This window comes from Arachis hypogaea, chromosome 16 (assembly GCF_003086295.3).
Source record: "Arachis hypogaea cultivar Tifrunner chromosome 16, arahy.Tifrunner.gnm2.J5K5, whole genome shotgun sequence".
Taxonomy (NCBI): Eukaryota; Viridiplantae; Streptophyta; class Magnoliopsida; order Fabales; family Fabaceae; genus Arachis; species Arachis hypogaea.
In genome coordinates this window covers 16,800,455-16,864,684 of record NC_092051.1, presented here as the reverse complement: position 1 = coordinate 16,864,684, position 64,230 = coordinate 16,800,455, and the positions used below count along the sequence as shown (strand labels likewise).

Sequence of the window (64,230 nt, the reverse complement as noted above, 5' to 3'; positions counted from 1 at the left end):
TCTTCATCACATTTCTTCTTCAATTGAATAATCTCTTCTTCCTCTTCCAGTGTGGAATTTTTTTCAGCAGCATTGGCAATTGGTGTAGTCTTTAGGTCAATCACATATGCAAGATTAAGAACTGAAAGAAGAAACATCATTTTGTCCTTCTAACGATTGAAGTTCGTTCCATCTAAGCGATCTAACTTGACAAACTCTTGATTCATGACCTTGAACGTGGTGTTTTGATCTTGTCCATCTTCAAGTAATATCTCTCTAAAATTGTTGGATATATTAGTATGAGAAGATGACAAAATCTTATATTTGTGTAGTGGTTTCAAGGCACGATTAGATCGCTTTCTTTAGAGAGATATTTGTCCCCACACTTAGTTTCTATAGGGTTGATGACAATACTCTCCCAGGATACAATGAAACCTAAGAATTTCTTAATTAGCAATAGTAAGAAATTCTCAACTCTCTTGAACAAAGAAAATCTCTTAATAGTTGAGTAAATTGTACACTTAGTACTTTTTTATTTCTGAAATAGTGGACAAGGACTTATTTATACATATTGCATGTAGCAATTATGATTAGTTACGTATACAAATGGTTGTGTCTTTTCTATTACCAATAGATACAATGTTTTGAACATACACAATTCTTAAAGAGTTGTGTCCCTTTAGCCAATAGATACAATGTTTTGAACATACACAATCCTTAAAGAGTAGTGTCCCTTTAGCCAATAGGCACAATATTTTGAACATACACAATCCTTAAAAGGTTGTGTCCCTTCAACCAAATGGTACTAAACGGTTAGTAACCGTTTATTAATATTATTAATTAATAAAATTTGTAAATACCCTTCAATAGAAAGAAATGTTTCTTTAGTTTTAGGGTCATGATACTACCAGAGGCCTTATCCTCCTGTCATTAATGGACATGCTGAAATGACTAACAAAAGCTTCTGACTTGTCTGTGGCCTATAGATAAAGTCCGAAATAATGGGGTTTACATTTGCTCCTGTTGTGCTTTCTTATAAATTAAGGTCCCTTCCTGACAAAAAAAAAAAAGAAAAAGAAAAGGTCCCTTTTAGTCCAAAAACAAAAATTATCAAGCTCTTAGCAATGAGCATCATCCAGAACAATCCCCTACAATCGTGAGTGGCTTATAATATCTAGTTGTTTCAGGTTTAAGTATTTAGTGTTATAAAATAACTAAATAAATAAATAAAGAAGAGGTAACAAAATTAAGAAATATAAAGAGAGAGAAAGAAGTATTGCAACGTAAAGAGAGAGAGAGAGAGAGAGAGAGAGAGAGAGAGAGAGAGTATTTTATTGCTTGTTGTTGTGTAAAAAGCCTCAGCCTATGCCCCTATTTATACATGTGCAAGGCTTTACTTTTTCAAACTATATTAAATACAATCATCTTTAGAATGGGCATCCACATAAGATGTGATAAAGCATTCTTATCATAACACTCCCCTTTGGATGACTATTTAGGATTATTGCCTCATTAAAACCTTACTAAAGAAAACCCAATGGGAAAAAACTTTAGTAAAGAAAAAAGAGTACAATATCCTTTGTGATGGGGACTGCCTCATTAAAAACCTTGTCAAGAAAAACCCAATGGGAAAAAACCTGACCAAGGAAAAAAGAGTACAGTCTCTCCATCTTGTCAACATCATTTAATGTCTTGAAATCGGCGCATCCCAATCTCATGTACCAATCTTTCAAAGGAGGATTTTGGGAGTGACTTTGTGAATAAATCTGCCAAATTGTCACTTGAACGGATCTGTTGGACATCAATTGTCCCTTGATTTTGAAGATAACGAGTGAAGAAAAATTTGGGAGAAATATGCTTTGTTCTATCGCCTTTGATGTATCCACCTTTAAGTTGAGCAATGCATGCTGTATTATCTTCAAACAGGACAGTTGGAGCTATCTCATGATCAATTAGTCCACATGATGACAGAATATATTGAATCAGACTCCTCAACCAAAAACACTCGCGACTAGCTTCATGAATCGCCAGTATTTCAGCGTGATTAGAGGAGGTTGCTGCTATCGTCTGTTTCGTGGACCTCCATGATATAGCTGTACCACCATATGTGAACAGGTATCCTGTTTGAGATCTCCCTTTATGTGGATTAGACAAGTATTCAGCATCTGCATAGCCAACTAGTTGTGACTTGGATCCATATGGATAAAACAATCTCATATCAACTGTTCCATGAAGATATCAAAAGATTTGCTTGATTCCACTCCAATGTCTTCTGGTTGGAGAGGAACTAACCTTGCTAATAGATTCACCGCGAATGATATGTCAGGTCGCATATTATTAGCAAGATACATTAGCACTCTAATAGCACTAAGATATGGTACTTCAGGACCAATGATATTTTTATTCTCTTCTTTAGGACGGAATTGATCCTTCTCCACATCCAAAGATCTTACGATCATTGGGGTACTCAAGGGATGTGACTTATCCATATAAAATATTTTCAAGATCTTTTCTGTGTATGTTATTTGATGAATAAAGATCGCATTTTTTATATGCTCGATCTGCAGGCCGAGACAAAATTTAGTCTTTCCAAGATCTTTCATCTCAAACTCTTCTTTTAGAGTTTTTATAATTGTTGGAATCTCTTCAGGAGTCCGAATGATATTTAAATCATCAACATACAGAGCAATTATAATGAATCCAGATGCAGATTTCTTTATGAAAACACATGTATCATCATTCTTGAATCCATTTTTGGCTAGATACTCAGTAAGATGATTATACCACATTTGTCCAGATTGCTTTAGACCGTATAAAGATCTTTGCAATTTTAACTGAGTATAACCCTTGTGAATATTCATTGGATGGTTTAGATATCTTTAGTCCTTCAGGGACTTTCATATAGATATCCCGATCTAATGAGCCGTACAAATAGGCTGTTACCACATCTAGGGGTGTAAGTTACCGAATCGGACCGAAAATTATCGCAAAATCGAACCGAATTTTACAACAACCGATTGAAAAACCAAAAAACCGGTTTTTTTGTTTTTTTCGAACTAAACCAATTGGTTCGGTTCGGTTTTCGGTTGCCTTTGCTAAAACCGAACCGAACCAGACCGAACCGAAGAGTGAGGGTTCAGTGAAGTGTGTTTTTACTAAGTTGCCCTTTAACCTAGGTATAAAAGCAACTCAGCCACATAACCTAGCTTTCTTCTTCTCCTTTTACGCCGCGGACCCCAAAACCCAGTCTGCCAGTCACCCACACTTCTCTCCCCCGTTCTTCGAAGATTCCACCTCCGACCTCCATGCTTGAGAGAAGGAGAGGCTGAGGGAGACAAAGAAGTCGCCAATCGTCGCTCGAAGCCTCGAAGTCGTTCATTCATCGTCGTCGCAGGGTAGCCGTCAAAGGGTCGCCGTCGCAACAAAGCCAAAGCCGAGCAGCACTCCAACGTCCAACCAGTCCATCGCCGAGCAGCAAACGATTCGCCGAGCAGCAGTCCGTCGCCGAGCAAGACTCCAGTGGCCGAGCCGCCGAGCAACCAGTCCCTCTCCTGCAAAAACCCAAAAAAAAAAATAGAACGATATCTTCTTCGGAGGTTAGATTTTGTGCTTGGTTATACTTTTTTTTACAGTAATTAATGTATATATTGTCAACAAAATCCTAGTCTGCAATATTTTTAGTGATATTGGTACTTGATTTAGTGGGATTTTTAGTGATATTTGTACTGTTATGTGAGTTTCTGATTCTATGTTGAGAAACAAAGGTTTTGGTGCAAGGTGTTGAAGGTGCAAGGTGTTGAAGTTGTTATCCAATGCAAGGTGTTGAAGTTGTTTCAACAATAATGCTTGTTATCCAATGCTTTTGATCCTTTTTTATTCAAACAATTGAATAATGTATACACATCTGCAGTTCTGTTCTGCACAAATAATAGTATTAAAAGATAGAAGTTGTTTTAACTTCAATTAATTAAGCTCATCCATTAAATCATGTACTGCACTTTATTGTGTTATTGATATTAAATCTCATTGCTATTCTTTCTTACTGTTGAGTGCATTCTTATGCGTTTAAGTCATCAATTCATTATTGTTGCTCAATAGTGGAAGATTTTAATGTGGGCAACTTTGTAAGCAACAGTGCTGCTGTGCTGCATTATAACACAATATACATATATGAATGATCATAGAGAGAAATGAAGAGAGAATCAAAATTGTCCACTAACAATGGTTGAATTTGAAATTTTATAGTGTAATGTGCTTGTATCCATGCTTTAAAAGATTTATATACTAGCTATTAGTTTATTTTGTAAACAGGTTGTCTGCACCTTTTTCATAGTAGTCTAGTTTCATATTTGTTTATTAATGAACATGCTTACTTTGAAAAAAAAAACATTATGCATATACTCTTATAACAAATATCATTTTGACTTCAGTATTGTTATCAACCAAATTTATTTTATTTGTTAATATATAATTAATTGTTGATTGGATGCTTATGAGCTGTTGTGGTTGTGTTGCTGGAAACAAAACTGTTGGTGCTGTTCATGAGTTAAAAATGCTAATTTTATCCTATCTTATCCCAAATAGCTAGAGATGTCTTAGCAATGCCGGTCTCGACTGTTGCTTCAGAATTAGCTTTTAGCACTGGTGGAAGAGTACTTAACAACTATAGGAGTTCTTTAACTCCAAAGATGGTTCAGGCATTGATATGCACACAAAATTGGCTTCGTGCTTCTCCAATGACAACTGATTTTGAGGAGCTTATTGAAGAGTTTGAGAAACTTGAATTAGGTATGCAAAAAAGAAATTTGTAGTTTCTTTCATGGTTTATGTTTATAATTTATAATCTATATTATGTTTATAATCTATATTGATTTTCTTGTTTTATTTTTGTAGAAATTGCACCAACCGGAGAAGATGAGGATGAGTCTGGTGCGGATTCAGATTAAACATGGTGGCTGTTTGTTTTTTATTTGTTTTAAAGTGAATGTTTTGGTTTAAACTGTGTTTATTTTTGTTGTTTTGCTAGATATTTTTAATTGTCTTTATTTTATGTTTAATTAAGTTGAATTTGTATTGGATTTGGATGTGATATACTCTTGTTATTCTAGTTTATTGAAGGTTTTAAACTTTATTTTATGGTATTTTAAATTCTGAAAATTAGGTGTAAAAAAATCGAAAAAACCGACCGAACCAAACCGCTGTTGGTTCGGTTCTGTTCAGTTCGGTTGTCCAAACAGCAGCCAACCGATTGGTTGGCCTCTTTGTAGAACGGATCAGGTCGGTTCGGTTGGTTTTCGGTCCAAAACCGAACCAAACCGAGCCGATTACACCCCTAACCACATCCATTAAATGCATATGTAGTTTATGATATGTAGATAAACTGACCATATAACGCAATGTTATCGCATCCACTACAGGAAAATACGTTTCTTCATAATCTATATCGGACTTTTGTGAAAAATCTTGTGCCACAAGTCGGGCTTTATAGCACACAACTTCATTTTTCTCATTTCATTTTCTCACAAATACCCATCGGTATCCAACAGGTTTTACATCTTCAGGTGTACGGACTACAGGTCCAAAGACTTTACGTTTTGCAAGTGAGTCTAATTCAGCCTTCATGGCTTCTTTCCATTTTGGCCAATCATTCCTTTGTCAACATTCTTCGACTGACCTTGGCTCAAGATCCTTACTTTCATGCATGATATTTAATGCCACATTATATGCAAATATTTCATTGACAATTGTCTTATTTCGGTCCCATTTCTTTCCTGTAAAGTCATAATTTATCGAGATCTCGTCATTTTCACAATTTTCAGGTACCTGAACGTCTTTTGGCGTTATATTAGAATTTTGGACAGCTGCAGGTGTCTTTATTGTGTCTTTTTCAACATGAATAGTATTTACCTCTTTTCTCTTTCGAAGATTTTTATCTTTGGAACCAACAGGCCTGCCATGCTTCTGGCATGTATTTGCTTCAGTGGCTACTTGTCCTACTGGGACATCAATTCGAATTGGGGCATTTTCCGCCCTGCCACGCTTCTGGCGTGAATTTGCTTCAGTGGCTACTTGTCCTACTAGGACATCAATTTGAATTGGGGCATTTTCCGTTGGTATATAAGATTTGGTTATCTTCTTTGTATCGAAAAATGCATCAGGCAATTCATTTGCTATTCTTTGCAAATGTATAATATTTTGAACTTCTAGTTCACATTGCCCTGATCGAGGATCTAAATGCATCAAGGATGATGCATTCCAATTAAGTTCCTTTTCAGGAAGCTTATTCTCTCCCCCTAATGTTGGAAATTTTGATTCATTAAAATGACAATCCGCAAACCGAACTTTAAATACAACTCCGGTTTGTATCTCAAGATACCTCACTATAGAGGAAGAATCATATCCAATATATATCCCCAATTTTCTTTGGGGTCCCATTTTGGTGCGAATAAGTGGTGCAATGAGAACATATATCGCACACCCGAATATTCTTAAATGGGAAACATTTGGCTACTGGCCAAAAGCTAGTTGCATAGGAGAGAACTGATGGTAACTCGTTGGCCTCAAACGAATAAGTGCTGCGGCATGTAAAATAGCATTCCCCCAAATCGAGGTTGGGAGATTTGTTCTCATAAGTAAGGGTCTAGCAATCAATTGGAGGAGTTTAATAAGTGATTCTGCTAACCCATTTTGTGTGTGAACATAAGCTACTAGATGTTCAATACTTATTCCATTAGCCATACAATAAGCATCAAAAGCTTGGAAAGTAAATTCACCAGCATTATCAAGACGAATTACTTTGATTGGATTTTCTGGAAATTGTGCTTTTAATCGAATAATTTGAGCCAATAATATCGCAAACGCCAGGTTGCGAGAAGATAATAAGCACACATGTGACCATCTCGAAGATGCGTCTATCAGGACCATAAAATATCTAAAAGATCCACATGGTGGATGAATAGGTCCACATATATCACCTTGAATCCTTTCTAGGAATTCAGGGGACTCAAATCCAATCTTTACTGGTGATGGCCTTAAAATTAACTTCCCTTGAGAACATGCATGATGCAGCACAACAAAGTTCACTAGATTTAAGAATCTTCTGGTTCTTTAGTGAATGTCCATGAGAGTTTTCAATAATTCTCCTCATCATGGTTGTTCCCGAATGACCCAATCGGTCGTGCCAAGTTATGAATTCATTTGGGCTAGTAAATTTCTGATTTACAGTAGCATGTGATTCAATTGCACTAATCTTGGTATAATATAACCCATATGAAAGTGAGGGCAACTTTTCTAATATAACCCTTTTATTTGAATCATGAGTTGTGATACATAAGTACTCATGATTTTCCTCATTTATAGTCTCAATATGATATCCATTTCGGCAAATATCTTTAAAACTCAACAAGTTTCTTCGAGACTTGGTAGACAACAGTGCATTATTTATTATGAATTTTGTTCCTCCGAAAAACAAAATTATAACTCTTCTGGAGCCTTCTATCACATTGTCTGAGCTAATAATAGTATTAACATACTCTTCTTTTGGCACAAAATGGGTAAAATATATAGTACTTTTAAGAATAGTGTGCGAACTTGCACTATCCGCAAGGCAAATATCTTCAGAATATGTCATTGCCATTTTTCTTCAAAAACAAATGATAATAATAATAAAATGAGTAGAAGTGCATGCACAGTAAAATTATTCACATGAATACTTAACAAACACATACATATATCAAACTATTCCATCATTGATCAAATAGCCAATATTTCCTTCAGAATCCTTAAAGAAATTAGATACATCATAATGAGTGGTGAAATTTTCATCATTTGAAACAAAATTTGTTTCCTTTCCTTTGTCATCATTTTTCAAGGATGCTTGATAAATATCAACTAGGTGCATTGGGGTACGGCAGGTACGTGACCAATGACCCTTTCCACCATAACGGAAGCATTTATCCTCAATTGATATATTTTGCCCATTGTTTCTTTCTTTATCCCACTTCTAGTGAGATATTTTCTTGTGAACATAATTTCTTTTCCTTCCATAATTTTTCTTGTTATCAAAATCTTGTCATTTACCTCTTCTAGGGTTATAATTTGCTGTATTTGCTTCAGAAAATGGGGCGGCGCCAGCTGGGCGCGCTTCATGATTTCTTAAGAGTAACTCATTGTTGCGTTCAGCAACAAGAAAGCAAGAAATTAGCTCAAAAAAGTTTTTAAATCCATTTTCTCGATACTGCTGCTGCAGGAGCACATTTGAGGCATGGAATGTCGAGAAAATTTTCTCTAACATATCGGGCTTGAGGAAGTATCACCGTCTTTTGATGATTGTATCTTTCTTCAAGGTCTTTTCACAGATCTGCAGGATCTTTTAGTGTGGGATATTCATTTTTCAATCATATGTCAAGATGACGACGAAGGAAAATCATGGCTTTGGCTATATCCTTCCGGAATGTATTATTTTTAGCCTTAATGGTATCTCCAAGATCCATTGAATCAAGATGGATTTCAGCATCTAATATCCATGATAAATAATTATTTCCAGATATATCAAGAGCATTGAATTCAAGATGAGAGAGCTTCGACATAATAAAAATTTGTTACCTGAAGTCTTCCTAAAATATCGTTAGAGTTTCATGCTGATAACGTGTTATAAAATAACTAAATAAATAAATAAAGAAGAGGTAACAAAATTAAGAAATATAAAGAGAGAGAAAGAAGTATTGCAACGTAAAGAGAGAAAGAGTATTTTATTGCTTGTTGTTGTGTAAAAAGCCTCGGCCTATGCCCCTATTTATACATGTGCAAGGCTTTACTTTTTCAAACTATATTAAATACAATCATCCTTAAGAATGAGCATCCACATAAGATGTGATAAAGCATTCTTATCACAACATTTAGAATGTTGAAAAAAACAGGGGAAAAAAAGGAAGTATTGTTTATTTTGGATAGATTTTTAAGATATTAATGTTCATATTTATAATTTTTAAAAATTATTTTCGAACAGTATGGTCTTAATGGTATAATAGCTGTTACTTAAAAGTTCTGCTATCAAGAGTTTTTGCGCTCCTTATTATTAAGTAAATTTTGGTCATATATTTATTAAGAATGATTAATTATTCTAATCGACAAAATGTTTATATACTATAATATTTATGATGATAAAATTTTAAATAATTTTGTTTATTAAAATTTAATATATAATTTAATATAAAAAATACAAAAGAATAATATATTAGAAGTATTATAATCTCCATTTTTTCAAAACTCATGCTATATTAGAAGAAGTAATAAATAGAGATTTTTTTAAGAATGAATTTATTTAGGATGATACTTTTCAAAAAGTACTTTTTAGGTGAAGGTAGATAGGTGTTTATGGATCCAGTAAGATAGTAAGGCAAAATTCTCAGCGTAAGGAACGACACTTACAAAGACATTTTGATGCCCAAGTTAAAGAGTTAGAGAGGTAGAGAATAATTATATAGAGTAGAATAAGTTATACCTGGGAGAATGATGAGATACTCTCTTTTATAGACTCTGATGGTTATCTTATCTTTGTGGAAAAGGGTCCAATTTCATATAATTTTGGAAGGTGATTAGGAATTAGGATGGCAAGAATGTTTTTGGGCCGGTTGTATTAGGCCATTAAGAATCCGAACGCCAGGTTCAAAACAATTACCCCCAAAGCGTGAGGGTAAGCTTGTTTAGTCTTCACACCAATCGAGTTCGGTTATCCGTGGTTCGGGAGATCGTGAATCTCACATTGAAAAGCGAAACATTTCTTTTTGGCCTCTTGGTAGGCTATTTTGATATTTTAGTTTTGTTAAATTTAGATATCTGTTTCGTTGGCCTCGAGGGTGATTAGTCTCCAGAGTAGCCGTTTTGTCGAGTTTCGTTTAACGTTTTGGTTTTCCTCATAAAAAAATGAAAATTTTACTTAAATGGAAAATGTTTTACAAGGTGAGTGCCTTGTTAAAACCTCCCGCTACTTTAGGTAGAAAAGAGTGCCCTTTAAAAGTGTGAAAGAAAAACAAAGTATAAAAAAAAGAAAAAATGCTAAAAGATAAGTTACCAATTCTTGTTGATGTAAGTGACTTCCTCTTCGGATTGCCCTATTTGTAGCTTCTCTAAGTCTCCCTTCAGTTCTAGTCTCGGCAGGTCGTCTCGCCGTGCGTCTAGCTCGGCGAGAACCTGCCGCATTGCGAGAACGTTTTCGGAGTGCTAGGCTTGTGTTGTTGCATTCGACTGCGACCTCTATGTCGTTGTGGATGGTTCCAATTGTTCTGTCGTCTGTTTGGAATTTTATGACTAAGAACTTGGTAAATATGGCCACAAAGAGATCGTTGATTGTCTTTCTACCAAGGATAATATTGTAGGTTATGGAGTCTTTGAGTACCACAAACTCGGAGAGCACGACCTTTTTCTGGTTGCTAGCCCGGATTGTGATTGGTAACATGACATAACCGTCGGGCTTGATGTTGTCCCCGATCCCAGTTACTCCATTGTGGTAATTCTGTAGGTCCTCATTTCGGAAACCTAGTTTGTCGAAGGCTTCTCTAAAGAGGATGTTGGAATCGACTCCTGTATCTATTAGTGTGCATTTTGCCATTTTGGTACCGAACCTGGCTAAAATGATGAACCCGAGGTCTTCCTCCGACATGCCGTTTGCAATCTTCGTATGATAAGGTGATGTTCGACATCTCAGGAGGGTTCTTCCTCATGGGTCAATGGCCAATATCTAGAGGTCCTTTTTTAGTGCGAATTTGAACTTTTTGTTAACGTTTTTACCTGTGATGACATTCACGACTATGGTTAGGTAGGCATCTAGGTTTTCGCAAAAGATAGTTTTTATTCCTCTAGGGTTTCGTCCCTTTTGTTCAAGAGATCTATCTCTTTTTGTCCTTCTAGGTTCTCGAATGATTTGGGTGAATTTCGAGAGTTTGCCGTCTTGGATGTATTGTTTGAGGGTGTCCTTGAGATCGAAGCAATGTTGGATACTATTCCCGTACCCTCTGTGATAGTCGCAGTATAAGCTTTTGTTGCCCTCCGTGCGCTCTTTTAGCTGCCTATGTTTTGGGAGAACGTATTTTTCCACAAACTGTTGGTATACCTCAGTGATTAGGGTTGGTAGGGGGTATAGTTTGTACATTTTCCCACTTGTAGCAGTCGGTTTTGAGTGTTTGGCTTAAACTGTTTCTCATTCGTGTCTTTGGGTAAGGGGTTGTATTTGAGGTGCTGTGTTGTCGTGGTGCCGTTTATTGGCGGCCACGACTTGGCTCACTTTTTCGTCATTTATGTATTCTCTCGCCATGCTCTGAATCTCATGCATCGACCAAACGAGCTTTGTTGTGAGGTGCTTCCGAAAGTCCTCATTCATCAGGCCATTAGTTAAACAAAGGCTAGCCACCGAATCGGTTAGTCCGTCTAGGCATTCGTTGTTAAATCTATCGAGATATTTTTTCGTAGACTTGTCCGGGTGTTGAGTGATGCCTAGGAGGCTGATCGGGTACTTTGCTTTGGCTATTCGTGTGGTGAATTGTGCCAAAAACTTCCTTGAGATATTGGCAAAGCAAGAAAGTGAGCCGTTCGGAAGCATGTTGAACCACTTGATGGCTGGGCCAGCTGGGGTTATCGGGAAAGCCCGACATCAGATAGCGTCAACGACTCCTTCCTGATTTATCTTTGCCTCAAAAGCCGTTATGTGTTCTTGGGGGTTTTAAATAGTATCGTACTTCATGTCGGTTGGTTTATCGAATACTTTTGGTAACCTGACTCGCAAGACCTTTTCGATGAATGGGGTGGCTCCCATTACCACATATTTGTGCCTTTTTCACTTGAAGTCCCTTTGGCATCGTTCTCCGTGATCATCTCGGTAAGGATCGGATTCTCGAGAGCGGCTATGGTTCCTGCGCTTTCCGTGATGAAGATTTGGAGTCCTCGCTTTGTGTTCCTTCCGGGAGGCAATCTGAGAGATCATTTTGCTGGTGTGCTTTGGTCGATAACGCTCATTCGTGGTGACTCTCCCTTACAGGTTTTGCACTCAGTGGCGAAGTTCTTGGATTATACGGTTTGTGTCTTCACCTAGACTGCCGAACGACCTGCTTCTATTAGACCGACAGTCCTCTTCTCGCAACTGTTGTCTCGGTTGATTGCGTATGATGTGGTTGTAGATCACGTTGGTCACTTTTCCATGGGCTGGGTCACCGTGGTCTTGGGGCTTGGATTGTTCTAGCTGGTAGTGGTGATTGGATTCTGGCTGGTCAAGAGGTTGCTCCTTTGGAACACCTGCCATGTCCCTGGAATCTCACGGTTCGCATAGATGGCGTCGATGCTCAGGATGGTACCTGAAGGTTCAAAGAGTGTTTTTTGAGGAAGTTAAGTCTCAAAGTGGTCCGTGAAGTTGCACTCGAGTTTCAAAGTGGTCCTTAAAGTTAATAGTTACCTAATTTCATCATTGAACTTGTACTCCAGGACTCATACTAGTCCCTAAGGCACTTTTCGTCCATCGAAATACTGAAACGATGTCGTTTTGTGTATATATATATATATAAAAGAAAAACCAAAGCCTCCCTTTCCCCTTCTCCAACCCAAGCCCCTTCCTCTTCCCGTTCCTTTTTGTCGTCGCTTCTCGTCGGCCTTCGTCTCGGCGCCGCGCCGCACGCCCTCCTTCCCCAACCTAGTCTCTTACGCTCCTGTCTCCTCTCTGTCTCTCTCTTCCTCTGATCCCAAAATTAATTCCTCCATCATCTCATTTTGTTTTTCTTCATACACAACCAACCATCACTTTTTACAGACACATTAAATAAACAATTCCATTACTCATCAATACACACAATTTTAACAAACTCAATTCAAAGTCATTTTCCATCTAAACTACAAAATTCATTTATCAAGTTCAAAATTTTATGCAACCAGTGACAAAACAAACTCTATTGCAGTTAAAAAAATTGAAAAAAAAAACTCTGAAGCAAAGCGAACTGACCTTGGTGCCAACTTTGGAATCAAAATCATACTTTTTCAAGGGCCTCAGTGAACTGATCAACGGTGAAGGAAACACCTTTCATGGGAGCAGTGCAGCACCTTTCATAGACTTGCTCGAAGATCTCTTTCAACTTACTCAAGGAGTGCAGTGACAAATTAATTTTGAGATTAGGAAATATAAAAAGGATCTGGGAGGTAGAGGGAGACAGAGAGGAGACAAGAGTGTGAGAGACTAGGTTGGGGAGGGGGACGAGCAGCTCGGCGCCATGACGAAAGCCGGCAAGAGGAGGCAACAGAGGCCTCGGATTGGGGAAAGGAAAGGGCCTCAGGTTGGGGAAGGGAAGGCTCGTGTTTTTTTTTTTATAAATACAAAACGATGTCGTTTTAATTTTCTGATAGATGAAAATTGCCTTAGGGACTAGTATGAGTCTCGAAGTACAAGTTCGAGGATGAAATTGTGTAACTATTAACTTCAATGACTACTTTGAGGTTCGAGTGTAACTTTAAGGACTACTTTAAAATTTAACTCTTTTTTGAGATGAAGGTGGATTGGGTGTCTATCGGTTCGGTAAGATGACAAGGCAAAATCCTTAAAGCGAGAATAGTACCTGCAAAGACACTCCAATATCTAAGTAAAAAGGTAGAGGGTAAGTGTATAGGTTTGTGGGAGAGTCCCACTTCATATAATTTTGGAAGGTGGTTAAAAGGTAAAGATAATTTCGGCCTCTCTGAGCTATTAGGATGGCAGGATACTTTTAGGTCGGTTGTATTGGGCTTATTAAAAATTTGGATGTCAAGTTCGGAACATAATTTGGCTAAGAGTAAATATTATAATTAAATTAAAAAAAAACCCATAATACCTTTATTTTTTATTTATTATAAAAAGTAATCGTCGTTTTTTATAAAAAAAAAAAGTTATTATCATGAGTAATTATCCAAATCAGTCCCCGAGGATTTTAGAATCGGACATTTTAGTCCCCAAGGAAAATTAATACACAAATCAGTCTCCAAGGTTTTACTCCGGCAGACAAATCAATCCCCAGTTCATTTTTCGGCAGAGTAATTACCCAGATCAGTCCCCAAAGATTTTAAAAACGGACATTTTAGTCCCCAAGAAAAATTAATGTACAAATCAATCCCCAACGTTTCTCTTTGTTAGACATAATAGTCCCCCGTCCAAAAATAAATAAAATAAAATAATTATTATTATTAATTGCACAATAATATTGTACTATATTTTTTGTATTTTTTAGACAAAAATAATGATAAATTTATTCATTAAATTCTTATATAATATATATATATATATATATATATATATATATAGTCACTCAATAATAATAATAATAATAATAATAATAATAATAATAATAATAATAATAATAATAATAATAATAAAATTATTAGATATTATTTTACAAGAAATTCAAAGTTAAAATCATTTAATATTTTTGTATTTAATATAATCAAAAGATTTTCTATGTAAAAAAAAAATATATATGTTTATATTAAAAAATATGTATTAAAACAAAATATTTTAATTTGAATTTATATTAAATACATATTTTTTTAATACAAACATATTTTTTAAAATAGTACATCTTTTGATTATATTAAATACAAAAATATCAAATGGTTTTAACTTTAAATTTCTTATAAAATAATCTCTAATAATTTTATTGATTATTATTATTATTATTATTATTATTATTATTATTATTATTATTATTATTATTGAGTGACTATATATATATATATATATATAAAAGAATCTAATGAATAAATTTATCATTATTTTTATCTAAAAAATACAAAAAATCATGGTATAATATTATTATGTAATTAATAATAATAATAATAATAATAATAATAATAATAATAATAATAATAATAATAATAATAAATAAAATTATTAGAGATTATTTTACAAAAAAAATCAAGGTTAAAATCATTTGATATTTTTGTATTTAATATAATCAAAAATGTACTATTTTAAAAAATATGTTTGTATTAAAAAAAATATGTATTTAATATAAATTCAAATTAAAATATTTTGTTTTAATACATATTTTTTAATATAAACATATATAATTTTTTTTACCTAGGACATCTTTTGATTATATTAAATACAAAAATATCAAATAATTTTAACTTTGAATTTCTTGTAAAATAATCTCTAATCATTTTATTATTATTATTATTATTATTATTATTATTGTTATCGAGTGACTATATATATATATATATATATAAGAATTTAATGAATAAATTTATCATTATTTTTGTCTAAAAAATAAAAAAAATATAGTACAATATTATTGTGCAATTAATAATAATAATTATTTTATTTTATTTATTTTTGGACGGGAGATTATTATGTCTAACAGAGAGAAATGTTGGGGATTGATTTGTACATTAGTTTTTCTTGGAGTCTAAAATGTCTGTTTTTAAAATCTTTGGGAACTGATTTGGTAATTACTCTACCGGAAAATGAATTGGAGATTGATTTGTCTGCCGGAATAAAACCTTGGAGACTGATCCGTGTATTAATTTTCTTTGAGAACTAAAATGTCCATTCTAAAATCCTCAGGATTGATTTGGGTAATTACTCTATTATCATTTATTAATATTGATTATTGAAAAACATTTGAATGCAGCAAACACTGTTGAGATTAGTCACAAAAAAAAAACACTGTTGAGATTGGCTCAGCCGTTCGGTTGCATACTTGCGTGTTTCGCTGAGTTGCTAGTGTTGAGGTGAGGCTGAGGCTGAGGGAGCATTGCAGCCGGAAAAAATGATGGCTACGTGTTTGCGTGTACCCATGGTTTCTTCCATTCCCACTTCGTCTTCGTCTTCTTCTTCTTCTTCCTTACAGCCCCAACAATCTCTTCGCCGGAGATGCTGCTCTCTTTCGGTGAACGCCACAAGCAAATCCAAAATTCCAATACCCCCTTTCAACCCTAATGACCCCTTTCTCTCCAAGCTTGCTTCCGTAGCTGCCACTTCCCCTGAAACCTTGCTCAACCGTCCTCTCAACTCCGATACCCCTCCTTACTTGGACGTCTTCGACTCCCCCAATCTCATGGCTACTCCCGCCCAAGTAACTTCTCTTTTTCATTTTCCTTTATTTTCATGCTAGCGTAAACATGCTATCTGCTATTGGAAATTCAGAATTTGAAAATTATATTTCCGCTGTGAAAGGGATTGGGAGATATATGGATTTGTGTTAAATTTTGTTAATTTGGATGAAAAATTTACTTGATGCTTTGCTAGATATTAGTCTTGTGTTTCTGCTTGGATTAGGTGGAAAGGTCTGTTTCGTACAATGAACACCGGCCGAGAAGGCCGCCGCCTGACTTGCCTTCGCTGCTTCTCCATGGCAGAATTATTTACATTGGCATGCCTGTAAGTTTTCAGTTATGCATTGGTCTTTGTACTCTTTCACTTGTGCCAATTGTGCTGCTTGTAACACTGTTTGTTGATAAGAACAATGCCTCCCAGCTAGAATGGTTGTGTTGCCTGAATGCTACTTCCAGAGTCCGGAATTATGTGGTATGATGGTGGGGGAGAAGTGTCATGTATTTTATCCCCCAGTATATTTTGACGCATCATTTTCGCAACTATTCTGTCTGTGTGGCATTGTTGAGGCCGTGATGTTGCGAGTAGTGCATCCTATTGATTCTGTTGGCTTTTATACTTTATAGTAGCAATTTGTGTGACCTGTTGTCAATGCTTCTGTCTCAGTTGGTGCCAGCTGTCACAGAGCTTATTGTTGCAGAGTTGATGTACCTGCAATGGATGGATCCTAAAGAACCAATATTCATTTACATAAACTCCACCGGTACTACACGAGATGATGGTGAGACGGTAAGCTTTAGATTGCCTTCCAGCTTGCAGTTTAATGGATATGAACATGTTCCATTTCTCTTTCTGATTTCTGTAGTTTTGGTATTGAGTACTTCTCTATCTCATGCATTTTGAGTTGTTGCATTCAGGTAGGGATGGAGACAGAAGGTTTTGCCATTTATGATGCAATGATGCAGTTACAAAACGAGGTCTGTTTCTTTTCATCATGAATACACTTGCATGGTGATTTACTTGTATACTCTCGTATTTTATCTTATTGGTGGTTCGTACTTTGCCAATAACATGTTGAAACAAGATTCTGAGATTCTTTAGATTTTGCAAAATGTGAAGAGTGATGTAATTATGTAATGGAGAGTGTCAACTGTTGGATATTTGTATTGATGATCCATGCTACTGGTAGCTTGGTTAGAGAACTTTGTGTGCTCTATTATAATGCACACATATTATGTACAACAGTTCATATTATAGTTACATATTACTTACATATTATCGTTGATTTATTTGTCAAATAATGTTTAAATTTTTCACCCTTTGGGCTGTGGATTTTTCACTTCACTAAGATTTGAATTTATCTTTTACCTTGTTGTATCATGATCAGATTCACACAGTGGCTGTTGGAGCTGCTATAGGTCAAGCCTGTCTGCTACTTTCTGCAGGGACTCCTGGTAAACGCTTCATGATGCCACATGCCAAAGGTATGTTGTGGATCATGTTGTTTTTAAGTTTCTGGCTGCCATTCATCAATTCTTCACAGGTTTAAATTTGTTCTATTGATTACAGCCATGATTCAGCAACCTCGTATTCCATCATCTGGTTTGATGCCTGCTAGTGATGTTCTTATACGAGCTAAGGAGGTTAGTCCATTTTGTTTGTTTGCTGCATTGATTTTTTTTCATCATAAGTGAGTACAAACTTAGTGCTGCCATATATATTTTCCATTGCTATTGGAATTTAATACTGCCACACAATACAGCTGATTCTCTGGGATTGATTTTCTTGTTCAAAAAGAGTTTTTTGCACACACACTGTTCATGCTGAGGCTTATAGTCATTTCAATTGGAGCTCAAGAGATTGAATGTCTTTTAAATTGTATAGTTGACACGCGCTTCAAATATTCGTAATATGAAGAATTCAAGTATTATTTAGAAGTTATGAGTTTATATTTTTAGAATGTTCAATTTAATTTGATGTATTTTGATTTTGCTTATTCATTTATTAAATTTGGCTTTATGTTTATGGGATTAAGAATTTCTTTATTTTTAATCTAATAAGAGGTTATAAATACCTCCTAAACTATTGTAGTTGTCATATAGAGCGATCAGAGGAGTGCCAAAGCACTTTTTGGTTTCATAATGAAACCATGATGTGAATAAGTGAGGTTAAGTGAGTCCCTCTCTTGTTGTATCGGGAAATTGGTGTAGAAGGTTGAGTGATTCCCTACGATTCAATTCTCAAACTATGGTTTAGACAAGTTAGGTTGAGGAGTCATTTTCTTGTTGCATCAAAAAATTGGATAAAAAAGTTGAGTGATTCTCGTTGTATTCAATTTCAAGCTATCCTTTTGTTTTCTATTTTCTATTTTCAATTTCAATTCATCTTTTTCTATTTCAATTCTTATCTTCTTGTTTATCATTAGTTCTTTTTCTTTATCAATAATTTAAAATGTAATCTCTTTATGGAATTCCCTTGTTGCATATTTTCCCCAACATTTGGGAAAATTTTCATTTTTGATTTTTCTAATTAGATTTTAAGTGTGAATTTGAGTACCTTTCCACTTTGATAGTTTCTAGTTAATTGTCACTCACCTGTGTAAATGCGAACTCTTGGTGCAATTCCTTATCCCAGATTTCCCCAAATATGTGGCAGCAATTATTCCATTCATTTTTCTTGTTCTTGTATACTATACATAGCTGCTAAATGTGAAACTGAATTTCTTGCTTATTTCTCCTCTTCATGTTCTCTTATGTGAACCCTAAATTATGTTTTGAAAACTGTTTCTGCAACCTTTTCTACAGGTCATAGTAAACAGGGACACTCTGATTAAACTACTGGCCAAACACACAGGAAATGTGAGTACCATGCATGGGTGCTGTTGTTGAATTTATTCAGTGTTTAGGCTGAATCTAATGTTTCTATCATTTTCTCATTTTCTAAATTACTAGTCAGAGGAAACAGTTGCTAATGTGATGAAGAGACCATATTATATGGATGCAACAAAGGCTAAGGAATTTGGGGTCATTGACAGAGTAAGTGCTTTACTTGCATTGGTTTGTTGTCTTACTGCGTCTATGCTCTTGAGCATGTGTTGCTGACAAAACCAATGTTGGATACTGTATCCAGATTCTTTGGCGTGGCCAGGAGAAGATTATGTCCGATGTATCTGCTCCAGAGGATTGGGACAAGGGAGCTGGTATTAAAATTGTAGATGGGTTTTAGTTCCCCTTTTGTGACTGTATTACCATGTAAGTGAATTCATTTCTGGTTCACCTTTTATTGATTTCAAATTTCTTCACTTATTTGCATGGTTAGGAGTTACTGACAGAAAGCAATTGTTTTGATTACTGAAAAAAATGTTCTGAAGTTTATCTTTGGGTAAAAAGAGGGGGATAAGGTGCTAAAAAAAGGGGCAGTAATTTGTTTTTAATTATTTAAAGACAGCCGTGCTTTTTTTGGCGCGTTTTTGTTATAAATGTCTACGCAAAATTAAAAGTATACCCCGTTTTAAGAGCTGTAGACTGAACAATTTGACTGTAATTCTTCTTGAATTTCAAAGCCATAGCTTGGTGTCCTTTTCTACTTGGCAAATGATTCTCTTTAATTTAGTTCATTTATCTGATGTAGGATCTGATCCGAAGTTTTATGATGCTCCCTTGCAGGTTTCACAATAGATAGTTGTCTATGGGTCCTTTGTCAAGGAAATGTTCTACAGCTATTCACAGAGAACCAATTATGATGGAGATATCATTCAGAATGTCCCAAAAAACAAAGGAAAAGACAAAAAAGACTCAGATTGTTCATCTCTATAGGCCATAGTGATTGGTTCTGAGCGGATATTATTGATTGCCTACCCTCAGTTGTGCACTGTTACATAGGGATCGACTCTCTTTAGTAAACAATGTAATACATGCAAATTTTGTAATGTTTGTTTTCATAAATCGTTTCAGATATGAACTGGTGAGATTATCCTATAAATCATGTGCTGCTTCACTTCCATTTCAATTGAATGGCGATATTTGCACACTAGTTGTGTCACATACTTTTTGCTAATTGTAAAACTGGCAAAGACGTTTTTTCAACACTTGTTTAATTTGTTTCATGTATAAAAAAACAGTTTAAAATAACGTGTGTAATGCTACTACCAATTCCGTATACTATACTCCATAGAGGCATAGACTATGTTGCCCATACAGTAATGAAAAGAGGTAATGTCCGAAACATTAGTTGAAGGGGAATATGAGCTGCTACTTACTGTTAGTGTTGGCGATTCAAATTGTTCGTTGGGAGGACGAACATGAATAATCCCTCCCTCGCGTTGCGATTTACACTCTTCGTCTCCTTCTCACTAACGGCTTCTTCCTTCCCACAATTACCATTCTTTTCTAAGCCTGCTTCCACCCCCAAAGCCAAACCCTCTGACTTATTGTCTCTCCTTTCTTCCAAATCTCAATCCTTAACAGTCGATCCTCTCGTTGCACGTGACCTCAATTCATGCTTCAAATTCCTCGTTCCTTTCTCCCCGGAGCCTCGTCACCGAAAGCTCGCCTCCGCCACTCTCATAGGTTCCAACCGCAGAGAGAAAGATGACCGCCGCATCTGGTGGCCGCCGCAGCCCGTCTTGGACCTCGCACGCCTTGCCGTCGATTCCGGCGGTGACCCCTCAGCCATTCATCGCCTCCTCGATCCAAGCGTCATTCTAGTCAGTTTTCTTTCGTTTAGCAACGGTTTCATTTCACACTCTCACGGTTGTTTATTTCAAATTAATTAATGACTGGTTTTTGCTATAGGATAGGTTCCTGACGTTGAAGGATCAAATCAAGATCGCTGTCAACTCACTAGAACTCCCTATGGCAGGGTTTTCATTAATGAGGTTTGCTCAACACAATGATTATACTTATATTACGTATATAGATAAGAGAATTACCAGAATAGTATTATCATTCATGTTCAGTTTCTATAATAAATTGTAGGAATTGAATATGTACATGAAGTTCTTGTTCGAGCTCATTGCTGCTCGAGCTCCATCTATTGGCTTCGATGTTGCTTTGAACCGCTTTGATCTCTTCCATGGTCACATGTTTCTGGCCCTTGACTCTGGTAGACTTGGTATCTTGTATGTTGATACCTTTCTCTCATATTGTTCTCTTTTGCATTCTTTGTTTGTGTTGGATATGATTTATGTTTTCCCGAGTTAACGATGCAGCAATTTCATATTTGGCAGATTCCATGCGAGGGAATACCCTGCTTATGATAAACGAGACTTTCCTTACAATTTGGGTTACTGTCAGAGAGGTACATACTAGATACTACATGCTTCCCCCACATGTATAATTTGTTGTGACTTGTGAGTGTTGCTCAAGTTACATTTTTCCCTGTTAATCTTATCTTCAAATTTGTTGTATGCCTACATTATGTTTTTAAGTTCTTGTGTTATATTTTCTGGTTCCGGGGGAGTGCTTTGTTATTTTTGTGCTCACTTGTGTGCGAGGGAGAGGACATGATTTGGGTAGAGTGGTCTGTGTACCTTTTTGTTGCTCACTGTGAAATGAGTGACATATATTTTAGATGGCCAACTGTCTTACTCTTGTCTTTATTGTTAATACTGTGATCCTTTTGTTTCAGGGTCCAATGTGACATATGGTGATTCAATGAACATGAGGAATATTCTTTGGCTGGCTCCATTACCCGGCAATTCTCCGAAGTCTTGGGCAGCGCCAGGTAAAGTTATCATATCCACACAATTCACATTTTTTTATTTGTTTCCTTACTTCCTTTTGGTCTTGGAATTTATAACGTTACTGGCACTATATAGCTTACTGTGTTAACTTGAAGTCTTGAACAAGTTGTTGGCCTATGTAGCCTAAATTTTAAGGGTTTTGCTAACTTGTGCCCTAAAGGCATAGGTTAAGAACACCATAAAGAGAAATGTATTATAGAAGTTATTGGAAATATATATATTTTACATTTCTAATGCAATGAATACTTCAAAAATTTAAAAAAAATTTCTGTTAATTGTATATTTAAAATATGCTTTATGGCACAAGTTAGCTAAATCCAAATTTTAAAGGGAAAAGTGAAATGGAATACAGGTCATTCACTCATTACTACATTAGACAGTCTTCTGTACCTTTCTGTTGTTACTTGAAGATATTCCTCTTTTAAGTTTTACTGCATTGCACAAATGAAATTATGAGACCCCTACATTGAGTAATTGTGATTTACTGATTTACTCAGAATCCCCATGCTTTATATCCTTTCTAGGATAATTAATAATTTATAGCCTCAACTTCATTTGAACAGGTGTACTGGTAGTGTTGGATGCTCGTCCGGATGGAATCATATACAGAGATCTAATACCAGATTATGTAAAATTTGCAAGGACTATATATGAAGGTTTTTGTTCCATTTCATTTGGATGCTGCTGATTTTCTAAGTGAAATTTGTTAGCTCAAAATTTTGTTAAGGATGAATTACTAATTATGTTATGTCGATTTTCTTCCTTTCTAGATGATCTCGGGGAAGTTGCTGTGGATGTGAACTACTTGAATGTAGGGTCTGAATCTCCAAACTATCAAATATTCATATGTTGAAGATGATGTATTGGGGATAACTATGACATAGAACTGACTTCACAACGTACACCATCCTTGATATAAATGAAGATTGCCAAAGCTTACACGTAGAATTGAAGTGCATTACGAACCAATTTGATGGGTCAATTGATTTTATAGCTTTGTTCAAAACTTCAAATACTACTTTTTATGCGCATGCAATTTGTTTTCCCTTGGCATCCAAGTCTCTGCTCTTCAAAAGGCTATTATTATACCACAAATGTTACATGAGTTCTACTCGAATTCTTCCCCTTTAATTGATTTTGCGTCGTAGTTCTCTTTTTTTTTGGACGGGGTAGTTCTACTCTTCAATTCTCAGTAATTTAGGCTAAGATTAGGTGAAAAGTGAGATCCTTACATAACTACGGGCCATATCAAACGAACGGACTAAGTATGTGTAAAGAATATTCAAAAGCCCAAAACGAGTCCAGGCGCAGCTAGAAGATACTAAGTTGCTAACTTCTTCTAAGCATCAGCTAAGACTTTAGTTCAATTGGTAAATCTTATTCTTCTTAATATACTGCATTTAGATTTGAATCTTGACAAATGTTAAGTAGTGAATATAAACCCTTAATTAAGTATTGTATGGGTAAGTATGTAGTGTAAATCGATTGTGATGTTGTGGTGTTATAATATTTAAATTTAAAATTTAAAGTTGTCTAATTTATCTAACAAAACAACAACAAAAAAACTACTTCTAAGCAGAGTAGAGATTCTTCTAGAATTTACAAGCTAATAAGATTCTTGTTTCTTGATGACAAATTGACAATTAAGGAAGATCTCGCAATGGATGACGAAATACAATCATAAATATTTTAAATATCTCTCGTTTTAGGTCCCACTCCTAAATGGGAGATTAAGATGTGCGACGTGTCATGTTTTTGTTGGAGCGGGTTATCCTATCCACATGGATCATTTTATCATCCAAAGACTTTAAGAAAGCGGGCTCCATCCATGTAAGAAGTACACGATGGCAGGCACAGTAACAGAAAAATATTATTTATATATTAAAATTAATTATTAAAATTAATTATTATATAATTTAATTTATTTTTAATATATATTTTATATTTTAGTATATGAATGATTTTAATAAACAATTTTAATATATAAATTTAATTTTAATATATTAATAATATAAAATATTTTATACAATTATATAATTATATCTATTTTTTAAATAATTATTTAATATAAAAAATAATTATTTAATATATAATTAAATATACTTATAAAATTACTTTATACATTGCCATCAAAATTAAATTTTTTAATATATATTGAAATACGGAAAACTTAAAATAGTAAACAAGTATTCAACGCTCTTGCCAGCGGCTTAACGGCGTACCCTAAATTAAAAAGGAGCAGTGGTGGAACTCGCTGCAGTTTGATCAAAACCCCCTTCGTTCTACACTCGCGCTTTCGCTACTAGTGCCTCTGCAACTGCTTGCACGATTCCTAACCACTTCTTGATTCTTTTTTTAATTTTTTTTATTTTGTTCTCTTCGCTCTGAGATTTTCTGTGTCTCTCTCTCTTGCTCCGTCACCGACTCACCGATGCACCGTCTCGATCGCGGTGATGTTTGGAAAGGCAAGGCTCGTTCCCTACAGCTGCAGCTAAGGGGCCGCTTCCGAGTCGCCGTCGATCGCCATTGGCGCCGCCGCCATCCCTTCATCCCCCACGCCCAGGGTTACTTCTCCTCCACCTTTCAGCGTTGGCTCAACCGATTTCGCGATTTCCGCAGGGACTCCTTGCCTTCTTCCTCTTCTTTCTACCGCAAACGAGGTCTGTCTTCAATTACCATTCTGCTCTCTCCCGTTCAATTATTGTGTAGGAATTGGCTCGATTTTTGACACTAAAAGTGTGAATGATTCGTTTCTTATTATTGTACAGTGAGTAAGGATTTCCTTTCTGAAGAAGAATCCACTCTTGTTCGTATGATGCAAGCTGTTGCTGTTCCTGTTGTTGGAAATGTCTGTCATGTCTTCATGAATGGATTGAACCGTGTTCAGGTATGCCTTGCCAGCTTCTGTTCTGTGACATTGAAAATTTTCGCGTGCTTTTTGGTGCTTTGATCTGACTTAATTCTGGTTGTGGAAGAACAGGTTTATGGCTTAGAGAAACTCCATGATGCTTTGCTGCATAGACCTAAGGGTAAACCTCTTCTGACGGTCAGCAACCACGTTGCTTCCATGGACGACCCGCTTGTTATTGCTTCGCTGCTTCCTCCTAGTGTTCTATTGGACGCTAAGAACGTCAGATGGACACTCTGTGCAACTGATAGATGTTTCAAAAACCCTGTAACTTCTGCATTCTTTCGATCTGTAAAAGTCTTGCCAGTTTCTCGTGGTGATGGTATTTATCAGAAGGTATATCCAACACATGATAATATCTTTTAACATTATTTGTTGAGTGGTTCTATAGAATGGATAATTCTATAATGTAGAGTTGTTTGTGTGAAGAGAATGAACAGTAGTGTGTATAATTTATTTTAAAAAATTAATAAAAATAAAATGGCACATTCTCCTAAAAAGGTCTCTAACTATCTATGGAGGTGAATCTTCATCTCTTCACCGTAGCATGCATCCTATAGTATTATGTGTTTGATTTGACATTTTATTTTTGTCTTCTTATTTTGTCCTGAAAAGTGAAAACTAGTTTATTGATTTTGAAGTGTATTTGACAAAGCATCTTACGCTCGGTCATTTATATTTTGTCCTTTTGCGGTCTTCTTATTTTGACCCTCCAATCTGAACTTGAAGTTCTTATCCTATGTAGGGAATGGACATGGCCATTTCAAAGTTGAACCATGGTGGTTGGGTTCACATATTCCCTGAAGGAAGCCGCTCCCGGGATGGTGGAAAAACCTTGGGATCTTCAAAAAGAGGTGTTGGGAGGTAACAATCTTCCATATTATTATGCAGTAGAATACTAACTTAAAAGTTGCTAATACTGGTTCCTACTTTGTTTGTTTCTTGGCTACATTACTTTCTTTATATGATATATGGTATCATGGTTGAAATTATTGACGGAGCTAATAATTTGTGTGGGAGAGAATATTGAAATTGTTTGTTGGTAGGAGAATGACAAAGTGATAAATATTGCACTTAGATTTTGATTTGAATGCCAGCCTTGGTCTTCTATTCTGATTTAGAGACTTGAAATACCTATGAGAGTTTTTAAAATTGTCTTGTCTGATTTATTTTGTTATCCATTGCCTACCTATATTCAAATGGGAGCATATCTTCTTAATGTTGTGAATACGTTGTTGTTTTTCTGTTGTGTTATTTACTTGAGATTGGCAATAAATTTAAGGGTGAAGATCATTAGAACTGGACCTGTTCCAGTGTTTAGGTCTGTTATTGTGTATCGACAACTCATAAGTATATTTAGGGATCAATATTTATAGTTTTTCTCCTTCAAGATTTTAATATTGGTTTGCAGAAATATGATTTATTTTTTATGCACGATCATTATAATTTGCAGTTTTCTATATCCTTCAAGAATACATCCGTGTGTTCTTATATCATATTTTAAAGAAACATGTTCAAATCAATGTTTATATATTGGATTGGATAAATATATATTTGTCTGTTTGGGTGCTTGCTTGCTTAATGTGGAAGCATTTTACAGATAGTTGATTGATCACGTAGTATGTAGTAATATATATGAATAAATGATTCTTCTATCTTACTTTTGTCATTCATTACCTCTGGGCTTTCAGGACTTGTATTTCTGATATGCCCCCATCATTTTATAGAAGTTTGTTGTTTCCAAACTACGGGTTCTACATTGAGTGTTTGTTTCGTATTCATTGCTTTACTATGCCTGTATGTCTACTTTAAACATGTATCCTGACATAAACTTTGTCCATCAGGTTGGTCCTGGATGGAGATAGCCTGCCCATTGTTGTCCCATTTGTACATACAGGGATGCAAGATATCATGCCAATAGGTGCTAACTTTCCCAAAATTGGCAAAATGGTATGCACTGTTGCAGTCTTCTTTTTATATTTGAAATTTTGCCATGCAGATTGTGAATGGAATTTATCTTTATACCTGAAAAAGAGGTATGAGGATTTGATTAATTTTTGAAAAAGGCCGATTTGCTCTGTGCTGCCTGCTACTAGTGCACTCATTGTCACCTAGGCTTTGGCTGTGTTTCTCACCACAGAAAAATGATCAAGATATTAAACTACAAAATTTCTTCATGGCATGCCAATTCATTCTTTATTGGTGAAGTGTTTACTTCGAAGGTGTTTATATATTCAGTAGAAAACCTCCCAACATAGTCTTGGCATGTTTTTTATTCTGTAGGTTACAGTACTAATTGGTGATCCAATCAATTTCAATGATATTCTAAACGTGGAAAAAGTTTCTGACGTGCCACGAAAAGAATTATATGATGCAGTAGCATCAAGAATCGGTGACCAATTACATAAACTGAAAGTCCAAGTTGACACACTAGCAATGGAGCAAGAAATGCAGTTCCAAGCTCACTCTTCACTCAGCTCTGTGCGTGCATCTGGAATCTTGCAGCAGGTTGATTGGGAATTATTTGGAATGGGAAACTTAATGTCTGCAGACGACGATGATTCTAAACAGAGAGAAGAAACCATTATTGGCCCAAATACAAGTGTCCCTCAACCTCAGGAATCTCACAGTGATCAGCGTTGGGGAGTAGGTTTTTCGAACAGGATGCGAGGTTACATGGATCAGATGGAGCTAATGTCTTTTGCTGCTAGAGGCATATTTATGACTAATGAAACCAAAAACTCTACGGGTCGTAATAGAGAGATAGGACCCTTGAAGGCATGGAAACAGTATTTGGAAGCTAACCTGTTACGGCCGTGGAATTACGTTCACTGCTAAAATTATATTTATAGATGTAACTTGGAATGTAATGTTATGGATTAAAATTAATTTTGTGTAGCCTAATATAGTTGCGGATAAATTGTAACTTAGATGGCCAATTTGTGCCTTTGGCTGATCAGTTACTATCAGCTTATGGCAGGGTGTAATCGAATGGTGACTCGGTCATAATGAGGTGAACTTAGTTTTTCCAAAGAAGAATAGAAAGCAAACTAATAAAAAAAATATTCTCTCGCAAGAGGTCTTGTGCCTAGTATCATCGTGGGCAGGATTTAACATTTGACTGCCTAACCTTTTTGTTTTGATTAGTAATTAAAAATGTAGGTAAGAGCATCTTATTTTAATTGATTAATTAAAGGCATTAAACAAGGAAATATTTTTGAGAGTTAGTATAGTAGTGTAACATTTGGAAGTTCAAGTTTGATTGTGGCGTGACCGAGGTCAAAGGTAATTATTGACCTGTATGGTGAAAGATGGTAGGTCGAGCGTGATTGTCGAGCAAAATGCAACATCATTTCAAGTTTCAGGCTGCCATGGCAGTCAGATACACTTTCCAGATCACAGACATAGACTAACACTACACAACGTCACAACGATATGTTAAGTAAAACTATTCCTATGAGGCGGGGCCCACTTGTGCAACTGTAAGGATCATGATTAGGATGGTGGAGCCCGCCTCGTGGACGGTCCTGAATGTCGTGGAAGCATTTTTCGATTTCAATATCTGAAGTCTGAACAGCCCCCCTCGAACTCGATCCATCTCCCCTCAAACTCGCATTTGGGATTTTCGAATTCCTTTCTTGCCTTGTGTGTGACTGTGTGAGAGACACAATGGCGGATGAAGAAGAAGAATCAGAGCTTAGTGACAAGCAGAAGGTGGAAATAGCCAAATGGTTCCTTCTCAATTCTCCCCCTGGTGAAATCCAATACGTCGCTAAAGGTTCTTTGTCTTCTTCCTCTCTCTCTCTCTCTCTCTCTCTCTCTCTCTCTCTCTCATATTCAATTATGTTCATTCTTAAATGGCTTGCGCAGATGTGAAATCGATTCTAAACGACGACGTTTTGTTCGATGAGGCGGCGTCAGAGGCATTCCCCGTTTACAACAAATCCCACTTGATTTGCCTCCCATTGCCCAACCGAAGTGGTGACGTAAGTCCAATCCTAATCCTAGGGTTTTCCTTTTTTCTTTTATTATTATGAATCTTCTTTCACTGTGAATATATTGATCAATATGGAACCCTCACTTGAGAGGTGCATGCAGGTACTTGTTACTTCCTTCAGTGAGCTTGAAGGGAATGCGTTTCTTGATCCCAGGACTACTCAAGTGGCTACTGTCGATCACGTTAAACAAGTAAGCATCCTCTGTCTTAGAGTGACTGTGTCTGGAGCTGAATACACCAAATGTGGGAGAAAACTTCGTTGCAAGTTAGGGTGTAAAGCAAATAGTGAGAATTTGTTATTGCATGAGTTTCATTTGTTCTGTAATTTGTATAAATTGCTGTCTCATGATAGCCTGTTGAATGTCTCAGGTTTGTACAGGCGTGAGGCCTGCAGCGGATGAAGAACTTCCATCTCCATACATTGAAGAATATCGGTAATGCTCCGCAATTTCCATGGTTGAGACGTTTTATGCTGATTATCAAAAATTCCTGAACTATGGTGATAAATAGTGTTGAATGAGACACTGTCCCTGTTAGGTTTTAATGAATTTGTTCATTTGTCAAAGGTCTGAATAGTTCTATGTTCCTTTTGTAATGTTTTATTCTCTTAGCTCTGTCAACTCAGAAAGTGTTAATTGTTTGCTGTAGATTGACTCTGGAAGTTTCTTTTTCATTTTTTATTTATAATCCTTTTAATTGTTGTGCTTACTACTGGTTGTGATAAAGATTCATGGTGACATGCAACTGTTTTATGGAGATTTTGCATAGTATTATTAAGGAGCCCGCTGAAAGGGATAGATCATAATTATCTGGCTATTTGTTCTGCTTTTCAATTAATAATATGTTGATCAGCATTTGGAGACATAAGGTTGGAACGGACCATCCAACCTCTTGACTAAAACAAATTGAGTATATAACTTCTGAATCTTATACTTTCCTTTCGCTTTCTGCACAACACAATGTTGTTTGGTAGTGCAGGTGCAGTCTGGATGCTGAAATACTTAAATATGTTGAAGAAGCTTATCCAAAAGGTGTTTGCTCTGTATATTGTGCAAATGGGAAAGATGTAGAGGGCCCAGGTGCTGATTTTGAGCTTGCTGTGGTGATTTCTGCTGCTAGGCATAGCCCACAAAATTTCTGGTGGGTGAAATTAGTTGAATGGAATCCCAACTCTGCTTTTCAATTTCGATGATTGATCTCTACATTACTAGTAAAAAAAGGAAGAGAATTCTGTAGACTTAATGATTTTGATACATTTTATATTTCATTTTTTCTTGTGTATAGCAATGGAAGTTGGTGTTCAATATGGAATGTTGAGTTCAAAGATGAACAACAAACAGTGGAAATTAAGGGTAAAATACAGGTATGTGCTGATGTTTGATGTGTTGGGTTGAATGAGATGGTACACTTGTTGCAATACATGATTATATTTGTCCTATTTTTCAGGTGGGTGCACACTATTTTGAGGAAGGAAATGTGCAGCTAGATGCGAAACATGAATGCAAAGATGCAACTCTTTTTCAGGTTACCATAAATGAAATTGCTTCCTTTTTACTAGTTGAGTTATAACTTCATGTCATACATATGTATATTTTCAATCCCCAGGGTACTTGTATCATGATTCATGGCCATTGGCCTGGTTTCTTTGTGTATTCATATTTGTGCCAGGTTCATCTGTTTATATTTCTCTTTTTTTTTCAGGCCTCTGACGATTGTGCAGTTGCCATATCAGGCATTATTCGTCACCATGAAACGGAGTATATGGCTTCTCTCGAGGTTCTGATTTTGTTTTATTGTAGTTGGGGTCTCTCTTTATTTTTATCTTTTTATATAAAAATATTTTTAATTTTTGTATTTTAATTTGAATCTAGATATGATTTACTAAATTACTTTAACTTGACAGGCATCATATCTAAGCCTGCCTGATTCTACTTTCAAGGTACTCTTTGTGGCTTCCTAGATAATTTGTTTTTTAATCTTAGTCTCAGATAGGGCTCTTCTGCCAAATCTATGATAATTATTGTTGTTTCCAATTAAAGCAATCCCATGTAGGAGACCTTTTCTTTGCATTCTATTACCGTCTGCATGTTTACCGAACTTTAACTGAACTTTGTTACAAAAACACTCAACATTCTTGCTATCCTTCCTTCCAATTTGATTGCCCTGGTTAGTTTCTGGTCTGGTGGGTCCTCTTTATTAGTCAATTGTACCAATTCATTTTGATCTACAATGTTGGGTGACATTCATGGTCTCACTTTAAATTTCCAACTGTTGCAACAATGTGTCAATCACTCAATCTTTAAACTCTTTCAATTACAATAATTTGCAGGATCTTCGGAGGAAGCTACCAGTCACCCGCACCTTATTTCCGTGGCATAATACTTTGCAATTCAGTTTGACGAGAGAGGTCTCAAAGGAACTTGGCATTAAGTAAATATTGCTCAACAAATGAAAGTTGTGTTTACTCGAAGTCAGTGGTGACAAGTTCCTTATGTATTCACTCACTTTAATGTAATTTGGTAAGGTCAATCATTCTTCGGGTTGGCTTTCTTTACTTTACCACAATTGCCGCACCCTGCTACTGTCGTAGTCTATTCCCTAGGTGTATTGTACTGTAATTCCTTTTTTAATAGCATTTGTATAGCAGTAAAAGAGATTTGACGCTTGATTCCAGCTATTAATTATTCCCCACAATCAGATGTAAGAACTTTCCGTCACCGACAATTCGAAATTACAAGAAGCTGGCTATATAACCTTCTGCAGTTCTGCTATTTTACAGAGTTATGGTGCAATCTCTGGTTATGTGATCCTGCGATAAAGAGAAAAAAAATTCCTAATAATGAATTAAGTTCTGAAAAAAGTAAGATATACTTTAGTGTTTTTCTTAAGCAGAACATTGAAGAATTTAATTACGACTATTTGGAGCATAAAGACTAAATATTTAAAGGGTATAGTTAACACTTGTTTTAGGAGTATATGATAAGTTTATCATTAATTGAAAACTTTAAATATTTTTATTTAATGAATGTAAAATAAATATATTGAAATTTTAAATTTTTTATATTTTTAATGAAATTTTTTTTTATTTGTAAATTTAATGTGTCCTAGATAGAAAAATCCATATTTAAATTAGTCTCAATTAATATTTGATTAAATAGTATTTTGGATTTTGGTTGTATTATTTGCAACTCGGATGGGAATTGGTTGAAAGTTTGTGCGGAGAAAGTTAGAGAAAGTCAATGTTCTGCATGCGGGGCTTCATGCTATTTGGAAGGGATTATGGTTTTCGTGAGGTACTCTGTAGAACGGATTATTTGGAGATTTCTTCAATGGTGCATAGAAGACAAAGTGGTAATACTATTATAGAAAGTGACTCAGTGCATCTAAATCAAGAACTATGAACTGGAATTGGAAAGCAAAATTAGTTTGATTCAAAAGACTGCAAATTATGTTGCTGATCATATGGCTAGAATAGCTACCTCGAAGACAGTGCAAATTATATATGAGTTTTTAATTTACATATTGAGAAGACTTATATTGGCTCATTATATATTATCTTCGGGTGTAAAATTGACAGAAATTAATTTCTAAATGGATAACAGAATGGTGAAGTGCAGATAAATGGATGCATGGTGTGATGTTCATAAATGTGGACCTGTGAAGATCAGAGACCTGCAAAACGACCTGTGAACGTTTTGCAGGCATTGGAAACAGAAAATTGCAGGCCCTGCAAAACGTCAATGAACCAAGAAATTGAAACATGCCCTGCATGTTGACAGGACCAAGACTTGACCAACTTCGAACTGAGCAAAACGCAGAATGCGTTTGTCAGTGAACCAAAGTCAAACGCAGGGTGCGTTTTGCAGGCTCCCTACCTACATGCGTGCCACGTGTTCTGGGAGGAGGTTCAGCTGGGTCCTTATAAGTGAGAAACGCAGATTGAAGTAGAAGCATAGTTACTGAAGCAAAACTAGTTAAGTAAAACTAGTTGAGGGAGAGTGAAGAAGCTGTGAAAGAGCTTGGTGAAGAAGAAGAACTACATGGTATAGGAAAAAAAAATGGTGCGTGACTATACCAAACTAGAAGATCATATTATTGAGTATTTGGATCATCCCCAATTTGTAAGTAAATTTTTATAATATTTAACAATAAATATATAAATTTATTTGAATTTTATTTATTTATGTTATAATTATTAATTAGTAGTATTGAGGTTATTAATATTATTATAATTAATATTATGTTATTATTAATTTTGCGTTACGGTTTAAATTTTTTAAGACTATTATTATTATTATTATTATTATTATTATTATTATTATTAGGCAAATTAATCTCTTTATTGTTAATATTATTATTATTAATAATATTAATAGGCAAATTAATCTCTTTATTGTTAGTAACGTTATTATTATTATTATTATTATTATTATTATTAATTTTGCGTTACGTTTTAAATTTTTTAATACTGTTATTATATTATATTATATTATTATTATTATTATTATTATTAATATTAATAGGCAAATTAATCTCTTTATTATTATTATTATTATTATTATTATTATTATTATTAGTATTATAGTGGATCTGTTAATGAAAATAATTTATTAATAAAAATAATGTGTAATAATTTATTATTATTTTTTAGTGATTTATTATTATTTTTAATAATAATAATAATAATAATAATAATAATAATAATAATAATAATAATAATAATGTCAACAGTAAACGGTTTTGTTAATAATGTTTATGTAGAAAAAAAATTATTATTATAGATATTATAAGGGATAAGTACGATTTTGGTCCCTAACGTTGAGGGCCAGAATCGAAATCGTCCCTCTTATAATTTTCGAATTAAAATCGTCATTAAAGTTTTTTTTCGTATTAAAATCGTCTTTTTTATTTTTTTTGGACAAAAATACCCTCACCACTACCAACATAATTACTTCCTCCACCACCACCACCACCAACACCACAACCTCCACCAACACCAACATACACCACCACCAGCACCACCAACACCACCACCAACGCCGCCGCCGTCCCCCTCCCCCTCCCCGCCTCCCCTTCCCAGCACCCCCACCCCCACCCCGCGTCGCCCCCTCCCCGTTTTCCCTTCCCCCCACCCCGCGGTCACCCCCCTCTCCGTCTCCCCTTCCCAGCACCGCCACCCCCACCCCGCGTCACCCCCCTCCCCGTCTTCCCTTCTCAGCACCCCTACCCCCACCCCGCGTCACCCCCACCCTGCGGTCACCCCCCTCTCCGTCTCCCCTTCTCAGCACCCCTACCCCCACCCCGCGTCACCCCCCTCCCCGTCTTTCCTTCCCAGCACCCCCACCCCCACCCCGCGTCACCCCCCCTTCCCGCCTCCCCTTCCCCCACCCCCAACTAGAAACAGAAACAGAGAAACAAAAACTCAAGTAACAAATTAACAAATTCAAAACAGAGAAACACAAAGCCAAATCAGAAATTCAAAGCACAAAGAAGAGATCTGGACAGAAGAGAGGCAGCGGCGGGACAGCAAGACTGCGGCGGCGGGACGGCGGCTTCCCTTCCCCCTTCATCATCATCATCATCAGAGTTCTGGAGGAGGCGGCAGCGACGACGAGGTCACGGCGGCGACCACGGAGGCTCCCCGGCGCCGTCCCCCTTCCCCTCCCCTCCCCCTTCGTATACCCTTTTCTTCTTCCACCCCCAACGCGTTTTTACGCGTTTTCTTTTTTTTTTTAATTTTATAATTTTTATTATTAAAATAGGAATAGGGGTAATTTAGGAATAAAACAAAAAATTTTATTAAAAAGGACGATTTTTATACGAAAAAAAACTTTAATGACGATTTTAATTCGAAAATTACAAGAGGGACGATTTCGATTCTGGCTCTCAACGTTAGGGACCAAAATCGTACTTATCCCATATTATAATAAATGGTTTTTTTTCAGTAATATTTTATAATAATAATTAATACTGTATGCTAATAACAAACCGTGTAGGTTATAGTTATTATAATAAATGGTTATTATTATTGTTATTATTGCTATATTTGGATAACTATTATTATAATTAGAGTGTTATTATGATTATTTTATAATACTGGTTATGATAGTGAGAATAAGTTATTATTAATTTTTAATAATTAAGAATACTGTTTAATAAATAATAGATAAATATTCGTGATTTTTTAACAATTTATTATTATCATGTTTTAACCGGTATTATTTAGAATTTAATAATTATCATTTTTTTTGCAGGCTATCAGAAATTTGTTGCCCAGAAAACTGGATCCGCTAGATACGTTGAATGAGGTAGCTGCAGCGATATTGGCATTGACTGGTTTTCAACACGTTTCGTGAGTAGGCGAAATGAGAGGTCATTCTGCACTACTGAGTGCTTTGGTGGAACGCTAGAGGCCGGAGACTCACACGTTTCATCTTCCGGTCGGTGAAGTGACGGTGACGCTGGAAGATGTGATGCAGAACTCTTACACCTTGAACCTCCTCACTCTCACGGTAAACGGGGAGCGTTTTGATTTGAACACGAGACCTTGGCATTTTAACCGTCATTGCTTTCAACCATACTGGCAGGGTCTGGTAAGAAACTTCCCAATCACCGAAAACCTTGGCAACAGCTTTCTGCTTTGCCAACCAAGCCTTGCGGTAACTGACAGTGTAGTTGAACCTGGATTGAACTTCTGCAATTACAGACTTCACCTTTATCAAGAGGTCTGATTCGACCAACGGCCTAATAACATCTGCAATTGTGTCCGAGTCCAACTTGGCATGATCTTGTGATATCGTTACCACGGTGCACGTGTGCTTGCCATTGTATCTCCTGATCTCCCAACAAGCTTTCTTTCGAATCAAGCTAGCCCGGATTAGCCAATCGCACCCTGCACCATACTCCTTGCATTTCGCATAGAATGTTTGCGGCTCAGACTCATACACAGTGTAATCAACCCCTCTAGAGATAGTGTAGCTTTTGATTGCAGATATCACCGACTCTCTCGATCTAAATTCCATTCCAACACTAAACTCGCCATCTTCTGCTGCAGCGTTGCCTTCACCTACGACATGCGCACCACCATCAGTCAGACGAGGCATATAAAATAAACACTATAGGAAACTTGAGTTAATAATCATAACATACCCGTATTCGCATACTCAGGAAAATTCTGGGACATGCATGGCTTCCAGATCTAGAGTCCGCATAAAAGACGGAACACCAAACGGGTGCTGACTTATAATCGCATTCGCTTCATTTGGCACCTCCGGATTGCCTGCCAAGTCTCCGTCATCGTTCTCGTCATCGACTTCATAGTTAGCTTCGAACTCCTTTTCACTGTCATTATTTTCTTCTTCCCAATCTATATCACCGAGCTCATCAACATTGACCTCCTTGCCGACCGCGCCCGACCCTGACTGCTGCTCAAACTCAACGTACAACTCTATCATCGGCACGTGAAATCAGGTTTGTTGATAAATACAGAACATCTGCTGCATACTGGCATCGTCAGTAATGAGCATTAATTGAAACTGTATTAGCCCACCAAATACTTGCACAGGACTTCTGTATAAAAGGTTGCTCACCCTTTTCAAAATGTGGCTTTGAATGTTATTACAAAGCCCATTTTGCACATCGACAAAGCTCATGGTACATGGAATAGCAAATGACAACGGACATTCACAAACAAAAGTCACTCCTTCATGTGTGTTTAGTATAACTTCACCGTTATAATATACTCGCAAATTTGCAATATTTTTCATAACTTCAACCTCACGTACTCCGATTTTTTTGACACAACTAACTGCAAAAAAAAAAAAAAACTAACAACTACAACATATGTATTTGAAAGAGGAGAATGATGAGTAGAATGGGAGTGAGGCCGTTGCGCTGAGGAGTGCTTCGTATTTATAGGCAGGCCTCTTAAGAAAAAAATTTTTTTTTTTTCAACAAACGCAACCTGCGTTTTTCAAAAAGCAATCTGACAACGCGAAAAAACGCTGCCTACGTTTTGCGTTTTCCAAAAAAAAAAAGCTGGCCCTCATTACAAAACGTAGATTGCGTTTTGTTATTACAAAAAAAAATTATTTAGCCCAACACAAAACGCAGGCCACGTTTGGATTAAAACCATTTTAAAAAAATTTTGAAAATCCTGCACCAACCAAAAAGCAGGCCACGTTTCTTCCCTTCCCTGCACAAAAAAAAAAAACAAAAACAAAAACATGCCAAAAGTAAAACGCATCTTACATTTTACGCCTGTCATCATAGCAGGGGAAATTTTCTCATGCATCCATTACGTTGAATATCACAAAGCTTTAATCTATATAAAAAAAAAAGACCCTGAAATTGATAATTGTGTTATCTTGGGGTGTGAAATTTAAAAAACAGCCTGAAACAAACTAGACTAATCCGAGTTAGGGAAGACACCAAACTGACCCACCTAATTGGGTTTCTTAACTTTTTTTATTTTTATTTTTTAAAACCTTAAAACTGATTCACTGATTTCTCAACCTTCAAAAAAAGAAAAAAGAAAAATCTCATATCGGAGGCTCCTATTTGCAACCCTCCAAATTTGAATTTGTCACTCTATAAATCGGAACCTCGATTTTTTATACTTTCAAAATCAGTCTCCAATTTATATTTTCAAATTAAAAGAAAAAATTTTCATATTGTTTAAAAACACCCCATCAATCATCAATCCATAACACATTCTCTAAAAACATAACAAAAAAAAAGAGCCATATTATCTTATTAGTTTAGAGTTTAGACATGAAATCAATCAATTAATTTGTTTTTTTCTTCTCTTTTTTGTTTCTTTCTTTCATTTTCAGTCACCAAAAAAAATAATCTTAATGAATTTTAGATTTGATCATTTGATTTCTAATAAATTTTTATTATTTTAAAATTTTTGAGAATTATTTTTTTAAATAGATTAATTTTGTTGTTTTTAATAAATTGTATTATCAGATAATTAAATTTTAAAATTAATAAATTATTTTTTTAATAGAATGTCAATTCTTTATACAGATTTATAGAATAATAAAAAAGTTGTTAAAGGCAAAAGTGGAGTATAAATGTATGAGAAAATGACAGTTTGATCACTGTGGTCTGCGGATATTTAAGTCCCTAAAGATTTAATAATACATTTAAGTTCCTGACATCTTCAAAATCTGGACATATCGATCACTAAGTTTAATTTGTCCAATTTTAAAAATTCTCTCACGTGTACATCTATATCAACCAGGTCAAATTTTTTTGTTGAGTCTGACAGATCCAAGTGAACATGAGGGATCCATAAGTCTAGATTTTAAAAAGGTCTGGACTTAAATGAACATGAGGAATCGATAAGTCTAGATTTTGAAAAAATTAAAGACTTAAATGTATTTTCAAATTTTTGAGAACCTAAATGTCTGCGAATCAAAACGTAAATGATCTATTTGTCCTTTTCTCTAAATATACTTGTATATTTTCGTTTAATATAGTAATAAGTAATAACTAATATCTTGGAGGGAATTTTAATTAAATAAAAAAAATTATTTATCAATTTAAATCGAAATACAGAAATTTATCAATTTGTGCATTTAGTTTTATTTTCGCGGTCAAATAAAAAGATTTAATTTTTTTATTTTCGCACGTACTGTTAGCGAAAATCGATCCATTTTGGTGCACTATGTGGAATAACTTTAGCCTTCAAATGAGCTTCATTATCTTATTAGTTTAGACATGAAATCAGTCAATTAACTTTTTTCTTTCTTTTTTTTTTGTTTGTTTCCTTCATTTTTAATTACTTTTGTTGTTTTCAATAAATTTTATTATAAGATAATTAAATATTAAAAATTGATAAATTATATCTTTTTTTCGAATGTCAATTCTTTATAACGACTCCTAGAATAATAAAAAAATCTAAGGCAAAAGTGGAGAATAAATGTATTTGCATTTAATATAGTAATACCTTGGAGGGTTATAAACTTATAATGATCAAAAGCAAAAAAAAAGCAAAAAAAACTTCCGTTGCCGGGAATCGAACCCGGGTCTCCTGGGTGAAAGCCAGACATCCTAACCGCTGGACGACAACGGATTTACGAACGGTGTATTTTGTTTTCTCTAACTTATCCGTGTATGAAATCGTCCAGGGTTTACCGGTGGTCTAGGGTTTATAGTACCATCTTAGCTGTTACTCGTAGTGGTTTCATGTGGCTTTTGTTTGGGATGAAGGCATGTTTGCTGGTTGCTTTGCCTAGTCAATGTTGAATGTCATATCTACATAGTCAACGCTGGTTATGTTCCACAAGTAAGCAAACATTCATGTCTATTTATCTGTTGCGGTATCCTTTCATTTTTGCTTTCCTACCTGAATTTTTGGTAATCAGTAACCGTATTGATTATTGAATTTAAGTCTGAAAGTAATGAAAAAATGCTGAGCGTTGTCTCGTCTAGTGTGGTGTGTGGTGGTTACTGGAATGATGCGAATTAGCCAAATCAGACGTTGATGTGCTCCATAATTCTCTTTTATGTTGAAGCGCATAATCAATGTGTGATGATCATCAACGGAGATTGGTGTATCTGTTTCCTGACTAGAACCACAACCACCACACCACAATATCGAAGGTCTTGAATTTTGATTTCTTCTTTATTATCAACCCAACGCATACATAATTTGTTATTATCACTTTGTTTTAGATTCCCAACGTTCCTCCCTCATTCTGCTTTGTGAGGTCAAAGACGAAAATGGAGTTCACTTTGGGCGATAACAGTCTCAAAACCTTTTCGCGATGCATCACTTGTCTCTCTCGGATTGGAAATGAGCTCGCAATTCAAGCCTCTTCCTCTCAGGTAACACAACCTTTACCAAATCTCACTGTATTTTAGTCTTTTAGAGCTTTCCAGCCACATTTGGTACTCAGATTTAGCTGCTAATTTGTTGTTGCAGCTTCTTTTCCACACTATTAATTCATCGCGTTCTGCGTATCAATCCATCACGTTCAGACCTGGCTTCTTTGACGTCTATACGGTTTCTAGTAATCCCGTGCAATGTAGTGTGCTTTTGAAGGTGAGGATTCATTTTTGTTGTTTTAAATCGGCTTTGCAAACAGAGAATCATCACTCACATAGTTTGATTAGGCTGTTTGTTCTGTGCTTAGGACACCTATTTCGAATATCGACCGTTTGACTGTGAAACTACCTGATCCGGATGCTCCCAAGGTGCAATGGATATTGGATTGCTACAGTGGTAAATTTGCTCGATTAATATTGCGCCATATTTGTATTTCAGCCACCGATTGCTATAGAATTTAGTTTGGGTTATCACGGGAGACTAGTCATTTACATGTCTTTTGTAAAAACCTTGATAATGTAGTCTTAGGTCTCTAAATTGATGTTGCCCATAGTTTCCAGTTGATATTTTAATTGATATGGAATTGACTCTCTGCTTTAAGATAATTTTTCTGTGGCTTATTTAATATATCAACTAAATCAAATAATGATATGGCATTTTGAAAAATTTAAAATTGTATAGCAGCAACTTCTTTGAAAACAATGAACTCAAGGGCGTCCTATTATATATGTCCTTCTATGGAATCGAGTAATAACCATTTGGGGTACTGTACATTCTGATAGGTATATCCATCTCTCATTCAACAAGTCACATATGTTTGACCCTTTGAACATTTTTAAAGTTATCTATAAACTGTAGGTATGAGGAAAACCTATTGGATTACTTGCAATGTTGAACCTGACATACAGCACTTGTCCCTTGATCGGCAAAAGTTTCCAAGCAACTTTATCGTGAGACCACGAGATCTGAACAGGTTACTAGGTAATTTTCAATCATCTCTTCAAGAGATCACTATCATAGCAACAGAACCAGCTTCTCTACCTCCAGATGCTGCAAATGAAATTGGAGGGAAGGCTGTTGAATTGCGAAGTTATATTGACCCTACAAAAGGTAACGAAGATTTACATTTTGTAATTTCTAGCTAGCTTTTAAAAACCTATATATTTATTTATGAAGATTTTGTGGCAGACAATGACGCGTCGCTCCATACCCAACTGTGGATAGATCCTAAAGAGGAATTTGTGCAGTATTTTCATACTGGAGACCCAATTGATGTAACCTTTAGTGTAAAAGAACTGAAGGTTAGCAAGTTACCTGCAATCTGGATTGTTGTCCTGTAATGCCAGAGGAGCCCCCTCCTCCTCTCTTTCTTTTCTCTTCTAAGGGCTAATTTTACTACTACTTTTTTTTCCCTTTTAATGCATTGTGTTGCTCCTCGTCACACTGCAGGCATTTCTTTCATTTTGCGAGGGTTGTGAACTTGACATCCACTTACATTTTGAGAAAGCTGGCGAGTAAGATGTTTTAGTAAACGACACAAGTTATCCTTGTCATTTTCTTCACATAAGGAATAAGTTGTCTGATTTGTGCCAAAAACGTTCCTAAGAATGAGATGGAATGCCTCTTCATTCAAAGTTATGTGTATTGCTTCGTAGTCATTATTCATGCCAGTCTGTTATTGGGCTGCAAACTTCTCTAGATCTTTAAATAGGAGTAACATGTTAGTGGTTTTGATGTAAAAATGGGACAAAAAGATATTCTTCTTGCTTTCCATATTTTGTTCAAGGACTGATAGTTATGGTTATGGTGTGTTATTAATCTCTGTTCTCGAATGGTAATGTCTTTGAGCAGGCCTATTCTTATGGCACCATACTTTGGTTTGGAAGATGGGTCTCACTCAAATTTTGATGGTACCCTTGTACTGGCAACAATGTTAACATCCCAGCTTCATGAAGGTGCTGCCGCAGAACCTCCACAAGTGGCCACCAGAACAAATGCTCAAAATGAAGAAAGAAATGGATCTCACATGCAGCAAGAGAACTGCAGATTAAATGCGTCTGAGCTTCCATCTGACCACACCCGTATATGGTCCGACCTCTCAGGTAACTTAAATACTGAGATGGATTGTATGTGTTTGATATAAATTCTAATTGGCATGTCCATTTTTCAGGAAGCGCCATGAAGAACATAGGTGCTTCGGAGGAAAGGCAAGCACAGGCAGAAACAGTATTGAATGATAACGAACAAAGAGAAATTCAAAGAATCAGTAGAATGCAAATTTCAAGAGAACCATTACCTGCTGGAAATAATCCCATTGAATCTAATTCGTATCCTTGATGTTGATACTTTTCTCAATATATTAGCATCACAATTTACGGTCCTTGCATTTTTTTGGTCAATGATGTTAAAAGTGCCGCATTTCATACCATCTGCTATCTGGTCGAATCTATTATACGGCAGTTACAAGTTTTGGACTGTGAACCAGAAAGTGAATGAAGTTTTATGTTTTCTTTTTCTTGGTTTTCCGTCTGATGAAGCTTCTTTATGTTTACAATTGTTTAGTTGCATGTCGAGTACTTTCACTTTAGAGTGTGTTTGAGTTGTGGTTTTGGAGAAGGGTATGAATCCATTTTACCATTTCAATACTTTCATCTCTTCAAAGCCTCAACTCACAACCACTCACTGAAGCATTTGTAGGGGTTATGTGTAGTGTAGTTATCAGTTATCACTTGTCGGTCTTTACCCTGACTGATGAATTAGCTGCCTACCAACTAAAATGGATCATGCACACGGGCCACAAGGTTGGTTTATTGGAGTGGCTAATAACTCAAAGTAACAAAATTATTGTTCCCCCAGTAACTAATATATTAATTAATACATTTATCCAGATGTGGCACAGAATAATGATCGAGGGTTTTCGCAGCATCACCAAAGTAATTGGGTAGGGGCTGAAGAGGATGATGAAGATGATGGGGATGGGGATGAGAATGAGCAGTACATCCAAGCAACACCACCATATTATGAAGACTAGAATAGTAACCTCTCAGATAAGAGTAAAAGGTCCACCATTTTCTTGGTTAGTGCTCATGCTTTATTTTGTAACATGCTTTATCTCTTGAAGTATTTCAATTTGAGCCAGTTACACTTCATTTGTAGGATCTTTGGTGGAAGCTTCCACTCAGCCGCACGCCGGAACCTTATTTTTGTGTCTTGATACTTTAAAGTTCATCTTGGCGAGAGAAGTATCAAAAGAACTAGGATTTGGGAAGTAAATATACTCACAAGTCAGTGTTGACAGCGACATGTTCCTTTTGTATCGAATGATTCTTAGGGTTGGTTTTCTTTACCATGCACCCTGCTTCTGAGTATCTTAGGAGGGTGGTATTTTATTTTATTTTTGACATTATTTGTGTATAGCAGCAAAGAGTTAACGTTTGTTTGTAGCTATTACTCCTAAAAAACTTAACTGACTGCAATTCAAAGAAACATCACTATCTTCAACTTTCGTGCTTTCTCACACTTGATAAAAATTCTATTATGCATCATGATTAATGCATTCGATGGCTTATTTCCGAATTTATTTCATTAAAAGGATAAAAAACCACACAAGTATTTCATTTCTCGAAGGTCAAGGACTCAAGGCATAAGATAAAAATAAAAATTAGATCAACAAATAATTTCCGTTGCCGGGAATCGAACCCGGGTCTCCTGGGTGAAAGCCAGATATCCTAACCGCTGGACGACAACGAAATTGTTGATATATAAAGCCACTAGTATAAGGTTTTTCTGTCAAAAATGAAAGCATCTTGGCTTCCTCCAACAAAGATAAGTGTGTTCTCCATAGCCCATAGGCATATATGGTTTTGAATGCCAAATTCCTGTTAACCTTATGTAAGGTTTAGATTCGTCTATATGAAAAGAGAACTTGAGATTTTTTTTCTGGGATTATTTTCCTTTGTTATTACTGCTCTTCAATGCTAAACAAAAAAGAATGTATTAACATCAAACTAAATAGCTTTAACAGAAAGAAGCTGAACAATAATAAAATGATATTAAATTACAATTTCAATCTCTATTTAAACCTTCGTATAGAAGTTGAGTTGAGTCAATTTTGTAAAGGAAAAGTCTAGGATCAGCAACTTTATCAAATTCTAATCAGCATGTAACCAGCAAAGAAAAGTGAACCATTAGATGAAATCTCACACCAATCTCATACCATTAAAATCATCATTGATGACTATTTGATGGTTACAAATCACAAAAATTGCTGCCCCTAACACTCCTCTTTTGTAAAACATGAAATGAAGCATGTCATTAATAGACATCTATCGCTATAATCAATTAATTCAATTCAATTAAGGATAATGATTTGATTATTGTATTGTAAAGTAGTGCATTTTTTGGTTGTTGGATCTTCAAGTATCATATGGAACAAGTGAAAAATTGTAAGTTATTTTCTTAAAATAATAATATAGTTCATATAAATAATAAAACTAATTCTAATTATGGTGAGTTAAGTATGATGGTTGTTATTCAATAAAAAAAATAAAATAGTAGAATTTTAATATAAACATATATAATTTTTTTTTTACATAGGACATCTTTTGATTATATTAAATACAAAAATATCAATTGATTTTAATTTTGAATTTCTTGTAAAATAATCTTTTTATTATTATTATTATTATTATTATTATTATTATTATTATTATTATTATTGAGTGACTATATATATATATATATATAAGAATTTAATGAATAAATTTATCATTATTTTTGTCTAAAAAATATAAAAAATATAGTACAATATTATTGTGCAATTAATAATAATAATAATAATAATAATAATTTTATTAATTTTGGACGGGGGACTATTATGTCTAACAGAGAGAAAGTTGGGGATTGATTTGTACATTAGCTTTTCTTGGGGACTAAAATGTCCGTTTTTAAAATCTTTGGGGACTGATATGGGTAATTACTCTGCCGAAAAATGAATTGGGGACTGATTTGTCTGCCGGAGTAAAACCTTGGAGACTGATCCGTGTATTAATTTTTTTTTAAGACTAAAATGTCCGATTCTAAAATTCTCAGGGACTGATTTGGATCATTACTCGAAAAAAAAAGAGAAAAAAATAACTAAGAGCAGTGGAAGTGCGGTGTGTCCATGACCCAAAAATCACTAGAAACAATAAAAGTGTAGTGTGTCCATAATCCACAAGTCACAAGGGTCAAAATTAGGTTCTGTCATCAAAGAATAACTACAAGCTAAGAACAACATCTCAAAAGTCAAGGACATAGATCTGGATATATTTTTTAGTTATATTTTTATGATGTAATAATTATAAATTTTAAGATATTTTATTGATGTTAGAAATAATTTCTGAATTAATGGTAGAAATAAAAACTAACATAAACTATTGGAAAGTTTTCCAATGCTCCAGTCACCTTTACTGGTTCTTCGATGATCCAGGGTGCAGTACCGTTGAGATATATAATTAAAAATGTTGAGGGTGCAGATTTATTAGAATTATTATGGTGTAGAATCATAGAAGAAAGGTGCAAGCTGTTCCCAAAACCAATTGAAAACGTCACATGAAAAGCTACAGGAGTTTATTGACATGGAGGGCAGATGTGGTGTGTTGTGAAATTATTGAGCCGCAGCTATTAACTCAGCGTGCTAGTGGAGCCGTAGCATGGAGTTGGTTTTTTTTGGACTAAAAGGCATGGGCCTTTGATTATTTTTGTCACAAGTATGGATATTGATTAGGCTATGTGACATTTAAGTATTGAAGGTTGTGTCAATAGCAATGTCGTGGAGCAAAGAAAACCTAACCAGAGCCAAGCACCGTCACTGCCTTATTAACTCAGTTGTTCTTCCAACCCCATTATTGAATGAGGAAGTAACCGTGCGAAGGCAAAGTTGTAGAATGGTTGAGCAGAAACGGTGAGTTCTGCTTCAAGGACCGTAGTGAGGCTGATAGTGGATGACCTACTCAATTGATGGTAGAGGTAATAACACATCAACGCTCACAACCGCAACCAACGGGGGTGGTTGCATCTTCAGATGCTGCCGGGAAGAAGACCGCGAGTGACGTTCAGGGGGGACTAGCTAGCGCGACGACGTTCACGCTGCACTGGTGACTCAGTTCGCCTAGAGAGAAACGGCTCGTTCCGGCGTGAGCAGTTAGATATGAGGACAACAGAACCAGGAAACCAAGTGACTGGGCCGGCGGCAACTTACCAGGAGAGGATGACATGTGACGAAGTCCATGTGAAGGCACGCTTCCCATCTTCGGAATGGCATTTCAACTGATTGGGAGATCGAGGGGGAGTGTTGGCCAGAGTAGCAGTGACGGTGGTGAAGACCCAGGCGAAAGCTCGAAGACATGAGAGGAGAAAGCTCCGAGATAGGGAAGGAGAGGCGAGACGACAGCCTCACGTTGAGCACTTGGGTTTTCCAAAACGACAACGTAATGAAATTCTTTGCAAAATATCAATTAACCTGGCCCCACCAACCCTCCGTCCTTCGTTTCTATAAGGGCCTACACTTTCTTTCCCTACCTACATCACCAACCCATCATTATTCTGACAATCCCAACAACGACACAAAGGCCCGCACTAAACAAACCCTTCTATAATATTACACAACCACAGATTGCTACAACTTCCCTTCTGTTAGTATGGGCCAGGTTGTTTTTGTTGGATCGGGTCAGCTTTAAAAACCATGTCCCACCCCCATTTGATTACCTGAATATCATTAGTCATAATCTAGCGCAGCCATCGTAGAAGATTGGTGGGCTTGGGTTGTGGTTCAGGATAAGATTGCGTTATCTTATCGGAAGACGAAAAGAACATAATGGATGAATGTAGAAGGTTCCAAGTAACGATGAAAGATAATAAAAACCCTAACCCCAATTCAAGACAATCAGAATCAGAGACGTCCTCTGCATCTTTTGTATCATGCCTTGTTGTTTGCTACCTAAGTCGTGGGGCTTATCTTCTCCCATTCAGGTGTGTGATATTTTTCTTTGTTGATGTCAAACTTCGTTTAAATTTGGTTAATCCGAAATCTGTTTGATAGAGGCTGAGAGAGATGCATGCCGATGGATCTGAAAGTCGGTTGTATTAGGTGGATGAAATCATGAGTGTTGATGTCAGCGATTACTGATCGAGTGTGCAGTGTGGTGGGACAAGTGTAGGAAGCATACCCAGACGTTGGAAAAAATGTAAGTATAACCACCTATATTTGGAGATCCTGATATTCTAATTTTGGTTATGAAAGAGGTTATTCGTTTGTTGAATTTATTTTATATAATTTTTTGGTTATAGATTACTGCCGAATGTATGGGATGAGAGATTCGGATGCAAAACCAATATTGTTCTGCCATAGGCCATTCAGTTGGTGTGTATCAATTGGCGAGGTGAGTGATATTGAAGTTTGTCCTTGTGTCATTTTTATTTTTTAATCAGTTGATGATTGCCTTACAATTATTAAATAATTAATTAAGAAGGGGATTAGTGCTGGTAAATAATGTCACAAATAGTTGTTTGGTGCCGGAAATTGCTGAATATGTTGATAATTAGGTTTGATTCAAGTTGCATCAGAAGTTGCTGGCTTTTTGGTTATGTTTTATTCTGCCAGTTAGAGATCAATGTTGTTGCTTGAATGCCGACATTGAATAGTTTATAAAAATACGGTCGTAAAATGTGAATTTTGATTAGTTAAAACCTTGAATGTATTTAAAGTATGTGTTGAAAACGCTGTAAAATATTTGTGGAAATTTGTGAATCAAATAAATGTTATAATATGTTGGCATGAAGATGATTGTAACTTCTTGTGAATGTCTTAAAGAAAGCTAGTAACAGAATTTGAGTACCTGAAGAGAACTATAGGATAGATCTTATTATAAATTTATGTCACGTGAAAGTTAGAAACCATATTAAATTTAGTAGCATTTGTTTTGGTCCATGCAAACAAAAAAATGTTTTTATTAACTTTGTGTTTCCTAATTTTGGGATGCATTTTTTTTGTTCCTGTACTGGGTATGTTTGTTAGTTTGCAATATACCAAAAAATTTCGTTCTTATTGATCAGCTACTTCTTTTGCAAACCTATAATTTATTGACTGATATTTTTTACATTAATAAATCACTCTAATCATTCATGCATTCATTACATCACCAGGTAAGACCTGCTACATTTCTTAGTAGTTCAAAACCATTTTTTAAGGGAGGGAAAAATTAGCAGCTTGGTAAGAATTAAGAGAGCTTTATCTGTAAGCAGTTGATGTAACCTTTTTTATTCGACCAAGTCCCTTGATTACTATATCTTGTCAAGGTGTTTTTCTTCACGTTGTCTTTATTTTTGAGAATTTACGTCGCAGCAACCAATTAAAACTTATTGAATATGGAGTTGAACAATAATTAATTTTCTTTCGTAGGTATACTTTCCTGCAATGGAGGCGCTTCTTGTATGGCCTAGTTAATTGTAAATGTTGACGAGGAGTAGGTATGGTCAGAATTAACATTTTGCGTCTGAACTTGTTATGGAGTGAAAATTTTATTTTGAAACGCAATCCTATTTAGTAGATTTGTAAAAGAAGACACAGTACTTAGGACCCATTTAAATTTCCATGTCTCGTGTTCAAAAAAAAATGTTAGCTAGATGTGGACAGACCTGATACTACTAAGTAGCTATTCAGTTTTGTTAGTCGATTGTAATGAATTAAACGAGCACGTGTTGTCGAACAGAATAGGTGGCATAAATTTTGATAAAAGAATTATTGTAATGGAATTTGAAAACTTGAATATTGTTGGACCTACCAGCTGGGGATGGAATAGAAGTAAAATGGAGGAAGAGAGAAGATTTTAGCGTTTGTTTGAATGAATGTCGTTACGGAGTTTTATAGTTATCGGAGTTAAAGCAAGATTATTTCGTTGTTTTTGAGTATAACGGGGAATTTAAATTTAAATACCCGGTGATTCATTTGAGTGACTCCGAGATTGATTATTCAAGTTTGATAAGTTTCCATGAAGATGACCGCCGTATGGGAAAAAAATTTTCTATTCATATGATGGTCATCAATATGGAAACCTCTGAAACTCGAGTAATCAATTTCGGAAGCAGTGGAACGAATCGCCGAGGATTTAAATTTAGATTCTCCTTTGTACTTAAATGCCACGAGAAACTCTTGCTTTAGTTCCGATAACTCTACAACTCTGTCTCGGGCTTTGTTCATTCAAACACTATCATTTTCTTTCATGCTCCATTTTACTTCTATTTCATCCCCGTTGGTAGCTCCAACAATATTCGTTTCCGCAGGCTTTTCGAAAATATCTGTTAAAAAAAAGTCGATGCTACCTCGTGATGTTGGCAACACGTTCTATCATGATTGTTGTTAGTACGATATCCAATAGGAATGCCGGAAATTGAAACTGATCTGATTTATAATCTATTTTTCCGTCGAAGTATTACGCAATAGAAATTAAAAAATGCAGTAACTTTTGTTAATGTGCACGTCTTTGTTGCTGACTTCATGAGGAGGAGGCACACAAGCGGGGATAACAACAGGCTGCGTGCGCACATTACGTTGATGGAACAGAGGAGGAAGAATACCAAGGTTATGCCTTCATGTTGTTTTGGTCTTTGGGTAGCAATCATGTTTTTCGTTTTTCCCATTTTCTTGACACTGTTTCTTCTTCCCTTTTATTAAATTTTTATTTAGTTTTATTGAATCGTTTAAAGATCCTGGGTTTACTTTGTCTGGTCCCTGTAAAAAGTTTTTGTTCTTACTTGATGAAGAAAAGAGAAAAGACGATGAACCACTTTAGCTGTTTTGTACTTTGTATTTGCCAACTTTCTGTTGTTTATTGTTCTTTTTGGTTTATATTTTTTTAGATTTTCAAGCTGGTCTTAAATTTTAACACTTTTAACTCAAATGTGTGACTTGCATGACAGGTGGTTGTTGACAGAAGTTCTCCATTCATCAGAGAATGTTGAATCTATAAAAGAAATGTAGGTTTGCTGCAAATGTAACAACCGGGTTGTGCTGAATTTATATGGTATTTAGACTTCGCTTCAAGGAAGAAATACAGTCTCAATCGGATGTATGAATGTTAACAATCTAACCAGCATTCAAGTGAACTAGTATTTTTACTTGGAGATTTCTTGTCCATCATGCCATTCCTTTTCCTCATCTCCATTTCATCAAGTCTAGTTTTCTACTTCCTAGTAGGGCTGACAGATGAATTCAACTTCTTAATGTACTTTCTGCTCTACATTTTCATGTCTTTTAGCAAGTGAAGCAATTATGTATCTCATGGAAGTTGTTTATCGTTTTCGTGTGTTCATTTTATTATGCAGAAAATCATCTCTGCTTATTAGTTGTAGGTGTCAAATAGTAGGTACCGAATTTAGTAGTTTATTTCGCCTACTTGCATCGTTGCATTGTACAATTAAATTCTTGTTGATGCCTTTTGCATTTCCTATATCAGTTTTGAGTTTATCATGAATTTTTGTAGCTGGATATTTTTTCGTAAAATTCTTGGTCATTAATTAAATGTGTCTCATTCTCAATCCACAATTGCACCAGATCTTAAGATTCTTGTAGTTTTCTCTTGTTAATTGCATTGACCTACCCTGAGCTTAGGTAATGCTATCGATGATAAAGTATACACTAAGCTCTCCATCGATCATTTAGCAAGCATTACGTTGTTTACTTCAAGTTGAAGATGATTCAACATCAAATACCAAATAGCAGATGAGATTTGATTCTTGTTCTCAGAAGTTTCTATCATATTCATAGATTATCAAACATCAGCAAAATTAGGTACTTTTTGCAACCCAAAAATGCAATGTATGACCTTTTAATAAGATTTTATGCCGAAATAAAAATATACCATTATTTCAAGCTTGACAACATAATCGTTTGATTATTTAAGCTCAGGAAAGTATTATCAAAGTTACCACCACTATGACCTGTTTCCCAGTCTCATTTCATTGTGACAAGTTAAGATATATAATGAGAAACAAAATTTTTCAAACAAAAGTCTTTATATTTCTACTTGAACTAAGTCAAAGATACTCGCAAATTACAAATATTAGAAAACCAAACTTAGAAGCAACATAGATACGTGTAGGTCTTGGTAGTTGCCATGATTTTAACTTCAATCTAGGGGGTGATGCAATCAAGGCTATTGTCGCAAATAGATTCAAGCATGTCAATCTTAGACTCCAGCCTCGTTATCTCTTCCTGAAGAAGCGCGTTTTCCCTCTGCAAAGACTTAGCAAGAAGGTAGTTGAAGTCCCTGACCTCATTACCAGTGTTTGCTAAAAGGACCCGCAACATGCCGAACGCAGCGTCCTCCCTCGTGTTATCCTCTAGGAACGTGTACCGACCCTTCGCCCGGACGTTTGGCCCAAAGGGGTTTCCAGGGATTATAACATTGAATGCATAAAGAGGTCCGAGATGGCGGTGGAATTTTTCCTCACGGAAGAGACAAGGGCTGGGTATTTTAGTGTCGTAGCAATACATCAATAGCTAGAGCTCCATGCTGTTGCTAAGGGCGAAGTTATGCGACGCACACTCATCTACTGGAATCAATGGTGCTCCTGTAAATGAAAACACACCATGCTGAACATGGAATTGTTTGGTCTATCATAAATCTATGCGTACGTTGTTAATAAGGTTAATATGGTTACATTCATGGAAAGGTATATCAGAACTTTACCACCAACAACAGATGCAACGCGTCCGTCGAATGTTGGGAGCGTTCGGGGTGCCCGTGGCGGCGATTCCACTGTGCCTGTCTCCGCCATAATTTCCGATGTGGCCTCTTTGTCCGCCCGCAGCGTTTCCATCCTTGATTCATAGGCGTGAAGTGCGAGGACGTAACTATTGAACCCGGTGTACTCCGGTTCGGGGTGGTTGACGATTTGCCTGTTGGCTTCTTCAAAGGAGACGTATACCCCCGTGTAGTGTCCCTTCGTGACAACGAAAAATGTGAACTGCTGCATGCTCCGCTCCATTGCACCCGGACAAGCGTAGCTTAGTTAGTATTTCTGGGGTGTTGGGGGTGGAAGGATTTGGGGAATGAAATTTTGAGTGGTTTTGCTTCCGCCTCATTCAGCACAAATAGTGTCTTTGTATGATTAACGAGACTTCCTGGGGAAGCTTTGAAAGTGATATTTTCGATAACAACACCCAAAAAAGCTTGAAGACAGCGTGTTGTCTCTTCAATCACATCACAACAAATTTTTTATTTGAATGATAGGTCTGCCGTTATTCGACAAACTTGCCCTTTCCGGATCATCTAAGATTAGGCAAGTTGATACAGCAGTATCTGTTGACGTGTAATGAATTTCCAATCTTAGGGCTCCTGGTCCTGTTTAGTTCCAGGTTTGTTTCAGGCCTGGGCCAGTAGATTGGTGAACGCTATGTGCCTTAATTTCCATGACTGGGAGCAAGGGTATGTGAGTACACACGGAGTATGCTTGCAAAGCCATGGTCAGAAATGGCCCACGGACTCCTGCTAGGTAGAGGGATTTGGGTTCAAATCCCGTTAATGGATTGACGTCAGGAACCACTTCTTCATTGGAAATATAAGGATGTGACATGAGGAGAACGTATTCGTGTATCCACTTGAACACGTCTATTGTAAAACCTTTGACCAACGGTTTTTCTTTTACATTAAGAATACTAGGGTGAAAGAATGTTGGTGGCAAGCGAATTGTGTTGTAGGAATTGTTTGTTATAGAAATTTTCATAGGCTTTACTCATAAGCCATTGCCGATTTAAATTTATTTTTATTAATACTAAGAGGAGGGTTTAGTGTAATTTAATTGAATAAGAACTTATCTTCATTACTAAAATGGAAGCAAATTTGAAGTGTAACCTTGAAAAACGTAGATATAATAACTTGGATAATTAATTAGATATAATGGAAATTTATTTGTCAGGAGAGCGCAATGGTCATTTTAGAAATTAAAGTAGTTAAATGTGATTGTCCCACTTCTGCAACTAGTTTCAAAATCAAACTATAATTTTACGTTAATTTAATTACATTACAACTCTAAATTTTAAAACAATTTATCTCAACATCGACTCCTTCAAGAGAGGATTACATGCAACGTTACCTTTTATCCAATTTCTCCTGCTCTGGTTAAACAAATACGTATCATTTGTAATCAATTATGTTACGTCTATTAATTTTTTTATAGTAAGGGACCAATTGACAAAAACTCCAATGTGGCTAAGAAAATGGATTTCCTATTAACTGCATTGTTAGAAATCAATTCTGACCGGCGGGTTCAACCGGAACCTCCGACCATAGCCGGTCCGGTCCGAGTAGATAACCGCAGTAGGCAACGAACCTGTGCGAACCGGTAAAACTCAGAGGGGACAAGTTAATACTAGTCAAGCGCAGTGAAACACACATGACCTTCTGGTGTGAGTTTAGATATTTTTCCAAACTGTTGATGTTTCGGTTCGCACCACCCCAGTCAAGAAAAAAACATGATATTCACAACCCCCAGGATATTAGTCTTGTCATTAATATGTATGCAAATTAACATACATGTAAATATCTTTCAGGAATTAAATTACTTCTATTTAATTTATTACAAATTTAGTGATAAAGTCAGTCACTCTTAGAATAATAATTTTATTATGATGTCTTTGAAATTTTTGTTTTAATTTTTTTACAACAATTTAGTTTTTTTTTTTTTTTACATACGCACCGGTTAATCGGTTCATACAGGGCCAAACTGGTTGAACCAATATCCCAGTGACCCGGTGAGTTGACCGGTTCGAACACCGCTACGGAACTGGCAAGTATGATTAATTGGCAATCTAGCCACATCACAAGTACCTCCGAGAGGATAACTAATCGCCTGAGCTGCCTGCGGGCACAAGATGGTGTTGCCTACCGCATGACATGCGTTCGTGCGGTAGCGTTTGGGGTTAGCCTGTACCAATCCATTGCAGTTCGATCAAAATGTGGTCCGTAAAGATCGTTTCCACATGGATTGAACCAACTCAGGGAATATAAGGTTTAAAAAAAAGATATTAATATTTTTATCTTAATATGTCAAAAATTACAGTAAGCACGGTACACAAATAGATATAATCCAAATATGTTAAACACCAATTATGTTCAACACTTAACTACGCCAAATGCAAACATATTAATAGTAATTTATCGTTGTCTAATAGAAAAATGATATATATGTAAAAATTAGCGATCGTTTTGACTAAGATATGATAGGGTTACCGTGTTGGTTCGGACCCGATTACCCACCATTTTGGTTAAAATCTGAAAAGACCCCGACCCCACTGACATCCCTATTGAACTCCTGAGTCGGGAATCGAGTCTCTTTTCTCTAGTGTTCATCCCATAGTTCTTAGGACCGAATCGGTTATCGAACCGGTCAGGTAACTGGGTCACTGGGTGACTGATTCAACCAGTTGCGTTATATAAAATATAGATTGATTAGCATATAGAATTACTAGCGAATACCCCAGCTTGGTGGCGTTACTTATTCGAACCTCCCAAGGAGACCTGGGTTTGACACTCCCTGAATGCATTTTTTGGATATTTGGAGCACCTTATGACCGGCCGGTGTCGTCCGATTTGTATCGTGCCGCCCGGTTTTAAGCAAATTGAATAATTCTTCTATTAAAAGTTCCAACCGAACCGGCCAGACCACAGGTTTATCGTTTTCTGGACGCAAAATACATTGTGCTACCTTTGGATTTTTAAAGTTTTTCACTAGGTCTTTATTTCTATATGAAGTATTACACTCTTGTTTTATCATTTAAAATGAAAATAACGAAAAAAAATTATATGAGAATGGATGAATATTACTATTGAAACTATCAGAGCCATAATCAAGATTATTATCTTTTTTTCTGTTTAAGTTAAATTAATTAGTTCTTAGTTGGTTCTAATAAATATTTTGGATAACCGACCTAAAATTTGAGAAAATTAAGCATACTTAGTTATAAATATTTACACTCTAAATAATAATTCGAGACAATAAAAAATATATGAATATAAATTATTCATTATTTTAAGAGTTCTCTCAAAATAATTTTTGAGCATCTTTATAAATATTTTTGAATGTTTTTATCTATTATATTTAATATTTTTTTTATTTTTAAATCCCAAATTTCAATAATTCAACCACTATTTGAAGTTTATCTGAATTTTAATTTATAAAAATATGAATTTTGAGATTTGATTTTTAATGGAATCTTATGGTTAGAGTACACATAATAGAGTAACACAAATATTGTACTACTTTTGATGCTTTTTGAATTTTTTATTATGTCTTAATTTTTATATGATATATGTACTCTTAATTTATCATTTAAAATGAGAGTAGATAATAGAAGAAATTTATATAAACGTGAGTAAATATTACTGTTCAAACTATTCCCGGAAAAGCCACACTTGACGTTGTTATATTTTTTTTAATTTAAGAAAAGTTAATTAATTATCTCTTAATTAATTATGATAAACTTTAGTTTTCGGATAACCGACCTAAAACCCAAGATAACTAAGTATACTCAATTATAAATATTTACACTTCAAATAATAATTTAATAAAATAAAAAAGATATACTTGAATCTTAGTTATTTATTATTGTAAAAGTTCTGTCAATAAATAATATAAGGATTCGAAAATAGAAATTTTGAGTAATATATTTAATAATCAAATGAAATAATATTTCACTACAAATACACAAAGAACTTTATATACATATTTCTGACAGAGGAAAGGAAAGGTCATTAACTCTGTTTATTTGAACAACTTATATTGAAGTTCTCTACCTATCCTTTTTTAATTCTCGCTTTCTTAATGATTATTTCATTTCCTAAATTATTCGTCAGTATCTTTGTAAATACTATTGAATTTTTTTTAATCTATTATATTAAACATCTTTTTATATTTACATTAGGTCCTAATATTCCAACCGTTACATGAAGTTTATCTGAATATTTATTTACAAAAATCATAGGTTATGAGGTTTAATTTCCATGACTATGCATGAGATAAAAGAGAACAAAATTATGAAATATTATTGTTAGAATACACATGATAGACTAAGGCAAAAACATTGTGCTACCTTTGAGTGTGACATGTATGTGACATGTACACTAGCTCTTAGTTTATCATTTAGAATGGGATTAAGCAATAAAAGAAATTTATATGAGAATAGACAAATATTACTATTAAAATCATCAAAGTGTAAAAAAGCGACAGTCAAAATTATTTATTTATTTTTTATTTAAGAGAAGTTAATTAATTTTTAATTGGTTCTAATAAATTTTTTGGATAATGGACTTATAATTCAAGAAAACTAAGTATATTTAGATTTAAAAATTTACCTCCAAATAATAATTCAGAAAAAATTAAAAAGATATATATGAATCTAAAATTATTCATTATTTGAAGAGTAATCCCCGTAAATGATTTTTGAGTATCTTTATAAATATTTTTGAATTTTTTTATCTATTATATCTAACATTTATCTTATCTTTAAATTTTAAATTTCAATGTTCCAACTACTTTCTGAAGTTTATAAGTCTTGAGGTTTGATTTTTATGACTAAGAAATAAAAGAATAAAATTATAAAATCTCTAACATAGAATAAAATAATACAAAAAATATTGTGCTACTTTTGGGATTTTTAAAATTTTCTATTAGGTATTTATTTTTACGTAACATATACACTTTTAGTTTATTATTTAAAATGTGAGTAGATAATAAGAGAAATTCTTATCAGAATGGATAAATATTATTATTGAAACTATCAGCATTTGAAAAGGCACAGTCAAGATTATTTTGTTTTTTTTTTTTTTTTGTTTTAAAAGAAGTTAATAAGTTTTGAATTGGTTCTAATAAAATTTTTGGATAACCGAATTATAACTCAAGAAAATTAAGATTACTTAGTTATAAAAATTTACAATCGATTAAATTTCACTTTAATTTCAGTTCCATTATTTATGAAATGTTCGTGCATCAAGGGAATCTCTTCGTTGCATCCATGGACTTAAGGAGGGTTTATTTGTGTGTCATCCACCCGTTGGAAATGCCAACCTCTGAAAGACATGACTATTCATTTTCTTAACAATATCAAGGGATACAAGGAGTCTATTGTGAACAATAAGGAGTATTTCCACATAGATTGGCTTAGGGTTGGTAGCACGGAACTAGGTGGGTCAACCTGAAAGGGTCACATCAATCAATTTTGGTTCCCACGCTTCACTCAAGGGATCTCTATAAAATCAAATCTTAGCTGAACTAAGTGGGGAACACACAAGCTAAAGGACGCCTAACCCCGGTACTCCTACCAATTACGAAAGGCATACATTAGCCTCAAACAGCAAATGGCGGGAATGGACGACTATGAGCATCAGTTGGAAGACTCCCACGATCCTGACACCAATGATGCGTAAGTAACGTTTTTTTTCCTGTAAATTGCTTCTCCGATGTTGGTATTCAGAATCTAACATCTTCTTCATCCCTAATCGGGTAGTCAAAATATTGTCTTTCTTCATGTTTATGGAGTTTGTGTTTTTTACTAACAATGTACACCTTGTCTTCCAGTGTTGTACCCACGATAGATATGGTAACCGTCCGAAGCATCTCGGTCGGAGATGGAACGTCGACGCTTAATCTAGAGCTAACGATGAACGTGGTACGAATGATGCTTCCCTTTATCGTTGCATCCTCTGAACTTTTTTCGAAACGCTAGGTGGTTATTTTGTTTTGTTAACTCGATTTTGGGTACAGAGCGCTAATGATGGTTAGGGAGAAAACCTAACTGAAGATCCGAAGCCCCAACATGATGGACTACTTCTCCTCGCAGTGAAGCTGCTGGAGGTACGTATGTAAATTAATTTTTGAAGAAGCATTAATCACACTATCTATGAAGAGACATTCATGAAATGTGCCTGGGTTTGGAACAAAGGCAGCACCTTTTGAAACAAATATAACACATGCCCTGTGTTGCTGAACATGTGGTGATCCTTTTTTCGTGCACACCATTTTGTTTCAATTGTTTGACCTAAGCAACAAATTTTATCCACGTCACCATGTCTTACCAAACCCACCTTTTACCCTTTGTTACATGACGGTTAGGTTCATAACTACTACTGAAATGTGATATTCTTTGTTTTTTGTGTTTTGTGGTTTGTTGACTGAGTCCACAGAAGATAGATGCTCGGACAGTAGCTTTGGAGGATTGCATCTCCGCACTGGAGCGACCCATGTACCAGACAGGTAAGTCCGTTACTGAGATCCAGTCACTACTGACCACCCAAGGGGGGAGTCCAAATGCAGGTGCCACTATATCATCCACACCTGCCGCGATAATGGCTAGTGATGGTAACCTCGTGGCTGAAACCAACATACCAGCGCAAAGGCAAAGTAGAGCAGCAGTTAATAAGGATATTGGATCACTAGCAGAAACACAGAAAAGCTTGGAGAAAGGAAAGGGGTTGGACCTGTCGAATGTTATTTCATCGCTAGACATAATCGTGCCAAACTCTCTCAGTTTTGAAGACAACGTCATCATTGATGAGGCACTGTCAACTCCTCGCCCTACTAAGGGCACGAACACTTTAGGCTTGCCAAAGCGAACCCTTGCGCAGTACTGGTGCTCTGGTGTGGCTAAAAGGACCACCAACTCTGGGACCATTACACATGACTCAGTTGACAGTGTTTGTGAAAAAGTAAGTTACAGCCTTCCTAGCTTAACTAACAGCCTTCGTTTATCTTTTAAATAAATTGCTAACACAGATTACCTGTGCTGTGCAGATTTTTAGGGACCTACCCAGCATGTCTAAGCTTGAGTGCACAACAAAAGTGTGTGAGATGTTCTCTCTGCCTGAAACATGCCGCATTCCATTGAAAATTCCAAAATTGGAAACAATTGACTCTAACCATATGCCCGGGGACGAACAGCTGGACAGTAGGAAGCTCGCAACCACTCTGCAGAATTGCCAGGCGAATCTTATTGGTTCTTCTTTAGGGGGTGGGAGTACATTCAAACCGTATGGAATGGTGAACGTTATGGATTCTCCCGTGCTATTAATTCCACTGGCAAGCATTCCAACCACTCAATGCTTAATATATAAGTCATTACGCATTTAATTTCCTAGTACCATATTTGAAGTGACGAGCTAACATTGCATTGGCTTTTTGTTCAGGGATTCCAAATGGTTTTTAGGCCAACCGTCCACATGGACCTCACAGTTGATGAATGCAAGATGGCCGCTTACATATATGGAAAAAATGATCAATATTTGTAGGGATAATTTGTCGTTATTCTTATCTTTAGAATGCCTCTTATATTTATTCGTAGATAACGCGATAATGGATCTGATTATTGTTTCCTGAATACCAGGGAAATGTTGTTCAAGTTCTCAACACTGGAAGTCCCAAGAGCAGGATTCCACTCCTTATCGCCGGTTTATATGCCCAATGTTGACGTGAGTTGCATCCGACCTTGCCTTACATATAAGAAATATAAAATAGATAAGATCGCTAACACATTTGTTTTCCTTTGTGCACATATTATGAACATAATCCTTATGAGCGCGTCCATGAGAGCCTGCTGCGTTCTGCCACCTCGTGTTTGGTAGACACCTTCCGTCTTTGCCGAGGATGTCCTAGCTATGAGGCCCTTCGAGGTCATTAGAAGAAAATACATGAACAGATGGATGCCGGCAACAAGTCGTCTAGAACATGTTGTTAATGTGACCATTCACTCCACATTTGCACCTTTTTCATTGAGGTTATGACCTATGATTGATCTTTCTGTATTTACAGGTTTGGTCCCAGTGTGCGAACCAACATACACATGGTTCCTGATGGTCATGGACGTTAAGCATGGTAGGGTGTACTGTCTAGATGTGACAAGAGCGCCGGAGCACACGGAGCGAAGGGAACGCAACATGCAGACCATTGTGAGTGTAATCGAATTTGCACAACATTTTACCTCCATGAAATAATCCATAAGTTTTACAGTTCTGAATGCGATAATCATTTGGTTCCTTGTGACAATTCCGCTTTTCTTGCATGCAGCTACTAATGCTCGGCCAATTTTTCAAATTGGAAGGTAACATGCTGAGCTTTTCCCATGTTAGTTCTGATCCAACCACTTGGGGACCAATTAAGTATCCTGATGGAGTCCCAAGTTACCCGGAATGGTAATTCTTTATTTTTAACGTCTCATCTGTCGAAGCCGAAAGCAATTGTGATTGAAATGCCAAGTTCCGATTTTGCAGTAACGATTCATGTCTGTGGATTTTGAACTGGATCCAAACAGAGGGAAAATTCAAAGTTTCCAACCTTCCTTGGCAGGTTCGTGATGCCTTATTTTACCATGTTGTGTCTCTATTAAGGATTGAATGAATTTTGACCGTTTCCGTTCGTTACAAGCAGATGGACCGGCTGAAATTAAGAATGAAAACCGCAACGAAGATTGTTCTATTGGATTGTAATGAGGTCAGGGAAACAGTGGTGTCGAAGGTAGACGCAGCGTGGAGGAAGCTTATTCGCATTAAGGAGTGAAACACTTTCCACATTTGGGCAAAAGATAGAACTCTGGAGTATTTTGTTATAGATAACCGTTTGATATTATTCCTGGAAACTGTTTTTCGTAGTAGAAATCGTTTTAGTCGTGTCGTTAAGTTCTATTGGTATAGTGTAGTATATGTATGTCTGCTTCTATATGTGTAGGATGGCCAATTTTGTGTGTGGATGCTAGTGGTCCTGTCGACAGACTAGAGCACAATATCCACACCCCCTAAGTTACGCCAACTGTCATTGAAAGGGGGTATATGGCCAATACGAATTTGTACCCAGGTTGTTGCATTTTGCTTGGCCTTGATGGCATATATGTTTGGCTTCTTTTGCCTGGAAAACTATGTGAAGCATATGAAGTTTATTAATGAATGAAGTTATTGCTAGCTTAAAATTAATAGCAGGACCTGTCTCCACTTTCCGTTTGTTACATGGTGATTGAACATGAAAATGGATAAAAACTTTCAATTGATTTTGGTCATGTTAATTAGGATAACCTATAAGAATGATATCCAATTGTTGCTATAGAATCTGTGCAGCATTATTATGGTATAAAATGAAAATCATAAGTATCGTTTGGGAATAAAATTTAGGTGTAATTTTAAATTTTAAAGTACTTCGTTGAGATTAAGAACTTGTTTATTGTGTTAGAACCTAAAACTTGTTTGTAAAAAATTCTAAAATTTCCATGCGTTCATTTTTAGAAGACAGAATATTTAGCAGTATTAATTATATCATTAATATTTAGGAAACAATCAAGATTAGTTAACTTTCTAATAACGATAGATTATTTAGTTTAATGTTAATTATTTATTACTAAACTAATAATATCATTTAAATATAACGAATATTTATTTATATATGATTAATAGAATTATTCATTAAATTCAAGATATCTAAGATTAAAGATTTTTTGTTCTCATAAAGAAAAAAAATTCTTAAATTTCAATTTAATTGCTTTGAAACTAAAGACTATTGTAAAATTTAACAATAATGAATTCTCTTGGGACAATTCACACGCTTTTGGATTTAGCGAACATTTGATAAGGCTAACAGTGTTGAAGGGGATTGATTATTTCTAAATCTTAGGAAAATCAATTTTGCAAACCAATTAAATTAAGACTTAAGATTAATTATGGTTTACGAAAAGAAAAAATTTTTAATATTAGAAAATTTACATTTAATGAATTGTTTTATTATACATGTATAATAACATCATTGTTTACATTACCAAAATCAATAGATTCATGCATCAATTCTCAACGCAGAAGGTCAAAATCATTGGGTAACTGCAGAGAAAATCCAACTAATCAGCATAATCCCGTCGATATTGGAATTTATAATTCGAATCCAGGAGGGAGCTTGTCTTCTTACCAATAAAAGGGAGTAGGAGCAGAGTCTAACATTGTAGTCATTAAATAACATAGAAATTAGAGTTAGCAGTTTATTAATAACAATATCCCGATATGCATACATAAGTACTGAGATAAAAAGCAGTTTCAGCCTAACATGTTCTCTTGAACATCATACTTGGAGTAACAGCTCACAACTCAGTCGACCGTCGTCAGGCGTCTCCATGCGAAAATTTTTCCCATATGTCGCTTCCGGCTTCACATGGATTTTCAGGCTGCGATTTATCTGGGACGACGATGGGTACCTGTTGCATTAACAAGAACGTCAAACCACACACCTGTTAACACCAACATAATGCAATGATAACTGATGGAATTGCAGCATGAACATTGTAGTGGCTAATTCATGCTTATGCACACAGTAATTAGCATTAACAAATTGGAAAGATTCTGCATTAATAAAAGCCCAGAAGTTAGTTGTGACTTTACTTTTATTATGACGAGGACTGCATCTTCCCCATTGTCAAGACCATAGCATATGCCGGCAAAACAAGTTACATGTTAACATACAGTTCAATGGGAAACAAAAAAATAACACATCAAGAATGCCCTACGTGCATTAATCACTAAGTGTAATTTCTTTACCCACAGCCTTATTTTCCAAATATTTGACAAAAAAAAGTTGAGACACATAATAATGAAATAAATACTGCTGCTCCAGAATAGCATTTAGTTTAGTTCAAAGATTTAAATGGCATTAATATTGAACCGTTCGATAGGGTTAGTTTTATTGGTCACGTGTCATAGTAAATAGTCCATGCAGGAATAAGTTAGGTGGAAACCTTTGATCTCTTGCGTTTATTTCTCCCAGCAGGTGATTTATCATTCCTCGTCGAAGGTTGCGCACCTCCGTTGGGGCATCTAGTCCTCCGGTGCCCTAGCTCCCCGCATGTGCTGCACTTTCTTTTGGTTTTCGGCGCAGAACCCCCTGCTTGACTCATCCGACCCGTGCCTTTTGTTCTAACACGAATCGGGTCCTTCACCCCGCAATCTTTTGCTGTTGTGATATCATACGTTGATGGTCTTAGGCCGTACTTTATTTCAAGGAAGAGAGCATCACTCAGAAGCTTGTTTGAGTAAAGCTTGAAGTCTTCATCACTCATGCAAGCAACGCGCCCTAAACGCTTACATAGCTGGGAGAAAGCACCCAATCGTGTCCTATAGGTCACACTTCGGTCAGCAGTGTGTTGCTCAACGCATTGGTTATGGACCTCCATTTTGGCTGCCTTAGACCACCTACGCAGCACTAGGCTTTCAGGGATTTCCACTAAGTCAAGCTTAACACACACGGAAAGGATATGCACACAAGGAATACCAAATGACTCCATACGCATGCAGTTGCAAGTAAATCTGTTCAAGATAGGGTCCCTATAAACCTTCCAATTCATCTCAGGCCTCCGATACTTCTGGAGAGTATATGCATGAGGGTTCTCAGTGTCATTAAATTCACATATTCTAACACGAACACACCGTTTCAGGCTATCCCGAAATCTGAGAAACATTTCGCGGGTGAACATCGTCCATCCGGACTTTTCCAGCTCAACAAACTCTGTTTGTAGCACAAGTGTTCCGTACCATGAACGAAAGTCTAACACGTCCTCGGTGTCATGCAAAAAATCCACACACCTTTGAAAACTTCTGATAAATTCTAACACCCCGTACCTGCTCTCAACAAACCTCCCTAGTTTGGCATGTAGTGACTCGCACCTAGAGGTAGTCCGTACTCCAGCAAAAAATCTACCACGGATGTATGCGGTGGCCCAAGCGTGCTTTTTATTGTACAAGTCCTTAACCCACTCAACCTCCCTAACACCGCACTCATTGAGCATTGCCTCCCAATGCGCTTCGAACTCATCGATTTCCATATCTGCCAGCATGCAGTGTCTAAACATTTGTGTGAATTTCGGGTCGCTTATGTTAGCAGTCGCGTTCCTCAACAGATGCCAGGCACACAACCGATGATGTGCGTCAGGAAATACGGACTGGATTGCAATCCGCATGGCCGGGTCGCCATCCGTGATGACTGACTGCGGTGCCTTACCTTGCATGCATTCCAGAAACTGGCAAAGAACCCAAATATATGACTCCTACGATTCGCATGAGACCATTGTTGTTCCAAATACGCATGTCTGGTTGTGGTGGTTTACTCCGGAAAAGACTACAATGGGTAGGTTGTACTTGTTGCGGCCATACGTAGCGTCGAATGCTAGCACATCGCCGAATATCCCATAATCTTCCTGACAACGACCGTCGCTCCAAAACAAGTTGCATAGGTGTTGCCCTGCCCCCAACTTGTATCGCCAAAACATTTTCCCATCCATGCGTGCCAGACCTTCCAAGTACCTAATAGCTGCACTGACGTCTCCACCTTGCAGACCTTTCTGTTTCCGTATCTCATTATACATATCTTGCTTTGTGAATGTTACCAGATTAAAGCCCCCTAGTTGTGCTGCGAAAGACTCATAAATCTTAGGTATGCTAATCCCAATCTCCCTCATGCTTGTTAACTGAGCAACTTCTACCTCAGATATCTTTCTGTGTGACCGCAGATAATCAACAAGCTTCCCATACGCAAGTTCGTGGTTATGCTCCTCGACAAAATGCGAGACATACCACCTCCCACTACCGTCTTTCCTCTTTATCCTCATCTCCGCCATGCATCCGCATCGGGTTACTACCTTATGCTCCCTTTTGCGATC

The 64,230-nt window shown here is 36.0% G+C and overlaps 5 protein-coding genes and 3 non-coding genes across 9 annotated transcripts; 6 read left to right on the top strand and 2 right to left on the bottom strand.

The window, feature by feature from the left end:
• Positions 1-15,556: 15,556 nt before the first annotated feature.
• Positions 15,557-20,068, top strand: LOC112758100 (ATP-dependent Clp protease proteolytic subunit-related protein 3, chloroplastic). Its single transcript, XM_025806679.2, has 10 exons — positions 15,557-16,061; positions 16,265-16,366; positions 16,706-16,828; positions 16,957-17,016; positions 17,427-17,523; positions 17,609-17,682; positions 18,844-18,897; positions 18,991-19,074; positions 19,169-19,290; positions 19,705-20,068. Exons 1-9 carry the CDS (start codon positions 15,756-15,758, stop codon positions 19,262-19,264), a joined length of 996 nt encoding a protein of 331 aa, XP_025662464.1. The 5' UTR covers positions 15,557-15,755; the 3' UTR covers positions 19,265-19,290; positions 19,705-20,068.
• A 111-nt stretch (positions 20,069-20,179) lies between these two features.
• Positions 20,180-22,899, top strand: LOC112758101 (uncharacterized). The gene is made up of 7 exons (XM_025806681.3): positions 20,180-20,744; positions 20,838-20,915; positions 21,016-21,158; positions 21,267-21,337; positions 21,668-21,763; positions 22,346-22,438; positions 22,553-22,899. The coding sequence occupies exons 1-7, from the start codon at positions 20,340-20,342 to the stop codon at positions 22,633-22,635; spliced, it is 969 nt and encodes a 322-aa protein (XP_025662466.1). The 5' UTR covers positions 20,180-20,339; the 3' UTR covers positions 22,636-22,899.
• Positions 22,898-27,766, top strand: LOC112758097 (uncharacterized). The gene is made up of 6 exons (XM_025806675.3): positions 22,898-24,442; positions 24,551-24,669; positions 24,763-25,026; positions 25,436-25,554; positions 26,535-26,640; positions 26,974-27,766. Exons 1-6 carry the CDS (start codon positions 24,214-24,216, stop codon positions 27,526-27,528), a joined length of 1,392 nt encoding a protein of 463 aa, XP_025662460.1. The 5' UTR covers positions 22,898-24,213; the 3' UTR covers positions 27,529-27,766.
• Positions 27,767-28,024: 258 nt separating this feature from the next.
• LOC112758099 (F-actin-capping protein subunit alpha) lies at positions 28,025-31,458 on the top strand. The gene is made up of 10 exons (XM_025806677.3): positions 28,025-28,468; positions 28,561-28,676; positions 28,789-28,878; positions 29,057-29,121; positions 29,666-29,827; positions 29,972-30,050; positions 30,134-30,211; positions 30,389-30,463; positions 30,591-30,626; positions 31,017-31,458. Exons 1-10 carry the CDS (start codon positions 28,360-28,362, stop codon positions 31,119-31,121), a joined length of 915 nt encoding a protein of 304 aa, XP_025662462.1. The 5' UTR covers positions 28,025-28,359; the 3' UTR covers positions 31,122-31,458.
• A 7,238-nt stretch (positions 31,459-38,696) lies between these two features.
• TRNAE-UUC (transfer RNA glutamic acid (anticodon UUC)) lies at positions 38,697-38,768 on the bottom strand. The gene has a single exon. It is a non-coding gene; the product is annotated as a tRNA-Glu (tRNA).
• Positions 38,769-38,796: 28 nt separating this feature from the next.
• LOC112758098 (uncharacterized) lies at positions 38,797-43,025 on the top strand. 2 transcript variants are annotated; one of them, XM_072219911.1, is made up of 12 exons: positions 38,797-38,981; positions 39,371-39,523; positions 39,621-39,740; positions 39,812-39,920; positions 40,383-40,634; positions 40,713-40,825; positions 40,974-41,038; positions 41,376-41,626; positions 41,695-41,851; positions 42,285-42,325; positions 42,413-42,584; positions 42,681-43,025. In XM_072219911.1, the coding sequence occupies exons 2-11, from the start codon at positions 39,419-39,421 to the stop codon at positions 42,553-42,555; spliced, it is 1,356 nt and encodes a 451-aa protein (XP_072076012.1). In that variant the 5' UTR covers positions 38,797-38,981; positions 39,371-39,418; the 3' UTR covers positions 42,556-42,584; positions 42,681-43,025. The 2 variants fall into 2 exon arrangements, with proteins under 2 accessions (XP_072076012.1, XP_025662461.1); XM_025806676.3 differs by having other exon boundaries at positions 42,413-42,600.
• Positions 39,146-39,269, top strand: LOC112762077 (small nucleolar RNA snoR127). Its single transcript, XR_003182435.1, has one exon. It is a non-coding gene; the product is annotated as a small nucleolar RNA snoR127 (small nucleolar RNA).
• A 177-nt stretch (positions 43,026-43,202) lies between the features above and the next one.
• TRNAE-UUC (transfer RNA glutamic acid (anticodon UUC)) lies at positions 43,203-43,274 on the bottom strand. The gene has a single exon. It is a non-coding gene; the product is annotated as a tRNA-Glu (tRNA).
• Positions 43,275-64,230: the final 20,956 nt, after the last annotated feature.

Coding starts and splice junctions, on each gene's coding strand:
- LOC112758100 (XM_025806679.2), top strand. CDS start 15,756: ATGATGGCTACGTGTTTGCGTGTACCCATGGTTTCTTCCATTCCCACT. Junction 16,829..16,956: donor CACGAGATGATGGTGAGACG/GTAAGCTTTAGA, acceptor TGTTGCATTCAG/GTAGGGATGGAGACAGAAGG. Junction 17,524..17,608: donor CATGATGCCACATGCCAAAG/GTATGTTGTGGA, acceptor TATTGATTACAG/CCATGATTCAGCAACCTCGT.
- LOC112758101 (XM_025806681.3), top strand. CDS start 20,340: ATGAATAATCCCTCCCTCGCGTTGCGATTTACACTCTTCGTCTCCTTC. Junction 20,745..20,837: donor TCGATCCAAGCGTCATTCTA/GTCAGTTTTCTT, acceptor GCTATAGGATAG/GTTCCTGACGTTGAAGGATC. Junction 21,338..21,667: donor TTTGGGTTACTGTCAGAGAG/GTACATACTAGA, acceptor CTTTTGTTTCAG/GGTCCAATGTGACATATGGT.
- LOC112758097 (XM_025806675.3), top strand. CDS start 24,214: ATGCACCGTCTCGATCGCGGTGATGTTTGGAAAGGCAAGGCTCGTTCC. Junction 24,443..24,550: donor TTCTTTCTACCGCAAACGAG/GTCTGTCTTCAA, acceptor ATTATTGTACAG/TGAGTAAGGATTTCCTTTCT. Junction 26,641..26,973: donor TTCCCAAAATTGGCAAAATG/GTATGCACTGTT, acceptor TTTATTCTGTAG/GTTACAGTACTAATTGGTGA.
- LOC112758099 (XM_025806677.3), top strand. CDS start 28,360: ATGGCGGATGAAGAAGAAGAATCAGAGCTTAGTGACAAGCAGAAGGTG. Junction 29,122..29,665: donor CCATACATTGAAGAATATCG/GTAATGCTCCGC, acceptor TTGGTAGTGCAG/GTGCAGTCTGGATGCTGAAA. Junction 30,627..31,016: donor TGCCTGATTCTACTTTCAAG/GTACTCTTTGTG, acceptor AATAATTTGCAG/GATCTTCGGAGGAAGCTACC.
- LOC112758098 (XM_072219911.1), top strand. CDS start 39,419: ATGGAGTTCACTTTGGGCGATAACAGTCTCAAAACCTTTTCGCGATGC. Junction 39,741..39,811: donor AATGTAGTGTGCTTTTGAAG/GTGAGGATTCAT, acceptor TAGTTTGATTAG/GCTGTTTGTTCTGTGCTTAG. Junction 42,326..42,412: donor TCATGCACACGGGCCACAAG/GTTGGTTTATTG, acceptor ACATTTATCCAG/ATGTGGCACAGAATAATGAT.